General features: G+C 51.9%; 7 protein-coding genes across 8 annotated transcripts; 3 read left to right on the top strand and 4 right to left on the bottom strand.

Moving 5' to 3' along the window:
• Positions 1-545: 545 nt before the first annotated feature.
• LOC117651802 (UDP-xylose and UDP-N-acetylglucosamine transporter) lies at positions 546-3,798 on the bottom strand. Its single transcript, XM_034396157.1, has 7 exons — positions 3,115-3,798; positions 2,553-2,666; positions 2,283-2,385; positions 2,041-2,172; positions 1,858-1,939; positions 1,635-1,744; positions 546-1,557 (listed from the first exon to the last, which is right to left on the bottom strand). Exons 1-7 carry the CDS (start codon positions 3,189-3,191, stop codon positions 1,126-1,128), a joined length of 1,050 nt encoding a protein of 349 aa, XP_034252048.1. The 5' UTR covers positions 3,192-3,798; the 3' UTR covers positions 546-1,125.
• A 98-nt stretch (positions 3,799-3,896) lies between these two features.
• Positions 3,897-5,462, top strand: LOC117651804 (lisH domain-containing protein FOPNL-like). 2 transcript variants are annotated; one of them, XM_034396160.1, is made up of 4 exons: positions 3,897-4,427; positions 4,844-5,050; positions 5,130-5,208; positions 5,284-5,462. In XM_034396160.1, exons 2-4 carry the CDS (start codon positions 4,846-4,848, stop codon positions 5,324-5,326), a joined length of 327 nt encoding a protein of 108 aa, XP_034252051.1. In that variant the 5' UTR covers positions 3,897-4,427; positions 4,844-4,845; the 3' UTR covers positions 5,327-5,462. The 2 variants fall into 2 exon arrangements, with proteins under 2 accessions (XP_034252051.1, XP_034252050.1); XM_034396159.1 differs by lacking the exon at positions 3,897-4,427 and adding an exon at positions 4,518-4,755.
• On the bottom strand, positions 5,447-9,767 carry LOC117651801 (26S proteasome non-ATPase regulatory subunit 2). The gene is made up of 14 exons (XM_034396155.1): positions 9,687-9,767; positions 9,333-9,389; positions 8,973-9,259; positions 8,331-8,859; positions 8,044-8,248; positions 7,855-7,961; positions 7,646-7,772; positions 7,308-7,559; positions 7,042-7,214; positions 6,792-6,959; positions 6,519-6,703; positions 6,233-6,438; positions 6,024-6,142; positions 5,447-5,925 (listed from the first exon to the last, which is right to left on the bottom strand). Exons 1-14 carry the CDS (start codon positions 9,765-9,767, stop codon positions 5,743-5,745), a joined length of 2,679 nt encoding a protein of 892 aa, XP_034252046.1. The 3' UTR covers positions 5,447-5,742.
• Positions 9,768-10,124: 357 nt separating this feature from the next.
• Positions 10,125-11,114, top strand: LOC117651803 (mitochondrial import inner membrane translocase subunit Tim29). Its single transcript, XM_034396158.1, has 3 exons — positions 10,125-10,400; positions 10,473-10,574; positions 10,652-11,114. Exons 1-3 carry the CDS (start codon positions 10,265-10,267, stop codon positions 11,050-11,052), a joined length of 639 nt encoding a protein of 212 aa, XP_034252049.1. The 5' UTR covers positions 10,125-10,264; the 3' UTR covers positions 11,053-11,114.
• Positions 11,115-11,196: 82 nt separating this feature from the next.
• On the bottom strand, positions 11,197-29,410 carry LOC117651800 (helicase domino). The gene is made up of 38 exons (XM_034396154.1): positions 29,216-29,410; positions 28,282-28,358; positions 28,024-28,196; positions 27,470-27,928; positions 27,141-27,381; positions 26,792-27,030; positions 26,383-26,709; positions 26,076-26,298; positions 25,137-25,991; positions 23,569-24,067; positions 23,301-23,487; positions 22,935-23,223; positions 22,747-22,841; positions 22,055-22,153; positions 21,673-21,971; positions 21,388-21,590; positions 21,135-21,304; positions 20,856-21,052; positions 20,665-20,779; positions 20,497-20,583; positions 20,167-20,412; positions 19,848-20,063; positions 16,756-16,791; positions 16,498-16,672; positions 16,175-16,416; positions 15,950-16,086; positions 15,769-15,871; positions 15,403-15,687; positions 15,047-15,319; positions 14,697-14,969; positions 14,374-14,622; positions 14,094-14,285; positions 13,744-13,998; positions 13,456-13,659; positions 13,207-13,362; positions 12,978-13,127; positions 12,621-12,869; positions 11,197-12,533 (listed from the first exon to the last, which is right to left on the bottom strand). Exons 3-38 carry the CDS (start codon positions 28,186-28,188, stop codon positions 12,522-12,524), a joined length of 8,202 nt encoding a protein of 2,733 aa, XP_034252045.1. The 5' UTR covers positions 28,189-28,196; positions 28,282-28,358; positions 29,216-29,410; the 3' UTR covers positions 11,197-12,521.
• Positions 29,411-30,128: 718 nt separating this feature from the next.
• Positions 30,129-33,317, top strand: LOC117651807 (multiple inositol polyphosphate phosphatase 1-like). The gene is made up of 9 exons (XM_034396165.1): positions 30,129-30,235; positions 30,408-30,602; positions 30,690-30,824; positions 30,938-31,113; positions 31,189-31,314; positions 31,397-31,547; positions 31,639-31,849; positions 31,920-32,117; positions 32,207-33,317. Exons 2-9 carry the CDS (start codon positions 30,416-30,418, stop codon positions 32,385-32,387), a joined length of 1,365 nt encoding a protein of 454 aa, XP_034252056.1. The 5' UTR covers positions 30,129-30,235; positions 30,408-30,415; the 3' UTR covers positions 32,388-33,317.
• Positions 33,318-33,377: 60 nt separating this feature from the next.
• On the bottom strand, positions 33,378-48,062 carry LOC117651808 (glycine receptor subunit alpha-4-like). The gene is made up of 11 exons (XM_034396166.1): positions 47,912-48,062; positions 47,524-47,601; positions 44,255-44,325; positions 40,919-40,986; positions 36,906-37,129; positions 36,745-36,827; positions 36,241-36,393; positions 35,943-36,141; positions 34,455-34,701; positions 34,115-34,306; positions 33,378-33,841 (listed from the first exon to the last, which is right to left on the bottom strand). The coding sequence occupies exons 1-11, from the start codon at positions 47,962-47,964 to the stop codon at positions 33,629-33,631; spliced, it is 1,581 nt and encodes a 526-aa protein (XP_034252057.1). The 5' UTR covers positions 47,965-48,062; the 3' UTR covers positions 33,378-33,628.
• Between the last annotated feature and the right edge of the window lie 19,189 nt (positions 48,063-67,251).

Consider the following 67,251-nt stretch of genomic DNA (forward strand, 5'->3'; position numbering starts at 1 on the left):
CCGCTCCACCTGGTCTCTAGCTCTGCAGACTGATTCCGAGAGTCGTCTTCGTCGCTGTCTCTCTCGCACCCAAACGGGACACCCCCTTAGTGCGAGAGAGACAGCGACGAAGACGACTCTCGGAATCAGTCTGCTGCCGTACGAGACGAGCCGGGCACGAGTCTGCAACAACGCCAAATTCAGGGCGAGCCCCAACCTCAGCCTCGGCCCCGAAATGCACCGCTCGACACCCAGTGTAGTGGAGGAGGGGGCCCCCCTCCCCTCCCCCCGCCCCCTGAAGCGCCAGGCCGCCTTGCCGCCGTGCCGAAAAGGGTGCCACGTCCCGGGCGCGACAAATCCACCTCCGTACGATCGGCTCTCGCGCTTCATTCTTCTGTCCGCCCTTTGTTGGCTCTTCACGGACTTTTGCCGACGGTTAAGGCAGAAGGCAGGCCCTCCAGCCGCGGCCCGCACTCGGCGGCGATACCCCGCGCGCAGAGGCCCCTCGCGAAAGTGGCCTCGAGGCGTGGGGTAGCGACAAGGTGCAAAGAGGGAGGGCAACTCTGTTCTACGCGGTCAGCTGGTTCTTTATTGCACTCCACTCGAGGCAGTGGAACCTTCGGGTTAAAACATTTCATAAACATCCAAACATAGTTTTGTAAGTAAAAATAATTTTTGGGTGCTTCTTGGACAGTGAAGGCATACCCATACGTCCTCCCCATATTTTTGATTGGAAGGGGGGCTAAAAATGATCAAAAAGCACACAAAAAGTACAAATATAACACAGTCACTAAAAATCTTATAAAAACATTTTTGTACCATATTTTGTTAATTGCTACGGAAAGAATACTAGCCCTACTGTTACAGCATTGCTGCTCTATCCATATCAATCATAAAATCTGTGACAACAAACAAAAGAGCAGTACTGCAGTACTGCAAATTTTTCAAACACTAAAATATTGCACTATTTAAAATAGAATACTGTGGGTTCTCATTGTTGTTGGAGCATTTCTTTGGTGAATAGATTAGCTATCCTGAGTCTCCACTTAGTTTACCTTCTTCAACATGAAGTGGCAAAAACAATGAACAGTAGCCACATACATGAAGAATGATTGATATAAATTAAAAATTGAAGTAGAATTGACATTAGTTTTTCTTCTTTTGTTTGGCCTTTTCTTTGACCTCCTTTTCTTTCTTCCCCTCAGCAGGTGATAAAGCACCCAGCGCCTTTTGAGGAACTTCAGTAAATATCAAAGTACCAAGGAAGACAAGAATGGTACCAATCCAATGGGCTACAGTAAATGGATTTTTGAAATATACTAATGAGAATACCAGAGACCCAAATTTACGCAGGGTAAGCACTAATGTAACTGTTAGTGAAGAACACTCTGTGGTCAACCTGTAAACTGAGCTGATGCACAAGTACTGTGAAACCACATTACCAATGAGATACAGTACCATGATTGGAATTGTAAAACCAAGACCTGTTATCTCATAAGGGTCTGAATCTATTGCCATTGACATATGTTCCCAGAGATTGCCACCAAGCAGGAGAAATAGAGGAAGTGGCAAAAGGTGCTGAAAAAAAAAATTGATATTAATAGATAGATGGACACTTGTTAAAATAAAAATGACCACTGTAAAAAAATAATTACCGTGTAAAGCAATGCTTCCTGAGAATGCTTTCCATATCTTGCAAACAAAACTTCTTGATAGATACCCATTCTTGCAGAAATGAACAAGGCCACAGTGAGGAGAATAATTCCTATGAAAGGAAGGATGTTTTAAAAAAATATGGTTAAATATTGGTCAGACAGAAAGTAAACTGTTCTGATTCAAAATTGTCTCCACAATGAAAATTCCATTCGTTTAACTTACCTAAAGTCCACCAGAACATATCTTCATAAGGAGTAGTGGGAACAATAGGAGATCCATCTTTAGGTGGGGGCACCGTTGATTTCTGAAGGACATTGATTTTTTTAGAGTTCAATTTGTCATAATAAAAAGATAAGAAAATATACTAAAAGCAGTGCTAAAAGAGAGTTAGCTGTCTTTACTTACCACTTCTGTACTTGACATAATGGTACAAATAACAATACCCAATGAGATCATGGCCACAGACAGGTACTTAGAGAGAGTGTACTTCTTTTTCAATATGATAATGCCCATTATCATATTGGCAATCAAAGACCCCTACAAGAGTAAAAACAAAGTAAAAATTAATTGCAAAGGAGTAAAATGAGCTTGAGGAGAAACATGAGCTTGAGGAGAAACACCTTATTAAACATTTTCTGTTTACTTACAGCTCGGAATATCATATGTAGAGGCATGGGTATGTTAAAGTTGAATGCATAATTGTTGCAGAGACTTGATGCAAAGAACATGAGCACCAAAATGAAGTAATCCCTAGTGTGGAAAGATAACAGTTAAATTAATTTTTTTTAAATTTCCCTATTTAAGACATTATTTAACATGTAACTTTTTTTCTTCCCAAACATCCAAAATTTTGACACACTCGGGTCTTGAAGACATGACATAAGAAAATAATGATAAGATTATCAAATGGTAGTTACCTTAATCCTATCTTTGGCTTGACGGTTCCAAATTTGGCAGTAAAAGCAAATCCAATCAATGCAATTGAGAAAAAACTGGTGAATGTAACAAGGTTTCCGCTTCCTGGATCCTGCCTGGGAATAACAAAATCAAAAAGAATTAGAGACAGAAAAAATTAATGTGACAGTAGCACGATTTAACAAAGTCAAATCGCTGGGGAAAAGAAGTGAACAATTTGATGTTGTTGACCATAAGCATAAATTATGCATAAGTTGCAAGCAAATCATTTGTGAATAAAATATAGTGGGATAAGTGTGATGTTACATTTTTTAAGTGAACTCCACTAAGGTCATGGGTATTGTAAAGAGAGTTCATAATTATTTTTTAAATTTTGCATTGCACAACAAAACAACAGAGCCAAAAGTGGCATTAAAAATATATTTTAACCTTAAATAATTCCTTGGTGAGCCATGACGGAAGGATATTCAAGTAGCACCGTGTTTCCATAATACCAAGGGGAGCCCTATCAGGACCGATCACTTAAAAACATGGTCCATTCCCGCACACTTTCCAAAAACTTACTTGACAAGGAGTTCCAGGAAGACTACGTTGATGCCGCAGCCGATGAAAACACCGGCTATGGGAATACCTGGATGCATGTTGGGGCTGTTTCTCACTACGTTTCAAATTTGGGAAGAAATGGGCCGCGTGTCAGAACGGCAACTTGACAAATTACGAGTGCAACATAACTTTGCGACAGACTTAACCAAGCGCTGCCGACAAGTTACGACGGTGATGTGCCTCGAGGAGGCACCACGACGGAGCCGTCTGCTATCAGTGTCGGAGTGTCAGTGTCCATTAGTGGCAGGCGTGCCAACCTCCGACGAACATCGGAATGTTTCCCGCGCGGGTCCCCCCGCATGCCGCCGTAGCCAGCCGGGTGCAACGCCTTCTGTTCGACAGCGAACATCATTGAGGAAACCGTCGAAAACTGCTGCTGGAGGGAAGCATGGATTGTCCGAGCCGGCCGGGCAGCGCAGGCCGGAGGGACTTCCCGGTTGTCGGGCTGGCACCCCTGCCGGAGGATCCTCTAGTCATTCCCCCCACCACCACTTCAAACGTCTATCTGCCCCAGACTAGACGGCCCTCGAGTAGAAAATGAGCTGATGAGGAGGACCCGGGCCGCGGAGCCCGCGGTGGACACCGGACCTTACGGTGCCGTGGCCGCTGTGGCCGAGACGAACGAGGTACGCCGAGGAGCACTCGATGATGGGGCATGCCTGCGTCCTAGCGCCTCCATGGTCCTCCACCGCCAACGCCTGCCTGGCTGCTCCACGCACGGCGCGCACAGCGTGACAGCGCAGCGCGCCGCTTATCGAGGGAATGACACAACCCTCGCGAGCCGCAGCTGCCGCCACATTCTAGCACGCGATTGCATCTTCAATCGAAACGCTTCAGTCTGGGTTCGCCTCTGACATCCTGATAGCGTCAAGGACACGGATTTGGCGGTTTGATTGGTATTGGAGACAGGGCGACGCGGCCGCGATGGTTTTGCGGAGTGCGCCGTGCGGCACGTGGAGACACAAGCCCGTGTTTTCAACTGCAAAATATTTTTAAAAGAATGGAACAAAGGTTAGGTTAGGCAGGTGGCTCGCCAGGAAAGCATTCAGTCCGTCAAGAGGTTCATGAGCTGGGTATCTTCATCTCTCGATGATAGCGATTCGGTAGTACTCGGACATCACAATCACATCCATCCAGTGCGGTGACGTTGCAAACGAGCCATGCCAAGGTCGGGAAGCGCGCGCACTCACACACACACACTGAAGACAAGATTCTGTGCCGTCCCATGTGAGCACGCGAGCTCAGTCTGCTGCTGCAACGCCGTGACTTGAATGGTACAGTGCAGAGATGTCCGCGTGTCTAAGATTTTTTAAGAAAGGGGGAAAGGGGGAGAGAGGGGGGCAAGGTAGGGCGTCTCCAGAGGTCAGCCGGTCACATCCGATGAAAGATTACTCTACTGTCACCTCATCAATCGAAAGAAACGGTGGGAGAAGTCAAACGGAGTCCGAAAGAGGTGGGGAGGGGGGAACACCGCGTAGCCGCTGTCGCCATAGTTACCGATTTGTTTACACGGCGGAGGGCAAGACAAGAGGATGTCAACAACTTGTCACTTCAGTTTTTTTGGGAACCCCGCAATGACGAGCAGCAATGATTTGGCAAAAGGTGATTAGAATAAACCCCTGATGTTCTGCCTCGGGGCATAACTGGTTGTGTGAGCCCGCCACTTATGTAATGCTCTCTTTCCTACCAGCCATGAAGTGTGTTCTGGATGACAAGGGTGACTTGTCAGAAGTAAGAGCTCAGCTGGAAGAACAGATGGTGTCTGGACAGAACAATGCAATTACAACCAGATTTAGCAAACCAACAATGCCGCCAGAAATCATTCTTGCAAATCATCTAATACGCCAATATTTGGAATCTGTCGGACTCCACAAAACTGCTTCAGTCTTATGCACAGGTGATTGAACTGTAAAACTCCATCCCAAAAAATGCACCAATGACAGTAGCAGATAAATACAACTAATTTTTTCCCTCAGAGAGTGGGTTGCCAGGCTCACCAGTTCCTGAAGAAGTTTTTAAGTCAACCATGTCATCTGTCCCGCAGTCTGGAGAAAAGTGAGTGAGCTGTGATTTACATTTGAAACTTAATTGAGATTATAGATGATATATATATGGTTTACCATGTTACAGACCTTTACTACAGAATATGATTGACAAAATACTTAACAGTTAAAGTTGAAAAAAAGAACATTTAATCTGTACTCCCCAAAAAATTGCAATTAATATGTGCCTTGTAGACTGAATTCATAAGACAGTATTTTATAAATTGTACATTAAGAAATGAAATAAAGGATTAGATCTATGTAGCATTTAATGATCAGAGTTTGTACAAAGTAGAAATACTCAAACATAATACCTATTCTAAGTGTGATTTGCTTAAATGAACATATACACTAAAAGAGTCTCTTAAATCTGCTGTTTCAATCGAGGATTCAAAGACTAAACACAGAACTCATCCAAATCAGTACATAAATGCTGAAACGCATTGAAAATTCAGCATGAGGGTCAGTTTTAGGAAGTAAAAAATTAGTGTTCCAAGATATTTTGTTAAATTAAACTTGCATAAAAAATTAATAAAGAGTTTGAAATTTATGGTTCGAATTCTGGGTTTTTACGCAAGATTACAAAACCTTCCATAATTGGAGACAAGGGAATATATTCATCAGTTGCCAACTCTGCTCGTTCACCATGGGCTAGGAGGACAGGGGTTGTATGAGTCTGGAATCCTGTGATAGTCTTTGGTTTACCAGCCTGACCCACAACATCAACAGCCTGCAGGGGAAAAGAAAAGGAAAGAAATAAGTTAAGAAATAGGCAATTTAGTGTAGATGTTCAAATATTTCTCACCAACAACAGGTAATGATACGTACCAAACCAACTCGCACAGGCACAGCTAATGGGTTACATTCTTCATCAAATGTAACTAACATACGAGGCTGCATAGCAGCTGCCAGAGTGTACAAGAGGTAGTGGGATTTGCCGAGAATAACTATAAAAGAACAACAAATCCCCATTATTCACAGAAAAATGAAATAGCATTATAGTCATAAGGAATAAAATGTCAATTAAGTGAACTTACTATTTTTGACATCAAGAAAACTGACAAGTGTTGCCAACAATCCAGCCAATGCTACTGGAGACAGTAACTGCCGGTCGCTGTGGTATGGGCTAAGAGTAAGGGTACCTTTGCCTAGATGGACTAGACCCTGTGCAATGCGCACCATAAACAGATTGTTGGGATCTTTGCCATGGAATTGGGCAAGCTGTCTGAGCATGGCTGCTAACCTACATAACAAAAATAATTATGTCAATATGTATATCAGTCAAAGTTACACAAACTCATTTCTATAAAATTTTAAGCTTGCCTGGCATTGTTTGTGCCTGCTCCAACCAGTCCCATCGCAAAGATTGAATTGTGGGCTACTTCTGCATCACTGTCATGGGAAAATTTACTTAAGGTGTCCAAAATCGAAAGCTTTGGGTTTGAGACAGAGATTAGACCTAATGCCAAAGGCACAGCCCTTCTAATAGCAGGTTCACAATAGCGCAGCTGAAACAAGACACAAAATAGATAAGTTTCCCCCAAATTTGAAGAAAATATAATCTAGAAACATTATTTTGAAGTTTTAGTTTCATACCAGGTGACCAAATGATCTGTATGCCATTTCCGAACCAATGTCTTCACCCATGGCAATAAGAGCGATACCCAAAACAGCAACAGCTTGCTTGGAGGTAAAATCTTTCTCTTTATCATCTTTCTTGTCATCCTTTTTGCTCTTGTCATCCTTCTTGTCCTTTGTCTCTTCCTAAATTTGAAACAGAGAAGTCAAGAGTGAAAAACTAAAAACATTTCTGGGTGAAAAGTGAAAGACGGCAATAAAATCATACCTTGTCACTGGGCTCATGGTGCTCACTACAAATGTGCAGCAAATGCTGAATCTTCAACACATTGCCAGTACCAGCATAAGCACACACTTCCACCAGAGTGGTTGCCATTGATTTAAATGGCTCTGGGATCACCTCAAGGGCAGCAATGATAGCTTCAACAGCTTCCTGACGCCCTGCAATGGTAGCAACAAGTTAAAATATTAGCTCTTAAACAATTTGTGACAGAATACATTAGTTCAACAGTGAAATAATATTTAAAAAATTACCTAGATGGCAAAGTCCCAGTCCCAGAGGAAGGAATCTGGCATAGGTATCTTTTAAGTCAGCCTCAGTGCGTTCCATTAAAGTCTGTACAATAGCATCGGTTACATCAGCATTACAGGAACCAACGGCAATCATTCCGCATGCCATACCAGCCAAACCAACAACTTCCATTGTTGATTTTGGATCACTAAGAACAGGTGTGAGGAGACTAAGAACTGCCTCCCTGTTAGAGCCAGCATAAGCCAAACCCAGGCCTATAAACACAAAAAAACATGACAGGATTAAAAATAATAGACCAATCCAAGACTCAATCGCTCTCTCCGCATCTTAACCATCTTACCGATAATTGCACCAATTCTCATTACATTGCTTTGATGTAAAACGTAATCAGACAACAAAGCAAGAGCAGGATCACACTCATTCCTGACACCACAATTTACAATACCACATGCCAGAAGAGCACCAGACTGAAAAAAATAAAAAAATGCACTTGATTAGAAATTTGTTTACCACAAACCAAGTGACTACAAAAACTTCAGACAAGCTAACCTTGATATAATCTTCCGATGAGTACAAGTATTTATCAATAGGAGTAAGACCTCCGTCAACATCCCAAAGAAGGATCAGCCCCAATGAAGCTGTGGCACTGAGCATACCTGTTGCAGAGACCAATGGATTGTTGAGTTATTCAGATAAATGCTTAACTAGTATATTCAGATGGAGAGGAATAATACCCACCATGATCCTTGTTCTTGTACATCCATTTGTTTCCCTCAGATTTAAGGAGTTTGTCCTGTCCAAATGCAGTGTTGACGAAACCATTAACAAAACTGGCAGCCAGATTTTGACGCGCTGAGTCAACCTGACCACCCCCAAATTGAGGTCGGGCATCCAAATGAGATTTGTACACATCCTCTGGTGTCTTTGCCTCCATAATATCCAACTAGATAGGGTGAAAGGAAGTAAGAATTAACTTGAGCAGAAAATTTTTGCATGAATCCGAATTTTAACAGATGTATACAAACCTCTCGAGCTAGATTTAAGAAGTGGTTGTTCAAGTGACCATTAGACATGATTTCCATCAATTCATCATATTCAGGTGTGCTTTCATTAAGCTCAAGGAAGATTTGCTGTCGGCCAAGCATGAACGCAAGCTGCTTTTGCATGGCGAGGTCAGGGCATGATGTGAAAATCTCTTCAATTAGAGTGTGGTTGTTCAGTTGCATGGCAAGTCGAAGAGCCTGAGGGTACTGATTAAACTTCCGGAAAAGATCTAGAGCAGTTGTCAGAAGAGTTGTATTTTCTGGATCTGGGACGTAGGGCACACAGCTGGTGAGGTACAGGCACACACGAGGATAGGCACTTTCATCCACATACTGCTGCAGCAGATCCAAACGTTCAATTTCCATGAGAAGATCACAAGCATCTGCTTCGGCATTGTGAGCCATGTTGTATGGAATAATTTCACCAGCGAGGTCTACAAGATTCTTCCGTGCTTGAGCATCACCTACAGGGAGATCTGCCCATTCCGCAGCAATTTCTCCAGAGAGGTGCCTGAATAGGAAATTAAAATAATTATTGCTTTAAACTGATATACTGAAGGAAAATGTAGAGAAATGGTGCTCTGAGATGAAGCCCATAGTTTCCAATGCTACTCTTGAACATACCTAACATATTCATGTCCCCAATTGGCAATTTCATTTTTGGTACCAAGCAGCCGGTACTTCAAGCAATCCCTCCCATCTGACATGGTCATAGCCAGGACTGAGACAACATCAGCTGAAAGTTCTTTAGTGTGAGGATCCGTTATTTTCTCATATATTTCCTTCATGGTATCAAAGTGAGGGCGCATGAATTTCAATGGTTTAGGAACACTTGTCATTGATGTTGTGGAGGCACGAATTTGAGACCGTAAACTTTCCAGAGCAGGTATGTACAAAGATGTGTCATTTTCCTGAAAAACAATGAAGCTGTTATGAGGAACATTACAGGTGCCATTCATACAATGAATGAAGTTACACAAGTACCTGCAGCCTCTCCACAAGCATATTTAATTCCTCTTGAAGCACTTTGTCCTCTTCAGACTGGAGAAAAGAAAACAACAAAATGTAAATACACAAAACCGTACATCAGAGGAATACTGACACACAAGCAGCTTTGTCATGGCCTATGAATGACTCAATAATAATGAGAAAATAGGCTGGTAAACGAACTAAAAAAGGATGGTTGAGGTCAAGTAGATACCAGAAATAAAATCGTACAAATATCACAGCAAATAGGAGTTTAGCAAACAAGTAAAACGGTTTTGTTGTAATGTGTCAAACTATCGCTTTGTCACTTAACCTCAAAACTTAACGACAAAGACATCACGGTATTCTTACCAATTCAGTCTTCTCTTCCTCCTTTTTCTTTTCAACCTTGTCCTTCTGGGGTTTTACTTCGCTAACCTCGGTGTTCGTCATTTTGAAGTGTTTAACTCAAGAAATATCAACGTGAAAAGTGAATGAACTGGTTCGCCGTCTTGCCTTTACTTGTCGGCGTACTAGTGACTTCTGACACTTCTGACACAACGAAAACGCCACCTTAAGAACACGAAAACAACAGTAATGTTTTCGCAACTTTTTTGAGGCAGTACACTTAAAATCCCATAAGGTCATTAAATTGAATTATCGGATTAATGCTCATGACAAGAATGTTGAAAATGATGTCAAGAAAAGACTGTTTTCTCTTTTACAAGAACTTTTTAGAGTTTGTATGATTGGTAAATTTTCTTATTCGCACTCCTAGCGATGTGCATTCTCATTCAGTGTTATTCGCAGTCTCACTGTCAATACAGAGTCAGCTCAGTCAGCTCTCAAGCACTGCAGAACACACGGACACGGGTGAAAACACAAAACATGAAGTTTTAAAGATATTTTTAATATTTTGAATTAAATGACCCTTGTCTTTGAACGTTAGTATGACAATGGGGTCCTATATTGTCCGAAAGTTTATACCGAATCGAATATCAACTAAGTATAACAATCTTAAAGCTAAATTTTCCTTCACTCTTGAAGTACCTGAAAGGTTAAAAGGGACAAAATTTGAAAAATTAGGTAATGTCGGTTTCATTTGTTTTCTCCAGGTGTATGGTACGTAATTCATTTATCCTTGTTTATTTATTTCAGGGAATTTTTGTGTGAATCTTTTACGGGATTATGGCGAAGTGATTAAGGAAACATCTAACAACATCAAGCAACGTCCAAAGAAAGCTCTGGCTTATGCGTGGGGTAATTGCAGACAAAAGCATTTCTTGGAAAGTTATCAATTGACAGGCGAATGACTTTGTGTTTCTCTTATGTTGAAGGATTTTGGGCATGGTACTACTGTATGAAGACCAATCCAGATGAACTCAGCTTCAGGGAACGATGCCTTGTAGCTGCTGGCGATATAGCATCTTTACCAGACTCTATCCGAAACAAGGAGTCTAGTTCACACTTTTCATTTTTGGAGTCATGTCACAATACTGGTATCTTACGTAGACTGAACCTTGGTGTTTGTTCCATAATGTGGTTGGATAATTACGACCAAGCTGTTGGACTATATGCTGCACATTGTAAGTTTTTAGAACCAAAGTATCTGAGTTTTCATGAAAGAATTATAGATGTTGGTATTCTTGGTCGGTGGTGGATGATTAGCAGAAAAATGAGGGACTATGATATAAATCCTGAAGAATGGGATGGAGAGAGAAAGAGAATTGTTGAATGAGAAGGGATACATCAAAATGTGTAGTTTTGCTGTCTCAGGAATAAATTGTTGTTTTCTTTGATTCTACTTCCTTTTATGTAGAATGGATATTGACATCTGTCTTAAGGATCTTTCTTAAACTTGCTATGAAATAACACACACACATAGTTACAGAAAATAATGTATTTGCAAAATCCTAAATTAACTGTACAGAAATTTACATTAAAATGAAACACATTCATAAATAATTTATTACATTTTAAAAGCAGTCGCTTTTCACCTGACGTCAATGGTTTCACTCATATAATACAATTGTAATATATTAATTTCACTGAAAGTGCTTTCACAAAAAGCAGAGTGAGTCTATGTAGTTAAGGATAATATATCTGCACACAAGGATGCATTTGATACAAACACATGCCTATCGAAGCATCTTTTCAAATTCACATTATCTTATTTACATATTTACAATCTCACTTTTTTTAAAAATCTTAAAATCCTACACCTACTTCATTAAAAGGTCAGAAAAATATTATAGACTTGTTTGCATTATTGCCGGTGATCTAGACTAGAAATAAGGGTATCATTATCATCAACACACCTTACCAGAGTTAAAATGGGCTTCAAGTATCCAGGACGGATATTAACAGCACGCAGAGAGACTAATTTGAAGAAAGGCTCGACAGACTTATTTCAAGCAAATAATTGACAAGTTGTGATTCAAAGGAAAAATGTAGAACCCAGAAAACCAGAATACTTCTTCAGCTTCTGCATTTTGCAGTAAAAGCAAGTCACATCATTTGGACAGGTTTTGTTGAAATATTACATACACACCATCAGGGGCTTGGACACAGCAAATTAGGCTAAATTGTTTAACTTCCAGTTTTTCCTTCAGTTTCACTGCACTGGTTTCAAAAGCTCTCAGTAAATACAGCATGTGATAAAGATGGATACACTTGAAAGTATCATAAAAATAAAATCACAAATTTTAGACCATCTGGTAACTTTTAACAGCATATATGGAATTTGTCAGAAACCATGAAAAGAAACACACACAAAGAAAAAAAAAAACAAGAGCAACTCTCACAAGTGATAGCTTACAAGAGAGAAGTTACCAAACTTCATCCCTGGAATCCTGAAACAGGGAGCTCCATGGTAAAATGGGTAACCCTCATTTGCTCATTCTAGTGTACCCTGACTTCCATAAAAGACATACTAGCGAAATACTGGGAAATTAAAAAAAAAGAGGTACAAAGGTGCTTCATTAACATTAACTTCATCGACTTACATCAAAACACAAATTTCCGAGAAGTGACGAATCAAAAGACGAATCTTCAACAATTCTTTGCTTTAAAAAAAAAAACAAAAACAGAACAGTTAGCATTACGTACTGCAAAAATGTGTGAAGACGTATTGCTACAGCTATATTGTTAGGGATTGAGTCGGACCCAATAAGGTAAACAAGGAAGAACAGATTTTGCCAGTAAGGATCATTGTTGGCCCTGGAAATAAAATAAATGGAATTAAAGAATTTAGTGTCAAAGTGAAAAGGGGACTTACTTACACTTAAATACAAAGAAGTTTCTTACCAAATCAGATGAGGAGGACGACTGGCTGCTCTGTTGAGCAGCCTGCTGCTGCTGCAACTGCAGTTGTAGGTGCTGGAGTTGCTGCTGTGTAGTAACCACTGTGGACGTCCCTTGTCCTTGGGACTGTTGGACTGCCACTGCCATGATGGGGGTGCCAACACCACTGGATGTTTGAATACGGACAGGACTCTGCGTTGCTTGGCGCAAAACTGGTACCATACCAGGCTGGCACTGCAGTGCAGCAGATACCTTGGTGGAGAGGGATAAAAAATTAATACAAAAGCCCAAACAAAGGTCAATTTGAATACAAGTCAAGAAGGAACAGCAACAATGTAACTTGTTCAACATGATTTTTACCTGTGAGAGAATGGCCTGCTGGGATGATTGGGTGACCTTGATGTTTCCAGCCAGAGCAGAGGCTAAGGTGGAGGCAATGCTAACTTGGGGACGGCCACTCGAATCCAAAACAGGTGTCCGTGCTGCAGTCACTGGTGATGCTGCAACAACCTGTCACAGGCAAGAGAGAAATTTAACATCACCTACCAAATGAGAGGATTGTGAATTTTGAGAAGCTTCTAATAGTGACCTGCACTGCTTGTCGTTGCACGGCTTGTGCAGTTCCTGATGTTGCCACTGGGATTACCCTGCCAGCAGCAGTCACTTGGCCTTTAGCCAACACCTGGGAAATCACTTGGCCAGCATTCCCTGCTGATGATACTGCTACTGGCACATTTTTCATAGCCTGATAAAATGATAGACAAAACAAAATATTTCATTTGATTTACATTCTAAAAACAAACAAAAAAATATTGTAAAATGCCAGTTCTCTGCTCACCTGTTGAATTTGCTGAACAGTCATCGCCCCCATAGGTTTTGGGGATTGCACAAGCAACTGGGTTGGAACTCCACCCTTAACTGGTGTGAGCTGTGTTACCTTCTGACCAGGAGATAGCTTCCGCTGTTGCAAAAGCAGCTGCTGCTGAGTTAAGTGTCTAATCTGTTGTGTACCTTTAATTCCTGGAGCCAGCTGAGCTTTGAGCTAAAAAAAAAAACAGAACATTTCTTTTTAGAATAGTTACAAAGGTGTACAAACTTATCTTAGTTAATAATTTTGCCATATTACCTGTGGTATTACCCCAGTAACAGGTAATGTTACACCACTCGGCACAGCCACAGTCTTAACTAGTGTGGCTTGGCTTGTGCCAGCAGCACCAGTCTGAACTGCAAGACCAGCTTGAGCAAGGAGTTGTGCTGTAGCAATGGTCTGCTGTGTAATCTGACCACCATGCTTAGCAACAGCAACTGTTGTTGTTGCTGGGTTTGTTGAGACAGCAGTAGCTACACTTGCCAGTTGAGCCTGAGAAACAACCTGATGGCCCTAGGAACACAGGAATATTAGTTTATGGCAATCACCTCAACCAAACAAGAATTTGAACAAACTTTAAAAAAAAAAAGAAGCTAAATGATAGTCACCTGAGTTTGAATTTGGCCTTGCACTTGAACTTGAGCTTGGATTTGTCCCTGAGCTTGGGCCTGGGCTTGAGCCTGCGCCTGTGCTTGTGCCTGTTGAGCCTGCTTCCGTTGAATTATAATAGCCATCTCTGCTTCAGTCACTTGTCTTGTCAGGGTTTGTTTTCCACCAACTGTTTTTGTTACATACTGCATCTGAAAGGAAATTGATAGGAACAAGGAATTCAAATGTCTGTTTATGACACATAAACCAAACATTTGTTTCAATGGCTAATTTAACTACCTGAGCACGTGGCTGCTGACCCTGCGAAACCTGAACAGCTGTGACAACAGGCATTCCTGAAGCAGCGACTACTTTTTGTGTAGCCCCTGCTGTTGCGACTGATACAATAGGGATAGTGCCACTGACAGTTGCTGTTTGGACCGTTTGGACAGCTTGCCCAGAGGCAGCTATGCTGGACACAATGGTGCCAGGAGCTGCACCAGCAGCGGCCGCGGCAGCAGCCTGGGCAGCTTGTTGTTGCTGAACAAGCTGTAACAACAAAACATTAATTTATCAGAAAAAAAAATTTCCGCAAGCTATTTTATGCATTAACATTCACCCACCTTCATTTGTGCTCTTTGCTTCAATATCTGTTGCCGTTGAAGCTGTTGCAGTTGTTGCTGGGTCAAAGTTTTGCCTGCCGCCGCGGCTGCAGCAGCAACCATGTTTGCTGTGACTGTTTTAGGAGACGCAGACGCAGTGGCTGTGGTCTGAGCAAGGGATAGTCTCTGGGCAGCAGCTTGAGCTTGAGCTTGCGTCAAACTGGCTACAGACACAACAGTAGGGGAGCTTGCCACAGCCCGCACAGTACCCACTCCAGGTTGGCCCACCACTTCCTGAAACACACCAACAAAAAGGTAAAAAATATAAAAACAAACATAAATGTAGGCGGTGCGACCTCAATTTGTCATACCTGCATCATGAGGGCTACAGGTCTCCGCAACTGTGGGGACAGCCCTGCACTGGCTGCAGCCGCGACGCTCGCGGCCGGGACAGCCTGCTGCTGCAGGGACTGCTGCTGGAGAGGTTGCTGCTGCAGTTGTTGCAGCTGTTGTGCGACGGCTGGGGCAGCAGGCTGTACACCCGCAGCGGCAACAACTGCAGCTGTGGGCTGGGCAACAGATGCTACCACCACTGGAAGGGTCGGAGGCGGTGGAGCAGCTCCAGGTAGCACCCCAGCTTTATTCTGCAGGAAATAATTCAATTTGAAAGTGATGAGTGTGTAATATCTCGCCTTGATTCAGAAGATCTAATTGGAGCATCACTTACCGAAGACTGCTTTTTCTTCTCCTGAGCAATTCTCTCAGCTCTTCGTAAGGCAACTGCCTCTGGCTCCAGAGGGTTGTCGTAATCAATTCCATTTTCTTGCAACACAGCAGCATGTTTGGGGTTCTTGACTGATGGGTTCACCAAAAGAGGCTTAACAGTAGGGGCTCGCTTGTTCGAAACCTCACGCACATTTTCAAAATGTTTCAGGTACAATGTGGTGAAGGCTTGGTTGGCATCATGTGCATAAAGTTGAGCTGTTCTCATAGGTCGATTGGATTTGGTTGGCTGAAATATTTAAGAAATGTAAATATTTTTCTGAAAGAAGTATAAATGTCTGACACCATTAAAAATTTATAAAAGTCTCACCTGCAACGGCTTGTTGATATTTTTTAACTTTTTCTGTTTCTTTGTCAGGGTATCTGGGTAAGGTGTTTTACCTTCTTCACGAGGTATCACTACATTCTCATATCTGAACAGATACAAGGACAAACATGATAGAATAGACTGAAGACAGTGGGATTTGAATTTCCACACAAATAACTATTACCTGTATCGACAATGCTTTGCTGATCTGAATGTTCGTCCAATATTAGTGACAGACTCAGATTCATAATCCCAGTTGGGAGTATGGGCAGGTGTAACTACTAGCAAGTTCAACATTAGTTCTTGGGTAGCTTGCACTTCCTGCAACGCAAACAAAGATAGGACAAGTGTAATGACAAAACAATACTTTGCAATTTGTATCAAATTTTTTAAAGAGCCTTCCTCTTACCCTGAGAAGACAATTGTCCTCATAAATAAGCCATTCAGGCATGTACTCGGGCTCCTGTGCAGGTCTCTGAGGAATCTGAGGCTTAAGTGGGTTCGGAATAGGACTACGGACATGACCTCTATACTTTTGAAGCTTAATATCTCTTCGCATTTTAACCAGTGCTGGTGACGGCCTATCAAAGAGCGAGCGAGGTGCTTGAGAGGAGCTCTCATCTCGAGGACGAACTTTAAGTGGTCGTCGACCTAACACACAAAGAAACAGCACCTTTTAACATTGCTCTCCATACAATTGAAAGTATGTACCTCTCTCAAGATAAGTGTTACCTTCTCTTTCGCCTGCGCCCCCTATTTCAGCTTGCCGAGATCGTTTTAATTCTTTCTTGACATATACAGGTGGGAGTTGTGACTCCGACATGATATTGTGATCATAGAGGAATCCCATTGACATGTCAATGTACACGTCATTGTCATGCTGAGGGGGTGTTGGTGGACACCACATCTACCAGAAATAAATAAACCCTCAATTAAAATTCAACTGTGCTGACTAATACTAAAAATGGAACAGAAATGAGTGATAAATACCGGCATGAGTTCCTTCCCATTGTCAGATAGCCACTCCTGAAAGGAAAGAAAACCATTCTTTTAGATCTGCGTATCAAATGCACATCATAGTTTGATGGTATGAGGAGCAGCAACATGTCCACCCCAGCAGCAATAAGATATAACTGCTCCTATAGTTTTCAAGCAATTGAAAATAACTTTATAAGAAACAATAATGGCTTAAACCAGCCGAAAATTCCAATTACAAATTATTTCCTAGCACAAATGTCAAGAATCGGATCTAATCAATCATGAAGATAAGTTACAACAGGGAAACTGTCACAAATGCCTATCAACAAACTGTGTGATTTAGCTTTCTTTTCTTTCATATCCTTTGTGTGCCAGGGGCCAGGGTTCAAGTGGTGGCTTGAGGCTGACCGCCTGTTGCTGGCACAACACTTGCTATCTGTGCATGCTTATATCTTGGGACATCTCCAAGTTTGGAATGGCAAGGCAGAGGTCGAGCTTTGGTGCCGCGTGAGTCATAAACTGCATTGAAGCTTCAACTGCAATTCGCATTCGAACACATCGGAAGCTAATCTACAAGGGGAGCATGATGTGCTACACCACAGGTTATGACACGCCTATGCCATACCAAACTTAATTTTGACTAAGCCAAAAAGGAATGTATAAACAAGCACACAGAGCAAAGTTTGACACCAAAACAGCGCTCAACCTTGGAACCCCACTTGGAAAAGATACCAAGAAATAAGACATACAACAGACACTTGCAAGTTGAGATTTTTTGTTTTATTTAGCTTTCTTCATCAAAAGAACAGAATGGTGACAACATGTCACATAACAATAGAACCATTTGAAGTCACAGAACAAATGGCGTAACTCACTATATGCATACAAACATACACACACACATATACACTTTCATTCATACTTTCACAGGAAAAGTAACAAATCAACCACACAATATAAATACTTAATTAACAAAATTTAAGTTGGCAAACTGAAACTTACAAGTGACAACTAGAATGTCGTATGTTTCAAGTCATTAACAGCCTTTGACATAAATGAGAATGGTAAAAATGTATAACAAGGCACGTTTACCCAACCTCTTCAGTTCAATGAAGCACTTTCATTCACAGAAATTAACATTTTCAGTCTAGTAGCCAGTACAAGTGAAAATTCAATGACCTAAGATACATAAATTATAAATGTTTTTCTTCCATATTTGACCAATGCAAATAAATAATTGTTTTTAGCACCAACAACTTGTTCTATAAGCTAATACTGAAATTAAAACTGTTCTGCAAGACTATCGTGCCTGGAGTCACGGGGCTGTTGGCAAATTTAAAAGACACAGTAATGCCATGACAACACTAATATGGCAGCCAATCTAAGCGGCTGGGTGCTTATGCCTATGATGTTGCATAAGGTAAAGCAGTAGCCGATGGATGAAGCAATTACATGATGGACAGAAAAAACACTGGGCTGTCGTCACCTACATTAATTATTCTTTTAAAAATACTAGATTTGGTGCACAAATTCGGTTACAAAAATAAATTACAATACAACAGCAGCTGAGTCTATGATGAGACCAAGTCAAAAACTTAGCAGTAATGGAATGGCCAAACTTGTAAGATCACTTGCATTGACTTCTTAGGTATCAGAGAAAGAAAGCCAAGTTGGGTGAAGGTAATTTTTCTCCTACAGAAGGCCAAGTTGAGCAATGTTAAGAATTAAATTAGCGATGCAACACATCTCTTCAGTAATTTGTTGTATGCATAGAAAAACAATTGCACACAATACTGATCACAAAAAAACTGAAATTGAAGGATTAAAAAAAGAAAAGAAAAAGAAGAGAGAGAAAGACACTTTAAGACTAAATGTTAATTCATGAAGTCTTATAGTTGGGAGAGGCAACTTCAGTAAATCTCCCAGCTTCATCTTTAACTTATGAGGCACCTGTGAAGCACTCAAGGTATGTTATGCATTTTGATGCACAGCATAGCAAGTAAAATTAACTATGCTGTGCATCAAACTGATACGCAGCAATGAGTTCAACCGAGCAATGTAAAATTTATGAAGGTTAACACTTCTTTGCTTGACAAATTTGTTAAAACAATGTAGTGACCATTCAGTACAATTTAAGCCTCTATCTTGTAAATCGAGTTCCGAAAGAAGCAGTTGTCTTGGGTTTGGTTGCACATTAAGAATGGAAACTGAACAATGTATAAAATCTGTTGGTTTGAAGTTATCAATTTTAAAAAAATCTAACTATTAAAAGTATGAAGGAGCCATTTATAAGTTCATTCTAAGAAAGGAAAACAAAAAAGAGAAGAGAAACAAAAGTTTAAAAAAAATCAACTATGCCTTGATGTACAGAACACCCACAAATAACTGTTTTCCATACTTTATAAAAAGAGTCTCTTCAAACATTCTGATGTTTGGCCACATGGTTAGGGCAAACCATTAGTATCCACACTGCCTTCAGATCTACGTTTCCTTTTGAGAAGTTTTAATTTTTTTACTCTCCGACCATCAGGGCTTTCATTACTACTTTCTACATCACTACCATCGACATGCCTCAAGGAGGAGGAACCTCTACGAGTTCTTATCACAAGATTAGGATTAGCAAAAGGAGATAAAGACTGTTTGGTTGGAGTAATGTTATTCACACCATCAGTTCTGTCCACTCTCTTCGGCCTCCCTCTTTTCCTCTTCTTCACTGTTGACTGGAAATTAGGGCTGCCTGGTCCTTCCAATGTGGAGGGACTTGCACTTCTATCTAGGGTCCACAGATTTATGCTAACAGAGCCTCTAGAGCGTGTCCTAGGACTAGTTGGATCCGCATTATGGTTATTCAAAGACATATCATGACTGTCATTGGAATGAATACTTTCACTGTCAATGTCTGCAAGGTCTTCTTTTATCAACTTCCTTTTTCTCTTAAGCATTAGTTTCTTACCTTCAACTTTATCTTTGCTATCATCACCATCCAAGCTACCGTCAAGAGAATTATTACGAGAATTACACCTACTACTTCTGGCAGATAATAACGACCGCTTCCCAACCGACAATCGCTTGCTCCTCATACCTATCTTCTTACTACTATTAACCTGAGTGTTGGCATCTTCGCGCGAGTAGGTCAGCATGGGTTCATCGTCAGCCAACCGCTGCCGACGCTCCTCCTGCTCCCGCGCAGCGGCCAGCCGGTTCAATTCCCAGTCTTTCTTTTGGCGTTCTATTTCTGCCTCTGCCTCGGCAAGTTGCTTCGCACTCCAGGAGTCCGTCTCTTCAACAAATGTCATGGCATAGCGTTCAATCGATGATAGCTGTGAAACAGATGAAAAATGCCATGGTATCAAACCTTGAATTCTTTGCATCAGTGTAACTTCCACACCAAAGATGAGAGAATGTTAAGACAACTACACAAACCTGTTGAACCAGGTTTTGAACCTCTTGCTCAGCCTTGCTGAGCTCCGGCTGGTCAGATTGTTGAGCTGATGTGCCTTCCACTCCATCCTCTCCAAGAGGAACATTTTCATCAAACTCTTCCAAGTCTGCCACAGCTTCAGCCTTAGCTGATTTCAGAGCAATGACATCAGTTTCATCTTCAGCTGCTGCCAAAGCTGACTCCAATGCCCCCATAGCAACCTTATCATCCTGGGGTGATGGCACACTCTGCAGATAGAAAAACGGATTGAAAACACTCCTAGCAAGTTGTTAATGACAGAGGAAGGAGAGGTTTACACCTCAAACACAAACCTGACTATCCCTGTCAACAACCTCCGCCATGCGTCTTGATGCATCGTTCTCACTGACATCAACATTGAAGAGGTCTTGAATGGTAGACTGGAACAATTGTCAAAGTTAAGAGACACCTTCTATGAATAGTACATTAAGCAGTCAGACATAAGAAGTAACAATACATACACTTTTGAAGAATGCAGTGGTGAAGTTTCCTCCTTCAATTGCAAGGTTTCCTAACATTCTCTTCTGATTGGCCTTCTTTAAGATATTTTCTTCAACTGTTTTCTCACTTATCAACCTTGGGAGAAAATAATAAAATTAATGACCATTGACTTCTTGAAGCTGAAATAATTATAAAGAACAAGAAAGTGTACCTGTAAATGTTGACATCTCTGGTTTGGCCGATACGATGGCAACGATCTTGTGCTTGAGCATCCATAGTAGGATTCCAGTCACTATCGTAGAATATCACAGTGTCTGCACCAGTCAAATTCACACCAACTCCACCAGACCGAGTGGATAGTATAAAACAAAATATTCTTGGATCAGTATTGAATCTCTCCATCAACACCTGCAAATATTAATACCACAGACCATAGTTAAGTGTGTGTGAGGGTTGAAATCTACAATTTTCTTGAAAGAAAACCACTTACTTGTCTCTGATCCACCTTTGTTGTACCATCCAACCTCAGATAAATGTGTCCATGGAAATTCAAAAATGCCTCCAGCACGTCAAGCATCCTTGTCATTTGAGTGAAAATTAAAGCTCTGTGATGTCCAGCTTTTAGTTGCCGCAACAATCTATCCATAGTCTGAAGTTTACCTGCAGAAAAAGTTGAGGTATTAACTTAATGAATAGTAAAGCCATTAATTTCAGATAACAATTAATAGGATTTGATGACTTACCACAATCATACTGTATTAGCCTAGGATCAGGGAATTGTGTTGTCATTGATCTAGCAACAGGGTGAAGAATTGTGCATTTAGGAGACACTTCATGCTGCAAAGTGGAAACCATTCTCCGCTCTTTCCACAAAGCCGATGGAGGAGGATGAGACACATGCAGAGCCGGCAAAGGGGCTGCTACTGGTGGGACCCATATAACGAACCTGATGGAAACACATTAATCATGAGCACCTTCAATCCATACCTAAACAGTAGAAACCATAGAGCATAAAGGAATCCTCTTACCTTCCAAATATGTCATTGAGCGAGTTCACATAATCCTCATTAGTGTAAATAAGTTTGGACAACGCGTCCGTCCTTTGCCAATAGGTTGAGGGGTGATGGAGGGCTTTGCTTTCATGTGCACAATGCACATAGCCAGCAGACCAGGCCATCGTTGTACATGGTGTTTCTCCCAGCATGTGGAGTGCACAAACTAGGTCAGCACCATAAATGGGATATGCACCACACTTAATTTGGTTGCCTTTAGCCAGAAACTGAAGTTTTCCTCGCCTTCTCTGTCGCCTCTTCTCCACAAGTTCAGGCTGATGGCAGGAAATAAAAAACATTTGCTGAGTAACACAGATACATAAAATTTCTTTTGAAATAGACCATGCTTGTGTCTTACAATGAAAAAGGGAGATTTAGCTTCGTTGCCCCTAGTCTTGAGCTTCCTGGAACTTGCATGGTTGCCATTGGAGGAGGTAAACCCACCAGCTGCATTTGTCTAGACAGAAAAGTAAAATAATTTGTTAGAGGAAACTTTAACACATGCAACACAAGTATTGGTGATGCTCCCTAGGACAAGTAACAGATAAACTAATAAACTTGGAATGTTGCCAATGATTTAGGATAATCCTCCACACAAGCAAAGGACCAGCTGGTATTTGAAACTTTCATCTTGCATCAATGCAAAAGTTACAACACCAAGACAAATGTAGTGACTGATTATTGATGCGCTATAAGATAAGAAGCAGATTAAATAAAAAAGTTGGAATGTTGCCAATGATTTAGGATAGTCCTCCACACAAGCAAAGGACCAGCTGGTATTTGGAACTTTCATCTCGCACCAATGCAAAAGTTACAACACCAGAACAAATGTAGTGACTGATTATTGGTGCACTAAAAGATAAGAATCAGATTGACTACAAAAGTTAGAATGTTGCCAATGATTTAGGATAGTCCTCCGCACAAGCGAAGGACCAGCTGGAATTTGAAACTTTCATCTCGCATCAATGCATAAGTTTCTACACTAGAGCAAATGTAGCAACTGATTGTTAATGCATCAATTTCAAAGAATGTGTTTCAAATATGATTTACCTGTGGTTCTGATGATGAGGAACTAGGCAGCTTTATTGTTGGTCGAGCTACTGATTGTGGACCAACAGTAGGTTTCTGTCCATTGGCAACAGAAGCTGAATGGCAGACAAGAAAACAAAGCAAACCAATGTCAATAATTTAAAAAAAAAATGTGTTAAAGAAAAATTTTAACATTGCAAGGTACACACCTGTTTTACGAGGTGGGGCTGGAGAGGTCCCAATTCGTACACCACCACCACCTAATGTGGTCATGCCATTTTGCTGATTCAAGATTAATGTCTGTGGACCCACTGGATTAGATCTAACACTGATATTTAGTCTGCCCTTGGGGCAAGGTGGTGGTGGATCTGGTTGACTATCAATTTCCTCGATGAGCTTGCCAGGTGTTTCAATACGCTTCATTCGATGTGCAACGAAAGCTGATACAGAATCCTCTAAATCCACCATTTGAATGTTAAGATTCCGAAGATCAATATCCTGAAGTAACAGCACAATCTTTAGTTAACAGCACATTGTGATAAGATAAACTATTAGCTGTGGCAATTTTTACAAACCTTCCACACATCATACTCAAGCAGGTGGCAAACGAGTGATGCAGTATTAAATTCAATACCCTGCATTTGAAATGGTGATATAGTGGGGCGAGCTTCAAATAAGTTGGGATGGTTGCATACTTTACGCAGTTGCATGAGCACATTGATGACACTCAACAAATTTCCAGTAGCAAGAGTCTCTCTAGTTCTGTAACAAGCAGAACAAACTCAATTAACAATAACCACATCACAAAAAAATAACAAAACCTGAGGCAGTTTGATAACATACTTTGATCTTGACATAAAGTCATCATAAAGGTATCGTTGGCGTTTGGATAGTCTGCACATGATAACATGTTCATACTTCTTTGGAAGCTGCTTCTCAACCTCACATTTGAGACGTCTCAAAAGGAAAGGCCGCAAAACTTTGTGCAGTCTTTTAATTATACTTTCATTGACTTCTGAATTACCCTCTATCATCCCTGTCACAGGATTTGAGAACCATTCCTTGAACTCTTTATGTGACTGGAAAACATGAGGCATAAGGAAATGCATCAATGACCACAGTTCCATCAGGTTGTTTTGAAGAGGTGTGCCAGTCAAAAGAAGTCGTCTTTCTGTTTGGAAGTTCAAGAGAAGCTGCCATCGCTGAGATTTGAAGTTTTTAATGTTCTGAGCTTCATCCAAGATCAAGTACTTCCACTTCTTGCGTCTAAAACTTTGGTGGTCTTGAATTACCAATTTGTAAGATGTAATGCACACATGAAATGCGTTTGGCTTAGTCCAACCTGCAACAAACAGATACACAAATACTTAAACAGTGATAAAATTTACATATCACCTTCAAAGAAGGTTGCCCACATTTGAGTCCCATTTCACTGTAAGAAAGAAAAAGAAGGAACAAGAACAGCTGTTGGAAAGTGCAACAATTTTCACTGTAGAGTGATGAGAGAGGAACAATTAAAAGGAAAGAACTGCAATACAATTGTGCGTAACATGTCAAACACACCTGCTATAAGAGTCAGGCTGCTTGGTAAATGCTACCACTGATCTACCTCCCAGTCATTGAAAAATTGCAAAAGATGGCAATTTTTACTGTTACGTGATGCAAGAGGAAAAATTTCCATTCAACATTCAGATGGGAAGATTAAAAATTTTAACTTTGTCTGCAACTTTGGTGAAAAGCCCGGATAGTAATAGCAAACAGTAACCCATTCAGTAAGGGAAAGAAACAGAGAAACAAGGACAGCTGATGGAAATGGTGACAGATTTTTAAGACAATTGTGTGTAACATGTCAAACAAACCTGCTATAAGAGACAGGCTGCTGTAGATGAAACAACTAGTCTACCTCTCTCATTAACAAAATAATAGCAAAGTGCAACAATTTTCACTGTATAGTGATGAAAGAGGAACAATTGAAAAGAATAACTAAGCCGTAAGAAATGTGTGTGTAACATGTCAAACACACCTGCTATAAGAGCCAGGCTGCTTGGTAAATGTTACCACTGATCTACCTCCCCTTCATTGAAAAATTGCAAAAGATTACAATTTTTACTGTTATGTGATGCAAGAGGAAAACTTAAAAAGGATAACAGAGCCATGAGAAAAATGTATGTAACATGTCAAACACACCTACTACAGGAGTCAGGCTGCTTGGTAAATGCTACCAATACTATCCCTCTCATTTCTCAACAAAAAGAGATTGTAAATAATTTTTGTTAAAGAAAACAAAATGAGAGTACAGTTTACTTAAAAACATATATCAATGTTATAAATCTCCGAATGGAAATTAAAAAGCCCACTACTTCAGACAAACCAAATTTCTATCTCATAAATAATTCAGGAGAGTTACTGACCTGTTCTTTTAGCTCTCCTTTCCTTCTGGGTTCCAAAGTACGTCAAAATTTTGAAACCAGGACACCATTTCTTCAACTCCATCTCCCAATTGAGCATCACAGATGTAGGAACGACAATTAGGTGAGGACCCCAATCTTCCTTTTCACACGCAAGATGGGCCAAAAGTGAGATTGTCTGGATTGTTTTTCCTAAGCCCATTTCATCTGCTAGAATACCATTGAGATTTCGGTCATACATTGTCACAAGCCAATCAAGACCAATGTGTTGGTACTCTCTTAAAGTGTGTTTAAGCAAAAAGGGTATTTTGGTCACAACATTAGTAGAGGACAATGTGTTGCCTTTAGGTTGCAAACTTTCGGCCACAGCAGCAACATCATTGATTTCTTTTCCTGTCTCTTCTTCAGTTTTAGCTTTGGATCCACCAGCAGGCCGATACAATTCACCCAGACCCGATCCAGAGTCATTGGTATCAACATCAGCTGCGTCTTTTGAATCATCATTACCCTCATCCATATCAACATCTTCTTCCTCATCATCTTCCTCATCCTCATCGTCACTATCTGCATCTTCGTCTTCTTCTTCTTCATCCTCATCATCATCTTCATCAGATGCTTTGGATTCCTCATCATCAGCACCAGCAACAGAGCCTTTGCTACTGCTGTCGACACCATCCTCATTCTCAATAAGCTTATCTCTATTGTCTAGGTAACCAGGGAACTCTTTTAAGAGATCTTCTAAAGATAATTCAGTTTCTTCCTGTAACTTTGCAATTTCTTCAGGATTTCCACCGACATCCTCATCCTTAGCTATAGTTCGTTCATCATCTTCTGAATCCATATCTGGTCTAAAGTCATCTGAAGAGAGAAAGCACAAATGATGAGTAAGAAGCAAACAAATGAAAACTAATAAAATTTTGAACTGTCAAGGAAATCACAAACCATCAGATTTAGCTGCAGCTTCTGTGTCAGAAGAGAAGGACACAACTGATGGAGGGACACTAGCATTAATGCTGTTATTGGCACTCTCGGCACCTGTACGATTCATACCCTCGGTGAGCAGCATTGAATACTTTTCTGTCTGGTCAACTATAAAACTAAGATGCTGATCTAATGCCTTTTTCCTCTTCTCTTCTAATATTTGAGTTTGCTTGAACTCAACCAGCTGTAACGGAAAAGAAAATTAAACGTAAGTCACACCTCTGGACAAGAACTTTACTGGAGGTGAAACATCTCTCCTCAAAAGTACCTTCTCAATGTTTGCCCAGAAACTTTTTATGTCTTTGGCTATGGTATTTGCAATTTTCCTCAGACGCATCTCCTGCAGTTTCTCAGCCTTATCAGCATTCGCCTGCTTTTCATTGAAATGTTTCTGAACCATTTTGGCACATTTCTTTGCAGCTGCTTTTTTCCACTTCCTCTCTTGGGCAAAGTCAGCAGCTAACCACACCATCTCTTCCAGCAAATAGTCCCAATGAGCTTTTGCTCTGGCAGGTTCTTGCACTTTCGGTAATCTTTTTTCAGTCCACAAACCCTCTCTCTGAAGTTCTACAATCCTTTGCATAACATATGCTTCCTGAAAAAATAATTAAAAATTGGTTACAGAAAGATGTATGGCATGAGAAACAATATTTTCAATGAGAAGCAAGAGCACATACTTGTTTAGCTTTCTCCACAATTTGTTCTTGGCTACCGGGTGTCGATTCTTGAGGTGGTGTCTGCTTTGGATGCTGCCGGGCTCCATGTGGCTGCTGTCCTTTTAATTTGGAGGGGCTACCCGGGACCCTTCTTTCAGGGGAGAAGCTTCCTGCAGCAGCAGATAGGGGTGGTGACCTTCTACCAGTGGCAGGCGCAGGTGCACCAGCTATTTTGGCTGGATCAGGTACGGTAGGCTCAGCTACAAAAATGCAATGTATGTTAGATTGTGTTTAAATTAAGATAAACATAATCCAGGTAAGAATTTAAAATACTGAATTTCATATTTTGAAGTGATTCATTAGTACTGACCTTGAGAACTTGAGGATGGGACAGGGGTGGGGGTGGACACAGCAGGAGTTTGGGTTACAGGGGTAGTTGCAGCTACAGCTGCTGAAACTGACTGGGTGGCCTGAATGGCTGGTGTAAGGTTTTGAGTTAAGTCTTCGTCATCATCATCAGCGTCAAGCCGATTCGACCGAAGAAAATGTAAGAACTGGGGAGTAGGTGAGCGCTTTCGCCATGCAAGATAATCTGACATGTTCCCACCAGCCTGGCAAATAAATGAGTTATTAATTTACGGTAACACAAGTTTTCAGAGATGTGAAAATTGGACACAATCAAATTAGTTTCCTAATTACCTGGAGGAAGAAGAGCTCAGCAGCAAGGTCTGCATATCTGGATCGAGCAGCTTTAAGTCTCACTAGTTTATGTTCTACTATTAATTTCCTCCTTGCCATCGTCTCTTCACTGACCGGAGTGTCAGAAGTGGAAACACGCATTTTTTTTCTTGTCTGAGGACTTGCACTAGGGGATAACGGATGAGATGGGTTGCTACGTGAAGGTGATGCTAACACAGTTGGCTGAGATGCTGTGGGTTGCGTCCTCCTTGACGGGGAGGATAAGGTGTTGACAAGAGTAGGATAAGAAGAAGCATTTACTGATGACTGTCCAATCGCCACCAAGGAAACAGGTGTACCAGCAGCTGTTCCTGCATTAGATGGCGCAAGCTGTAATGTTCCTCCTCTTCCTTGTATAACCCTGTGGGTTAGCAGTCTCGTCATTCCACCTGACGCACTTGTAGTGATTGGGGACAAGACCTGCAAGTTATAAGGATAATGGTGAGCTCAAGGGTTTTTGGTTAATGAAAAATAATATAAAAATTAGCACGTCATCAGAGGCTAAAGGAACTTACCTGCGCCAGCCCAGGTACTTGCCCCGTTATTACGAACTGTTGGCCGCCAGTTGTAAGTAGATTAACATTTTGGACCTGCTGAATGCGGACAGTTTGACCTGCCACATTCAGCGTTGGTGGTCCCGTGGGTGGGGTTGGCCCAAGCCCAGGTTGTTGCTCACTCATCCTCCACTCTGAAATACGCATGAGATGAAATGAAAGAAAGACACAACAAAGTAAATTCAAGAGTAGAAAATTGTTTTTATAAGGAATAAGTACCATTGGTAAATGGCCCAATTTAATGAAAGATGACTTGCTTTGTGGAATTCATTGGTATACAATATAAAGTCACAATCCTAAAAACAGAAAAAAATGTTATGTTAGCCCCAAATAAAGGATGAGAAAACAAGGACGATTGAGAACAAAAAGGGAACATATGTCCTAAGATAGATTTAATACAAAAAGTTTTAAAATTGGAAAATCAACAAAAAAAATATTTGCAGATGGTGTTAAAAAGAAAATGCACAAGGAATTGCTTCAGAACATTGAGTCACAAAGTGAGAGGAGATGTTCTCAAAGGCAAGCCCAGTGGAGCAGAAATTGGAGGCAAAGACAAACTTAGCATCATAACAAACACAGTGAATGGTCCACTCTTATCAATTAATGTGACAAAGAAATAACTGAAGGTAGTATTAACGGGAAGTCAGCCCTTTAAAGACGGTCGGAAGCCACAGTCTCCGCACGGCTAAAGGGAGAGTAAGCATTTCTGAGCCTAGAAGATGAAATGTAGTGGCCTGGAGCCAAGAAGGGTTAGCCTAGGCTGGGCGCGTCACCACCTTAATTGCAGCCGGATAGAGGAATCCGATTACGCCGCCAAGGAGGACCAAAGAGAGGCACCGAAACCCCTGAGCGTAAGAAGCGAGGCTGAAATGCCAACACCGACAAGTACAAATTTACTACTTTGAGCGTCAGGAAGCCGGCAGGCCTAGATAGAAGGCTAAAGGCGCAATTTTTTGGAGTAAATCAACCGAGTAAAGGACAAAATGACCCATTTTTGACACAAGGCGCCGCAAAATTAAGGCTGTAGCTCACAGATATAATCGCACAGTAAGCACGCGCGCACACACTAAAATAAAATTTATTAACGTTTTCCTTAAATTTTACTGGACACATCCGCCATATTAGTCCTCTCCTGAGGAGACCGAGCTCTTACCATGATATAATCACAATAAATCTCACTTCTGGCTAAGCATCCATAATACTTTGTACAAGATACATAGATCGCACTACCTAGGGATAATAATGATACTTTGCGTAACGTTTTAAAACGGAGTAGGTACAAAATAAATCTATCATTTTCTGCAGCTCATTGTCTGACTTTGAGATAAAATGGCGTACAACCCAGCCCGCTTACATGCTCATCTTCAACTTCCGTCTTCTTCGGGCAGCTTTTCAGAACGGCCGAGAGAGGCGCTAGCAGTACAGACATGTTCACCAACATATCATTTGAAATTTCTTGTTCCTTGAAGGTCCTGTATGGTAAAACAGATCAGAATGAGTCTAAAATTTCAACTGAAACAAATAAACATAGGTTTTGAGATCACTTGAAATTGCGGTTTTCGATTAACGTTGTCAGAAACGAATATTTGTTGTTTTTGTAGGGTTGGACCTCTGTAGTTCGAGATCAAGTCTGTCAGCCTTCGAGATCTTGCCCTAACTTTTTTAAGAATTGGGACGCTCTAGAACAATGCGCATCCTTCGTAATTTTGGGTTCTGATCCCTAGATTTTTTACACAAGAAAATGCGACTCGCAGGGTAAATTAAGATGCCAGGTTAAAGGTGCCGTACTGACCAGCGTTGATTCAAACGGAAACACATCTTTCGGCGCGGCAGTTCAAAAGTCACTAAGCTCTGTGTCCTCGGGATGAGTGTTCGAACACTCATCCCTCGGGTACATAACCACTTTTATTGCGACGGTTTTGTGCGGAAAAAAACAGGATGATCCGTGAGTAAAATGAATCAGTTCCTGCTTTTCGGTGCAAAACTGGTGCAACTTTCCGCAACTTTTGGCACTGTGTGGGAGGGAGCCGGAAGAACAGGGGCGGAGTCAGGGGGGGGGGGGAGGGGGCGAAGAGGGGCCGAGAAGGGGGAAGACAAAGTAGATATTTTATGTTTACCTCAACACATGACGCGTAGGTGTGGCGTTGGTGTTTCAACAGGCTGTTTTTCAACAGTGAGTGCTACTTTATTCCAATTTCAGAGCTGCCAGTCTTAGTTTCCATAGTTGACATTCCTTACTTGAGCTGTAATTCACTGAAATTGTTGGTTGTGCCCCTAACCTTACCTACATCCGTCCGTTTGACATAACTCACTGGGTTTGTAAATTGTTTGTTTTGCTTTCACAGGAACGACGATGGCTTATGCCACTCGGCGGTCTTTACTAGTAAGAGTGCTTTTTGCACAGCTTGTGTTATCATCGAAAACTTCCATTGTATTATCAGAATGTCACAATGGTTCTTCGCTAGTGAATGTATCTCTTGCGACTAAAACACCTTATAGGTTTGTGGCAAACAGAGATGACTCCCCTCCAACATATCAAGGTGCAAAATTAACCAAAGTCATCTAACAAACTATTATGTATTATCTATATGTATTGTCTATCAAGCATTACCTTCTTCCACTTTCAGGATGTTCTCCTATTAAATTTTGGTCGATGATCAGACATGGTACAAGAAATCCAAGTGACAGTATAATACAGAGAATGAATGAACACCTGCCCTTAATTCGTGATGAAATCATTAAAGCACACCGCAAAGGCAAAGGTATTTATCTTGCGCTTCCATTTTGGTAAACTTTTTTGAATTCACTTTAAAAATGATTTTTCAACATGAATAATTTATTCATAACAAGCCATGTATATTAAAAACCACTTTAGGAAGTCTATGCAGCCATGAACTGAGACAACTTTCCAAATGGTCCCCTCAGCTGGAGGAAGCAGAAGAGAAAATTTTAACTCATGAAGGAGAGGATGAACTTCTTCTGCTAGGAGAACGTTTCCAGAAACGTTTCCCCCACCTTCTTCCTGAAGTGTATTCCAATTCATCTTTTAAGGTATAAAATTACTTTTGTATTATGTACTATGATATTATTCACAAAAGGCAAAATTAATCTGTTTCATTTTTCTAGTTCCAGTTTACAGCAACTCAAAGAGCAGAAGAAAGTGCACGTTCATTTACAGTTGGCTTGTTTGGTCGTAGAATTAGTCAGCACGTTTGGTTTCCGGAAGGAATTTACAGAGATCCTGTTTTGCGGGTAAGTTGAACCCTAACAACCTGTGCAAGCTTTTTTTAGTAGTACTTCTATCTGATTTTTTTTTTTAATTTTATGATTTCAGTTTTACAAATTATGTGAAAATTGGAGGAAAAGTGTGGATAAGAACCCTGAGGCATCCAAGGAACAGCACAGTTTTGCTAAAGGGCCAGAAATGGTCAAAGTTCAAAAAGAAGTGACACAGCGTCTTGGTTTAAGTGAACTTATAAGTTATGGTATGAACTTATAGTATTACTTTTGTCCATGTATTTAAAAAAAAAATCATTGGATACAGTTATAAAACTTATTTTACTTATTTTGTTTCAGATGATGTTATTTTGATTTATGTGACATGTTCATTTGAGATTGCTTGGTTTCCCAAAAAGAATTCCCCCTGGTGTGCTGTCTTATCAGACTATGACTTGAAGGTGATGGAATATGCAGAGGACTTAGATAACTACTGGATCGATGGTTATGGATACAAAATAAATTATGAACAGGCATGTCCAACCATCAAGGACATGTTCAATTTCTTCAGGTACTTTGCAATCAAAAGTTTTATAAGCATGCATTTTTCCTTGGTTTTGAATGTGCATCTTCTGTTTCAGCTCCCCTGACACTAAGGAAAAAGCTATTGTATACTTCTCACATGCTGGCACAGTGCTAAAAATGCTCGCACACCTTGGCCTGTACAGAGATGATGAACCATTATTAGCATCAAACTTTAACCAAATGCTTCATAAACGTCAGTGGCGGGTTGGACAGATCAGCAGCTTTGCTTCAAACATTGCATTTGTTCTCTACAAGTAAGTTTTTCAATTTTTTTACAAATTATCTTTTCTGATTTTAGAAAATCCTACTTGAGGCATTAATTGTTTCTCCGTATCTTGTGCAGGTGTGGAAACGAAAGCTCAGCACCACTTAAGATATTAACTCTTCATCAAGAACGACCAGTACGGCTTCCAGGCTGTCCTTCTCATGAAGACCTTTGCAGCATTCACAAATTTGAGGACGCATTCTCTTCTAGTATTAAGAATTGTGACTTCCAGAATATGTGCGCATTTAAATCTAACTGACACTCTCAGCCATATTGTAGCAGAGTTGTTTTGGTTCCACTATAATTCTAATAAGTTTTGTTTTGTTGAATATTAATACTTTTTTTTCTCCTTTTCCTTTTAATTTTAGTGACTTGTGATAGTATGTTTTTGTACCACTGCTGTTATGCCAATTGACTTTTAGTTAGCTTTGTCAAATTTGTCTCTCTGATGTGATGTATTTTTAGTTTGTATGACTTATCTGTAATAACTCTGAATTTTTTTAGAGCAAAAGGACTGTGAATCATATTGGACCACATTTTGAGTACAATGTCTTTGTATTTGTGATATGCTATACGTGTCAGATTGCCCACTGTGGGTGGTCACACTCTGCAGTGCTCAGGTCAGTCTGAGCACTACAAGGAGACTGTTGAGCAAGACTAAGCGCTAGGTGTTTATTTTTCTTTATTTTTAAAATTATTATTACTATCATTATTTATCATCTGGCATATGTTCGTGGATCCTGAACTAGTATATCTGGGATACAGATCCGAACAAAGTCATTACTCATAGTGCTCTAGGATGGACGTCCATGTTTGTATTCCAGGTAGTTTTGGACTTATTTGTTGGTTGTATAAAAACTTCATACACAGTATTTTTAAAAAAGATTTATTGTATTTGAATAATGCAGTGCTGAAAAAAATACTTTCTCATGAAAGTCCTTTGTTTTTGAAATATAAAGACAATGCAAAAAAATGTTAATAAAAATGTGTAGTGTTACAACAATAACATGATGAAATTGTTAGCATGATGTACCATAGGTTGCTTAAGCATATGGAATTTTTGTCCCTGTGCAAATACAAATTTCAGTCTCCAAAAAATAAGGCCTACTACAAGTTTAATTGTAATTAAAACTAAAATATTTGACTAAAAGTGCTAATCTAACATCATTTTAAAGAAACTCCCTCAAAATATTTTCAAAGGCCCTTGGTAGAAAAAGAAAGAAAGGGGTTTTGTAACTCTGACTTTAATAAAATGGTCAATAATAACATCAAAACTTCTATTCGTTATTTCTAATCCCCTCACAAAATTAAGATCAATATAGGTACACTATCAAAAACAGAGTCGGCTATAAATGGCTTGCACAAAATATTCAGAAAAGACAGCTCATGAAGGCCCGCGAGAAGATGAAACTGGTGGGCTGCTCTCTGCACAGCTCATGGTCTAACTTTAAAAAATTAGTTTAGAAAAAACCTTGATTGGTTGAATGAACCCGTGATTTGTCAGTTGTTCCTCTGCCGCTGCGACTCGCTCACGTACGAGATCCAGTACACCGTGGTGAAGAGGATGAAGCAGAAGGGGAACAGGGCGAGGGACACCTGGTCCAGCATGCCCCGCTGGCTGCCGCAGTACAGGATCACGTACTCCGCCACCATGCGGAAGCGCCGTCGCGGCCCGTCCGAGTCCGCGCTGTCCTCCGCGGCCAGCCCCGCGTCCTGCGGGTGGGGGCATGTCGTCAAATGTCAGACAGAGAACCCCCGCCCTCGGCGCCTGGCGGGTAGCGCCACGGTTCGGCCTCGCGCGCCGACAAGAAGGGTTGCCTACCCGCCAGGCGGCCGACGTTGCAGTGCTGCCAACCCCGGCGCTGAAATCCCCACGCGGTGTCGGAGGGGTTGCCTGTCTCAGCCTGCCCACCACACTGCCAGGGGGAAGGCCAGGCCGAGACGGGCAGCCCCTCGACGCAGCGAGGTGGGCCCCGCCCCACTCACGTGCTTGTCCAGGCGGCCGGCGCGGGGCAGGTCCGCGTTGGGGGACACCTTGCTGGTGCCCAGCAGGCGCGGCGTGGACGAGGCGGCGGGCGACGGCCCCGCGTCGCTGTTGTTGGGCAGCGAGGACATGCCGATGTTGTTGGCGGCGGGCGAGTTGCTGCCGGTGCGCCGGTGGTGCGGCAGGGGCGGCAGCTGGGCGAGGCGACATGACCGGTATGAAAAATTGATCCGACGTTCATGCAAAGCGGCAGTAAAGGCCGCCGCCGCTTAAGGATAAAATGCTCATGATTCCTCGGCGGGGGGAAGGAAAAGAAGTGGGAGGGGGCGGTGAGGGGTTCACCTTGACGGTGGCGCGGTCGCCGGCCCACACCTGGGCGATGTGCTGGATTTGCTGCTGCTGTTGCTGCTGCTGGCGCTCCAGCTGTTGCTGGCGCTCCAGGTCGCGCTTCTTGTGGCGCCAGTGCTTGTCGTACCGGATGCCGAACAGCACCACGAAGTACTCGAGCAGCGCGAAGAAGACGAACAGCGTGCACGAGATGAGCCACACCTCGATGCACTTGAGCTCCAGCGCGTTGGGCGAGTTGTTTCTGGACGACAAGGTAATACATTTTTAAACCTGAACAATTTTTTTTATGCACAAAAGTTATAATACAGAGGTCAAAATTTTTTTCTAAATAAAGAAGGAACAAAACAATTTGCAAATGCGGTGGGCTTTACGAGGAGGACGCTAATGTTGACCGCCCGTCCGCGCCGTGGCCGACTGCGCGACTACGCCCTTATGATGCACTACTCCCCCCCCCCCGCCCGGAGCGCCTCCGTGTCTTCCTGACAGCAGCTGTAGCGCCACAGTGGTGCACCATTTTCGGGCGATAACGCGGCTGTAATGAATCCTGTAATGGAATTATCATGGAAATGTGCGAAGGGCCGCGAGGCGGGGCGGGGCGGGGCGGGGCGGAGCCTTGTTCCGTCCGCCGCATGACGGCATCAAGGCTCATTATTATTACTTTATGACTTTTTTTTCTCATTCCCCTTTTCCCCGCTCGCCCCATACACGCGGCATTAAGCCATACGGTGCACGCCACGGGGTCCTTGGACGCGTGGACGGCGTGGACTTGGCGGCCTGGCGTGGACTTACTGGCGAACGGGGGCCGTCCGTCGAGCACGTAACGCTAGGCGTGAAGAGAAGCCACAAAGGAAGGGCGGGGCGGAATGGGAACCTTGTTTATGGACAGCCCCTTCGAATAATCGAGGCTGGGGCTGGGGTGGCCCCGCAGTCAACTTCTCTGATGCCGTCAGTGGCGGCGTTGGGGCCCTGGCGGGCCGCGGCTGGCCCTGGCGGGGTCGGCGCTCGCTCGAGGCCCCGGAGGCCCCCAGCCACTCGGCGAGCCACTCGGCGGGCCGCTCCGTGCACCGGGTCGTTGTTCCTCTGCGTTTCCAGCGGCCATTCGGTTGGAAAAGGTGCCGGGGCTGCCGAGGGCTGCCCGCCGACCGCCACACTGGAGTACGTCCAGCAGTGCCATGGCGGTGCACGCGGCGCACGCGGCGCGCGCCAGACGGAGAGAGATAGCGTCGCAGTTTTGATGGCAATTTGGCGATTCGGGCGCGACAAATCCTTGCCGGGGTCGCGACAAAATGACCGGGAAGTTATTATTTTGCCCCCTTTTGTATTAAAATGAGCGACTTTATAAAATGGAAAACAGCGGGGGTTCAGCGGCCGGGATCGAACCCGGGCCTACCTGGGCCGGGTCAATCAACGTGCCCTTGTCTGTCGCGGACTGGCACCTTGGTGAATATGCATACCGCGGCAAATCGAATGGTGGGTACCAACCTGACGGTGTCGAACATGGTGACGAGCGAGAGCAGTGTGGTGACGAGCAGCACCATGCGGCCCGGCACGATCTCGGGGATGACGACGAAGCTGCCCCAGGACATGATGACGAACAGCGTGCTGGGCAGGTAGCTCTCCAGCAGGTGCGACCGGATCTCCCTGCTCATGGTGATGAGCATTCGCGCCGTCGAGTGGTTTCCTGGGCCGAGCGAACCGGTTACTCCACTGCACTCAAAGCAAGCCAAAGACAAAACAACCATTTTGTTTCGCCGTCGCATTTTGCACCGCACAACCGAACCTTCTCCGTAGAAGATGATTTGCATGTTCTTTTCGGTGGAGAACGAGACGACGTACTTGGCGAGCCGGTAGCCGTCATCTCCGAAGTCGCTGGGGAAGCTGAGCGGCGGGTCGTCCCGCCACCTGAACTTCATGGCCTCCATGGTGTACTTGTCTGCGCACAGGAAGTGCCTGCACTGTAGCCTTTGCAGCCAGACGGCAGTGCAATATTCAAGCCAAGCTTATCGGTCGGGCCTTATTGGCAGACGCTCAATTAATTAACCTTTATGCCCTCCGTCCTCGATGGCCAATGATCGGGAAGGGAGGGGGGAGGGGGTTGCTGGCCGCCGAGCCTTTAGGCCCTTGGCTGTTTTGCAGAGGGACTGCATGACTATGCAATGGAGGGTGCCATTCATGAGGTCAATTGGGCCATCCCGATAGCGCTCCCCCCCCTTCCCCCCGGCGACCCAGCCCCCAGCACCGCTCGGGGCGCCCAGCCTCCACGGTGTGAATCATCAGTACTCACAGCTGCTGAAGTCGACCGCACACTTTTGAATGTCGAGCGGATACAGGACGAAGTCCATGTCGCATTTGATGATGACAGTGGCACTGCAGCATGGGAAAAGGCGGCGCATTTTTCACAGTGCTGGTCTTTTGTCTTTGCAAAGGGGAAGTGCTCGCACCTACCCTATGGACACGCGCATGGTTGAGTTGCTGTAGAGGCGCACGGAGGTCATCTCCTGGAACAGCGAGAGGACCTTCATCTCCCGGAGCTGGCGGATGTAGAGGTCCGGCACCCAGAACTTGGGCTGCTGCTGCGTCCATGTGAGCTCCGCCACCGAGTGGTTGCAGCAGATGTGCACCCGGGGGTCCTCCCAGTACACCTGCAGGAACAGGTCCAGCGAGATCTCCTGCGCCAAAGGAAACAGACATCGTCTTTACAAATATGGGCCTAAGCAATTTCAAAAAAAAAGTTAGTAGAAATATTCCAGACGCAAAATGGAAGGGAAAATGTGGAACTCTACACCCCTTCCCCAGTCTTAATGCGGAGGCCTCCTGCTTTACTTTTCCCCGCGTCGTCTGCGCGTCGTCTGCGCGCACCCCAGTTCCCAGTGTGCCAGTGTCATCAATTGTACGGAGCGCGCGCAGTTTGAACTGTTGGGATCACGAAGGGGGAGCGTGGCTATGAAACGCGAAAAGGGGGCAGGGGCAGCCAGGGCGGGGCGGTGCAATCCGATTGCGAAGTTGCGACTCTCGGAACAATGGCCTTCCCTCCGACTGTCTGAATTCAAATAAACCAGGACTGCGCGCGCATAATTCACGTCACTTCGCGTCGATTCCCAGTTTACCCGGAGAGATAATTTAATAATTGAATAATTTAATAAATCAAGGCGCTCCTTGCCGTCTGCCCAGCGAGGCAGCTGGATCCTGGTCTGGGGCTCCCAGCGCGCCCCAGCGCGCCCCCCCCCAGGGGCTTCCTCTGGCCCAGCCACCTGCCTGCCTGCCTGCCTGCCTGCCTGCCTGCCTGCCTGCCTGCCTGCCTGCCTGCCTGCCTGCCTGCCTGCCTGCCTGCCTGCCTGCCTGCCTGCCTGCCTGCCTGCCTGCCTGCCTGCCTGCCTGCCTGCCTGCCTGCCTGCCTGCCTGCCTGCCTGCCTGCCTGCCTGCCTGCCTGCCTGCCCGCCTGCCTGCCTGCCTGCCTGCCTGCCTGCCTGCCTGCCTGCCTGCCGGGGCGGCAAAGATGATACCCTCGCCGGGTTTCGTCCCCGCTCCATTCACCGTACTACTTCGCGGACTTCTTTTCCTCCGCCCGAACCGCGAACCCTCGCAGAGCAGTGCCAACCGCGGCACGGTGGTGGTCGTGGTGGCGGTGGCCGTGGCGGCGGAGTGCCGTATCGATCCCCATAATTGGTCGGGATTGGAGGTTGTAATCACAACAGCAAGCCACACCCTGCAGGCGTGTACTCTGATGAGCGTGGAGTGGGGCGGGGTTGACCGCGTTGACGAGGTTGACAGGATTCATAAGGTTAACACAGCTTGACAAACTTGGTTGACGTGATCGAACGGGTTGATACGGTTGAAGGGGTTGACGCGGTTGACAGCATTGACGGGGTGGACTGGGGCTGGCGGCTGGACTCGAGGAGCGCACCTGCTATGTCACAGAGTGGCCCAATAAATCCCAGGGAGCACCGACCGAAGCGATTAAATCAGCTGCGGCCGTAAACCAAGCCCGACCCGAATGTAACGGGGGGCGTGGCGGGGCGTGGCGGGGCGTGGCGGGGCGTGGCGGGACTCGCAACCCGCACGGTGAAGATACATCAGGCCAGTAGCGCTCCGCCCCGACCTCAAGTAGTGCTGCACGGAGGTCGCAGTTCGGAGGCCAGTGGCAGTGCCAGTGGCGTGGCAAGGGCGAAGCAGGGGCGGGGCGGCGAGGCAGTGGCGTGGCCATACCTTTACCTTCGGCGTCCCTAAACGACCGAACGTGCTTAGCCAAAATGCCCCGCGGATGCTTCACGCGGGGAGGATGTCTATTTGTCTCCTCTCGCGCGCGGGGAACGCCGGAAACACCTCTCTTACTCTCACTCGCTCTCACTCACTCTCTGTCGCTTTCTCCCTTGTTGGGGTTGCTGCCGGCTGGGGTAGGCTGGGGTAGGCTGGGGTAACCGCGCCTGCACGGCTGTCCGGACGCGTCCTGGCGGCTCCGGATGCACCTCCACTCTCCACGGTGCCGGGGCGGCGGAGGCCGGCGGAGGCAAAGGGGGTGTCCTGATCCCCCAGCGAGTGAAGCGAACCCAGCCAGGAAGCACCGCGGGGCTGGTGGGGTGGGGCCGGGTGGGGCGGGTCAGCTGCAATGAACTAAAGTACCCGTGGGGACGGTGGCCCTGGCGGCCCTGGCGGCCCTGGCGGCCAGCTCAGCCCAGCCTCAAGCCGCTTAGGCCCCGCCGCCTCACGTGTGTCGGCCTTTGCAATCATCACAGAGCCGGCCGCCCTGCCCGCCGAGCCCTGGGTTCAAATAGGGCGGTCTAACTCTGAATTTATTTGCAGGACGGAGTGTTTGAGGACTGGCCTTTGGTAGCCTTTGGCTCTCGTGGCGGCCGGGGGAGGGGGGGGGGGCCCGGCCCGCCAGCCCCGCCAGCCCCGCCAGCCCCGCCAGCCCGCCAGCCCCGCCAGCCCCGCCAGCCCCGCCAGCACCGTCAGGGGCGACCCTCGGCGTAATTTGCATTTGGCGCAGAAAGGCAAACTTGACCGTGTCGTGTGTGCCGAGGCCGCCGAGGCGCCCCCCCCCCCCCCCCCCCCCGGCCGGCCAGGCTGAGGTGGCATTCCCGGCGTGTTGCGCGGCACTGCGGTGCACACTGCACCTTAAGGACGTCGTCGAGGACGTCATCGAGGCCGGCCCTGCGCGCTGATTGGCCGAGACGGCGCCAATCGGAAGCGAGGCCGGTCTCGGCCCCGCGGCGGTGCGTCCGGCCCGGCCCGTCCGTCAGTCCGCTGCCCGGGTTCATTACCATGGCGCCCAGTCCTCGGCCGCTCTCTCGCTCTCTCGCACTCACGGGGCGGCCCGGACTGGCCGAATCAGCCCGCAGGCCCCGGCCCGCCTCGCCCCGCCTAGCCCCGCCCCGGCCGGCTTTGCATTTCGCTTTCATTTGACGTGTCGGCTCGCGGACGGACAAGGACTCGCCGGGGCCGGCGGGGCGGAGGGACGACTGGTGCACTGCCAGTCGTACTGACGCTCAATTTCGACTTCCGTTCTGGGCTGAGATTTTCAGTAGTTGGCAGTACTTTTCCTCTGTGGCGGTCTTGTTTAGACGCGTTCAATGAACCCAAACGGGTTTCCAGTTCCAGTGAACGTTGCCGCTCGAGTGTTTCAATTCCTTTCCGCACCGCGATGCTCGGCAATGCTCGGCACGGCTGCCATGCAATGCGATGCCGTGCGCGCGGTGCATGGCTCGGCATGGCTTGCAAGGCTAGGCCCCGCGGCGGTCGACCGGCCCGACCAGGCCACTGCTTTGTCGTGCCGTTGCGGCCGTTGCTCAAGGCACCCTGACCTTTCACGCCTTGGCTGCGCGGGCTGCGCCGCGGCTTGGCTGGGCTCGCCACGGCCCGGCCGGCTCAAAGCGCTCAAAGCCGTGCAGCGGGGATTGCCTCTTTTGCCTGCGGCCCTGCAGGCCTCCGTCTCTGTCGCACCCATGGGGCGTCCCGTAGGGGTGCGAGAGAGACGGCGCGACGCAGCGACACTGTTCGGGGGCAGCCCCTGGCAGCCAGTGGCCCGCCCTGGCCCGCCCGCCCCCAATCCGGATCTCTCATCGCGTCTTTGCCGCGCCGCCATTGTCCGCTGCAGCCACACTGCAGCACGCTCTGTCTCTCTCGCACCCCTTCGCAGCGCCGGGAGTGCGACAGAGACAGGGCGACGAGGGCGCCCCTGAAGCTGCAGCGTTCCGGGCGTGTGAGCAACCTGAATGCGACCGCCAGCCTCGCCCGGCCTCGCCGGACCTTGCGTACGGAAGGACGGGTCGGGGCGGCACCCCACTGGGGGCCACGAGGGCAGCCTCTACACTGCTAGCCCACCACCCCACCACCGCCATCCCATCACTCAGCACTTCGTTTTCGCCCGCCAATCACGGATAGTGGCCCCGGCAGACTTTGGCCTCCGCCAAGCCCACATTTACATCCCCCCCCCACACACACGCACGCAGTGTACTCACCTCCCTGTTTTCGTCGACACCGGACACCCTGTTGATGAACAGCGAGATCGAGACTTCTGTGTCTTTTCCTGGCGACAGAGGCAAAGCAAGGCGGGCATTAGCGGACAGGAGGCAGTGAGGTGAGGCTTTCCAGTGGGGTGTCTCGAGACTGCTTCTACCGGCCGGAGCGCCTGCGAATGGCGAGGTAGGCAACGAGCCGTGCACGAGTGTAGCCGCGCTGCCTACCCCGCCCATCGCAGGCGCTCTCTCTCCTCCCTCCCTGACCACCCTTGCGAGAGAGAGAGAGAGAGAGAGAGAGAGAGAGAGAGAGAGAGAGAGAGAGAGAGAGAGAGAGAGAGAGAGAGAGAGAGAGAGAGAGAGAGAGAGAGAGAGAAGAGAGAGAGAGAGAGAAGACGTCCGCGGGCGAACGGCTTGACCGGCCGGACTCCAGAGACGAAAGTCGGCAAGAGACAAACAAGGCGACTGATGCGGGCCGGTAAAGGTCACGGTACATTGCCTCCACCGCGTCCCCTTCGTCGTCGTCCTCGTCTACCGCGCGGGCACCCGACCGCCTGCCGATAACGACCGGTGTCGTCACTGCAAATTACGCAATTTCTCAACGACGCCGACGCGGTATGGCGGCGTAACGAAACGAGACGGGAGACTCTTTGTGAAGCTCGTCGGACGATGTGCCGGAAATTGCCTGGACCGTGGCGGGGCTGGCGGGGCTGGCGGGCTGGCAGCCAATTCTTCCTGCGGCACGCACATTCCAGGGGGGGGGGGGAGTAATGACACAATGGGCGGGGCGGGGCCCACGCAAGCGCCTGCGGACGTTAGGGCAGGCCACCCGCAACTCTTCCGCCTCGACCGAGACGACCGCGACGGGGATGGAGCACGGCGGCATGGCGCGGCATGGAGCGGCATGGAGCCTCCGGGGAGGGATTACACACCGTATCTCAGGACGGGGGCGGGGAGGGGGGTGAGCAGGAGGATCCGCCGCCCGTGAAAACGTGTATATTTAGCGCGGCGTTTCGGCAAGCAGCGAGAGGGCGGTGCCCGGCGGTGCCCGGCGGTGTCCGCAGCCAAGTGGAATTAACCGAGGTTAAAACAAGCTCGGCGCCGAATTAATCAAATAATGCCAGGCTGCGCCAGGCTGCGAGCGGGGCGGCAGGTGGTGCGTCGGGGCGGGCGGGGCGGGGGGGGGGGGGCGGGGCGGGGCGGGGCGGGGGGGGGCGGGGGGGCGGGGGGGGTGGGGGCGGGGCGGGGGCACTTCGACTTCCCGGCAAGCTGCCGCGGTGCCGGCGGCGCGAACTGCCGAGTCCTTGACCCTGCAGGCTGATGCCGAGCAACGTCACGCCGTCTCGCTCGCAATCACGGGGCACCCCTTCGGGTGGCGTGCGCGTGCGAGAGAGACAGAGCGCCATTCGGAATCCCTCTTCTGCTGCCCGTCTGTACGCGATCGGAGCGGACGGGGCGGACGGGAAGGACGCCCCCGCGGGGCGCGCGGTTACGCGGTCTCGGCCAGGTTGGAGCGGCGGTGGCGGGGGCGGCGGGGGCGGCGCTGGGGACTGCGGATTTTACTATCGCCCGGCCGACCGCGCCGCGCCGCCCCGCCCCGCCTCACGGCCGCCGCAGAGGCCAAGATGAAACGCCCTCCCTCCCTTCCTCGAGTCGTATCGCCGGCAGGCGCGGCAGGGCTTGGCGGCTTGGCGGCGAGATTACCATCTCTTGTCGGAAATCAACAACGGGAGTAGGGCGCGGCCTCCCCCCCCCCCCCTTTTCCCTCCGCGTTGACGAAATCGCGGCCCGCCATCTAAAGGGGGTGTCACTCCACGCCGCCCACCCCGCCGCCACTCAACGTCACTACTCGAAAATGAGAGTCGCTTTTGTTTTCGTTTGACGACGTTTCAAAGTCGCGCATTTCCACCGCCACCGCCGCGCTGCCGCGCTGCCGCGCTGAAGGACAGGTTGCGCTACTTTCCCCCCTTCTGCCTTTCAAAACGAGCGAAAACAATGTGCCGGCGGCCGAGCGCGGCGGAGGCGCGAACGACGGCCTGACGGCATTTAGGGCCCAAAGCGTTTCCGGTCGGGGAAGAGGAACTCCAACTTTACGGAGCCCTGCAGGCCGGCAGCGCCAGCCGGCCCTGCAGGGGGTAATAAATTCCCGGCCGCTCGGACGCCTCAACTCGCCTTCTAGGGTCCTAGGGCCTGCTGGAGCGTGCTGGAGCGTCCTCCAGTGGCGCGGCGGCGAGGCGACGAGGCAGCGCCACTTCGGTGCAACAAAGTAGTGGAGCCCCCACCCAGACCGGTGGGGCGGCCCAAACTCTAGACGCGTTTTGAGCTCCAGAGTCGCTAAGCAGGACTCGAACCGAACGTGTGACCCCACCAATGGATTCCTCGTTCGGAGAGTAATCCATTGGTGAGGTCACACGTTCGGTTCGAGTCCTGTTTAGCGACTCTGGAGCTCAAAACGCGTCCGGGATTTTGACCGCCTCCCCCACTGTGCACCGCCCTCACACCGGCACACGCTCAGGCTCTTTACGGCGACATTTTCCGTCAGAAACTTTTGCCTCTCGCCGCGCGGGTCTGTTTCAATTTATTGCTTGTTTGTTGTTGTTTTTCTCAGTGTGCACCGCGCGCACTCACTGCAAGGGCGGGCACGGCACTGCACTGCGAAAGGGCCGCGCGATGCGACGGCGGCGGCTTGGAGGCGACGAGGGGGGGGGGGAGGGGGGAAATAGCGCCACTGCAGCAGCAACAAGCAGGCCCTCGGGCCGGATTACCCCCACCCTGCCCCACCGCCCCCCGAACGTGCACACCACTGTAATGTGTGGCGGTGCCGCCTATTCTTAGCAGTCCTGTTCCTCCACGGAGTGCCACGCTATGCCGCGCTACGCCCGCGGCGGCCCTAGGCGGCCCCGGTGACGCAAACCTCCCCCCCCCTCCCCGGTCGGAAGGCGCATCCCCAGGCCGGCCCGGCCCGGGCACCCCGACCGACTCGGCAGCGCCAGACCAGCGCACGGCCAATTTTTACCCCCAACAGTGCGTCCGGCACACAGTGGAGGCATCTACAAATACACTCTCGTCCCCCACCCCCACCCCACCCCACCCCTCCAGCCGCATGATGTGTAGAGCATGTGGATGGGCTCCCTCCCCACCCCCTCCCCCTCCAAATGGGCAATTTGAATTTCCGCGCGCGGGCCGTGGGCCGCACGCACACTGTGTGGAAATTTGGCGCGCGTTATCCGCGCCCCGCGTCGGAATGACTGATTAATGGGTCGGCGCCGCGAAAGGCTTTCCCTCTGATGGAAAGGGGGGGGGGGAGGTAAACAGAGCGCCTAGCCGCGCGGTACCCACCTGGTGGAAGGTTGCGGTTGTAGTCCGTCTCCAGGTCGTACAGCTCCTTGGCCGTTGTCAAACGCAGGAAGCTGCGGGCAGAGAAACTTGGTAAGCCGGGCAACCAACTGTCTGAACGGTGGCCAGTCGGACAGCACAGTGGGCCAGAAGAGCGGTGGAGGCGTCCGAAACTCTGTCCTCGTCATGATCAAGGGATGGAAACTGTGGCACGGCGAAAAACGACGACACCGAGGACGAACGGCGAAACGAATCGGGCAGACAACATAAACACACAGGGGTGCAAAAGCGAATTACGGGATGCATCGGGGCGGCGCCACAGGCTGCTCCCGAACCGTGCCGCTCCGTGTCTCTCGCACCCCTACGAGACGCCCCACGAGTGCGAGAGAGACGGAGCGACCTCGCTTTGCCTGGCTTTGCCTCACGTTGATTTAGCGGCGCGATACCCGCCGGTCATCCGGCCGTACATCAGGCGGTGCTGGCGGACCGCGCGGACCGCCAACACAAACACGAAAACAGAGAAAAGCACACACCGCGGGGCCGGCGGTCTATTACCTCCATCACCCAGCCTTGAGGCATGGCCGGGAGTGACGCATTCTTATCCTCCCACGGACAGACAGACAGACAGACAGACAGACAGACAGACAGACAGACAGACAGACAGACAGACAGACAGACAGACAGACAGACAGGCCGTTTCATTGTTCCAGCCAAATCCGTGCCCGTCCGCCCACGCGCGTCCTCGCACCTCGATAGTCTCGAAGCGAATCGATTTGATATCGAGACCCCGCCCGTTCGCCGCGGCTTGCCGGGCTTGCCTGCAGGCCGACTCCGAGCAGGGCGCCTTGGTCGCTCTGCCGGCTCGGCCCCTCGAGAGTGCGAGAGAGACAGAGCGACCTGCCGGAAGCAGCCACTGGGCGCGCTGCTGGCGCTTTGCCGCTTGGCGCGGCCCGACCGGGAGCCCGACGCCACACCGCGCAGACGTATTACCTTCTCAGAGAGACGGGCACACCGTGTGTGAATGGGCGGGGTGCAGGTGAGGTGATCCCGCCAGGACTCAGCTCGCCAGACAGCGGCCTTCAATGGCGAACAAGAAAATGAAAATAATGTCGACGACTACCATGTTTACCTAATTTCTTTCATGAATTCTAAAAAAAAGAAAACGAAAAACGATGGACTTTATTTGGGTTTGAACTCAGGTTCTTAAGATTGCTGACTCACGCCTCTACGCGCTCGGCCACGGTGAAGCGGGTTGGAATGGCGGGTTGGAATGGCGGGCTGTTCGCGCCGTCTGTCTAGACCGCGCGCGGCGCTATCGCGTTTACCGCAGCGACTCAAATCTGGGAAACTTTCTTGCCGGCGGGGCTCGACGCGTTCATGAGGCGAAAAACAGTGCCAAGGCCGTGCAAGGCGGTGAGGTGGCAGGGCGGCCGGGGCGGGGCGGCCGGGGCGGGCAGCGCGGGCACAGGCATGCGTGCAACCAGTGTCCCGCAGACACGCAGACACGCACCGCACCGCGCACCGGGGCGCAGCGAACAGCAGCGTGTCGGAGTTACCCCGAGCTGCCCAACCAAGGCCGCGCACCCGCCCCGCCCCGCCCCGCCCCGCCCCGCCCCGCCCCGCCCGCCCGCCCCGCCCCGCCCCACGGGGACGGCAAAGTCGGCCGCTGGATTTCTATTTGACACGCGGTGCCCGAGGCGTGCCTGGGGGAATGCCACGCTGGCCGAGCCGGGCCGAGCACCATTGAAAGTTTGTCGAACCGCGGATTCATCCGTGGGCGGTTCTCACACCTCCACCCACAGTGGGCATTTCCGCAGACCGAGTCGCCAAAATCGGCGGAAATTGCAATTTGGCGGGAAGGCGTAACGTTGGCCTCGCGTCTCCGCGCCGGGCCCGCGTGGTTGATGATCTCATATTGGGCCGCTCCATCACAGTGCGGGCACCGGGCCGGCCTAGTGCCGACGGCTCGGCCCCCGGCGTGGCCCCCGGCGTGGCCCCCGGCGTGGCGCAGGGCCTCCGGGGCCTCCAGGGCCTGCAGGGCCAGCCTTCAATGGCGGCCAGACGGCCCCGGGCATCAGTCATGAGCCCCGTGTGAAAGCAGTTTACGGCCAGGCGGCGAAAGGCTGGGCGAAAGGCTGGGCGAAAGGAGCCCAAGGCCACCGCGGCCGCCAAGGCCACCGCACCGCCCACATAGACCCCGGATTTTCGGGTCACTGTTCTTTTGACGCCGTCTGCCCCATTGTGCTGCCCTGCACGGCCTAACCTTCCCGCGTGTAAAATCCACGCCACCCCGCCGCCGTGCCCCTCAAACCCACCCCCTTTCCTCACGAGGACATTCGATTGAAATGGGACGAATCTCTGCGCTCCGCAGAGACCTGCCACCTCCAACACGCTCCTGTCGTTCCCGGATTTTCCGCGCAGGGTGTCTCCCCCGGCCATTTAAATGAAACCCCCGGGGTGTCTTTTTTAAACCGCTTATCTCGCGCGTTATGTATGTTTTCTGCTTTTTCCGGAGCGAGGCATTAGCATGTCGCCTCCTGGCAAATCCCGTACAGTTTTATTTTTTGCTCGTGTGTGTGAGTGTGTGTGTGCGACCTTGCCGCCCAGTGCGTGGCGGCGTGGTGTGCCAAGTGTACCCGGCACGCCAGGGCGCTAGGGTAAGGCTCAGCGCTTGGCTCAGCAGGTGCGTGCCGTGGCCGTGCCTGCCGTCGTGGTGGCCGTCGCCAACACCCTCGCCATCTACAAGGCTCCGGTCGCGTGCTTGCACCGCACGGCACGCCAAGGCACGCCACTGGCCGCGCGTGCACTGGCTGCGCACGCGTTGCAGTCAAGGCGGTGCAAACGGTGCGCCGGCCAATCACAGCGCCTCCTTTTGGCGGGAAAAAGTTTGAATTACTCGAATTGGCGCACAAATGACCGGCGATCGGCAGGGCGGGCCGGATCCACCCACAGATGCGGCCTGCGCTATCCATCAGGACGGACTGCGGGTCCTTTCCAAACTAAGTCGTGACGTCATCACTCAGTGTCGCCACTGGCCGCCCCTCTCTCTCTGCGGGACGCCCCGTGACGGAGACTGTGCGAACCGGGTCGTCGTCGGCTGCCCGGGTGCCAAGCCAAGCCGGGGCCGGGAGAAGCGGTTTCGTTGGGTGAATTATTAACGGTGTCCGGAGGAGGCAGGCAGGGTGCCAGTCGTGCGATCAAGGGATTGTTTATTGCGAACCTACAACAGCAAACAACAACACACACACGCGTACATCGTCCACGATATTTACATCGGCGGCAGCGTGCTCGTGTATCTAAGGCTGTGCTCGGTGACTGTCCCGGTGATGGCGGTGGCCGTGGTGGTGCCGCTGGAAGTAACAACAAAAACAATAAAGTGCGGGAGTAACATGAAAAGTGCAGTACCGCCCTTTGTTCCGGGCGCGTCAAATGGGGCAGTGTCAATATCACGGCCTTTGTCGGGACATCCCGCGTAAAGGCTCCAGATGTTTTAAAAACTTTTTTTTTGTGGCTGCGATTTACATGATTTACATGTGTTACTTGCAATTCGTTTGTGATTTGACAATCGAAAGGTGATGGCCACTCCAGGGCTGTGCGAAGCATCGACGGGCACACCGTCGGCGCCCTCCAGTGCACCAAGCTTCTTGACTTGGGACCGACCTGAGCAGGGTCAAGATGGTCGAGAAGAAGTGGAGAGGACTGCCGCACCGCATCCTGAGTGCACAAAGTCCTCTCTCTCATAGCGAGCCCGTCCGTCGCGGCGCCGCGCACACGAACGGGGGACAGGACGGTGGCGCCGTCGGTGACGCCGTCGGGGACGCCGTCAGTGACACCTCGCGCCGTCGCCATCCTGGGCGGGCGGCATCGCGCCGGCCGCGCGCGGCGACGCGGTGGTCGACGCGGAGGTCGTCGCGGTGAACAAGGCAGTAGAAGACGCGGTGGTCGCGGACGCTCGCGGGCAGGCCGTCGACGCCGTGCTCGACGCCGTGCTCGACGGGGTCGGGGCCGACGGGCGGCTGGGGGTGGGGGCTGCAGGGGCTGCAGGGGGCTGCAGGGGGCTGCAGAAACCCTCCGCTGCCTTGCACGTACAGGTACGGGGGCTGGCTGGCGACTGCGCCACCCATACCATCCCCCTAGGCCGCCGTAGCCCCGCGGGCCCCGCGTAGCGTAGCGCCCCCCTCCGCCTGCCCCGCCCCTTGCGTCGCGAACCTCCACACGGCATGGGCTGGGCGGGTCCCGCGACTCCCACCCCACCTTATTAGTCCGATTTCTTGGCTTTGGGGTCGTTTCCACGCCGCGCTACCCCTACCAACCCTTCCAACCCTGTTCCAACCTTCCGACCCGACTTCTTTATCGGCCACAGTGTGGCAGCACTGTGCACTGACGCACCTGCAGGAGGGAGAATCGGGGGTTATTCACTCATTTTGAAATTCTTCTCAGAGTTGTTTGCTTCTGGGTTTTCTTGCGCTTTCGGCAGCCTGTTGTTTGTTCTTTTATTTTGGGATTATTACAGTGTATCCACGCAGCGGGTCTCCGGTTGTAAACGACGAACGAAACTGGGATAGATTAATCGCGAGGGCTTTTCTCTTCGCCCGCCTCGGCCCGCCCGCTGTCACAACAGAGAAAGGGAGTCCGCACAGGCGGGCTCTGCGGAGCCCGGGCGGCCAAAGGCGTGCCAAAGGCGGGCGTCCCTTTTTGGCGGGAAATTCAAAACGGAAGCATGCTATTGGCGGGCTGCGGAGCGCCGGTGCCAGGCTGGTGTGAGCCTAGTGTGCCGGGCCCGCCGCTTTCCCGGGGCAGTTGTTTGGGTTCACTGTCTGGCTGGCTCGGGCTCGCTCGGGCATTGCTGGCGGCAGTCAGACAGAGCCTGCAATTTTGTTTTGCTTAGAAAATGACTGACGTCGCGACGCCGCGCCGACGCCAGGCCCGCCAGGCCTCCGTCTCGCTTTCGCACGGAATTGTTTTCCGATGATGGAGAGGAGGGGGAGGAATCCGCGGCGTTTGCTCAGCCATCGCGCCGGCAGGCTGTGCCGTCGTCGCGTCGCTGTCTCTCTCGCACCCACACGGGCCGCGCAGTGAGAAGTGAGAAGAGAGAGAGAGAGAGAGAGAGAGAGAGAGAGAGAGAGAGAGAGAGAGAGAGAGAGAGAGAGAGAGAGAGAGAGAGGCGCCGGGAGCACCTCTTCCTTTATGGAGACATGAGTTTGATAGATTGTAGCCCGCCTCGGGGGGAAGGGGGAAGGGGTCTCACCCGTTGTATGTCTCTGTGTCGCGGGGGGCGTGCGGGGCAATAGAGGAGTACGAATATCATTTGGAGGGGCGCGCGGCGGTCGCGGAGCAGGGAGGAAGTCTGCCGGGACAAGGTGGAGGGGGGGGGGGGGGCAGGGCGACGGGAGGCGCGGCTGGAATCGCGTGGAAACAGTAAGGCGCATTATGGCAAAGCGTTCCCACGGAAGACACGGCGCGCATGGCAGCCACCCACCCCCCACCCCCCGCTCGAAAGGGCACGTCGGAGATGTGCCACGGACAACAACACAACACACGGACGATAGCGGCGGACTCGGATTGTGTGGATAGGTTCGGGCGGTGAACATAAAACATTCTTAGCAGATGATACCTTCACACTTGAAACATACTTAAAACTACTATACACATGAAGGTTGTCACCGCTCAAACTCGCCGCGCGCGCGGACGAGGTTCCGCGAGTCGCCGAGAGATGGCGCTGCGCGCGCCGAGCCGCCGCACGCTCGCGGTGGCGACCTAGGTTAGCGTAGTAACTAATTTGTAATCAAGTCGCACCAACTTACAGTGTCGCATCAGGAAACCAAACGAGTATGAATTGATAAATTTGATGAAAGGGAACAGAAAAAATTTGAACTCTACACCCCCTCCCCAGTCTTAATGGGGAGGCCTCCTGCTTTACTTCGGTGTTCGGGATGGGAACCGGTGCTATCAGGTACCTGGGGTTAATCCCGTCAGCGACCCAAGCGTTCGCCGGGGGACCCAGTAGGACCCCAAAGCTCAGGCAGTAGGGTGAGAGCACCCAGTACGAAGCTCTTTGAGGGGCGGGACGTAGAGTGAGACGACAGAGAGACAGAGAGAGACTCAGACAGAGAAGAGGTTTGGTGGGAGCTTCTTGTTTTCGTAGGGTTGGTTGTGTACCCCATGGTACCCCCACTGTCCGGCGCTCCCGTACCGAACATACAGCGTTTTAGGCCAGCTTCAAAGGACTTATCATCGCCTCCCCGACGAGTCAAGGAGGCACCACCCGCAACCACACACCGGATGGTCTGGATTGATGGATCAAATACTCCATCGCTCCAGTGCCGAGGCCAACCCGCCGAAGCGGATTGCTTTTTAGACACCCACAGCGGAGTGGCCAGGTGAATGTGACTCTGACCACTACGCTATCACGCTTGTACGGGTTCTGGCAGCGTGTTGGACGACGGGGGGTTTTTGAGGTTGCACTGGGAGGAAGGCGGTTGAAAAATGTAATGAAATGATGGTGTATCGATCCCGGACCCCACCATCGGGATCACACGACTTTACGCTCTCGGCCACCACGAACCCATTTATGAGGGGATCGGCGTGAGGTGGGTTACTTGACGCAACAGGACTCGACCGACCCGGTCAAAATTCGCAAGAAACTACGGGGAGTCGAACCGCCGACCCTAGCACCGAGAACCGACGCCTCTACTCCCTGGACCACCACGTCCCATGCTCGGAGTGGGCTCACGTTTACGGGTTTGAACCGCACTGGGTGAGGCAGTAAAATTAAATGGAAATATTTGTTAGGAGTCGAACCTCCGGCATGTGGGCCTGTTGCACACGGCTCCGCTCTCATGGCCTCGAACCACCACCCTTAGGATAGCAAGTCGAAAAAACTTTTGTGACGCTGGTATTCGAACGCCGGCCTGCGGTATCTCGATCCCACGTCTCTAACCTCTCGGCTATCACAGCAGTTGTGAAACGCGACGGATCATCTGCTTTCATCAACGTTCGTTGAATGAGATTTTTTCTTTCAAAATCATGGTAGCCTCCCCATGCTCGAAAGGGCACGTCGTTGTCTGGACCTAGGCTACCCTCACCCGCAACTGCTCCATGGAGCCTCCAGCCTGCCCTAGGCTGCCCCTTGGTCCTTTCTGTGGCAAAAGGGGGGGGGGGGGGGGAAGTAGTTGGGGGGGGGGGGAGTACGTTGATGGATGTGCGAAGAAGAGGCCGGAAAAGGGACTCGGTTGTCGCGGGCCAGGCGGGGTGGTGGCCCAGGCGGCCCGGCGCATCGCTCTAAGTGACGTCGCTTAGACACCGGCAGACACAGACGTTCTTTCCGCCCCGCAGCGCTCTTCCCTCGCGCACTGACGCCGGAATGTTCATTATGTATTGGAACAAACGCGAAGGTCGTAACGCGGCAAACCGCTAATGCTGAGTTTTCCTTTTTTTTTGCGGCAGCTCCGGTGGGAGTGGAACCCGAACCTCCGACCGAAGAGCTCGTTAGCTCAGCCACGCGTTGCTTGTCGCACATACCAGTCTAGCCAAAACGACGAAAAAAAAGGCAGCAAACAAACACACATAAAAAACGTGGAGAGGGTGGGGATCGAACCCGAGCCCCGGACAGGCGAATCCTCTGGCTCCATTCATTCGGGGCGTATGACAAATGCCACCGAGGTCGCGGACAACACACTGCGCTGCGGAAGCACCGCGGCTGGTTTTGTTTACTGCGCGATGCTTGCGGTCACAAAAAAAAATAGCGCACCAGAGTGGATTCGAACCCGAGGACAGGTTTCAGAGATCACTGGTGCAGCAGTGGCTCCGGAGGGATACAGTAGCTGCAAAGACTGGCTCACCTTTTGGCCAGTGCTCGAATCCACTGCGGCAGCGCGTGGGGTGGAGGCGAAGCGGCGAAGCAAAACGAAGCCACGGCTTTATTTCGTGACTCAACTTCTCGATCGCCTTCGCCATCCTCTTCGTTTTCTCTCCTCGCCCCTCTCCATTCCGCTTCTTTCCTTCGGCCGGGTGCGCGACGGCCTCGGTGACGGTCTCGGTGACGGAGGCGCGCGTCGAGGTACCCCGCCAGCACCATTTCTCAACACCCCCCGGCCCGCTGCATTGTTTCACGGGCTGCCGAACCAAAGTAATGACGAAATTCTCAGCGAAATAACTGACACCTCCACAGCGATCGAGCAGCGCGTTGTTCCCCGTTGCTCTGCCGCCAGTGGCGCGGGCGGCGGCCGATACGGCCTTCTTCGCCTGGAGGCCGCGTCCCAACGGCGCGCTGCCTCCCTCGCACTCGCCGGCCGTCCCCTGGGGGTGCGAGAGAGACAGAAGGCAGCGTTCGGAAGCAGCCTGCCGGCGGGGACTCGGGCGGAGGCTGGCGCCCGTCTGCAGAGCGGTTCCGAAATGTGTCTGTCTCTCTCGCACCCCCGCACGAAGCGCGAGGAAGAGAGAGACAGCGCGACGCTCGGACTCGGCCCACTGCCTCGGGGCGCCGATGTGCACCGCGCTGATCCAATACGCTACAAACACGGCCAGCGGCGCACAGTGGGCCAGAAGACCGGTGGAGGCGGCCAAAATCCCGGACGCGTTTTGAGCTCCAGAGTCGCTAAATGGGACTCGAACCGAACGTGTGACCCCACCAATGGATTGCTCTCCGAACGAGGAATCCATTGGTGGGGTCACACGTTCGGTTTAAGTCCTGCTTTGAGACTGTGGAGCTCAAAACGCGTTTCGAGTTTTGGCCGCCTCCGCCGGTCTTCTGGCCCACTGTGGGGCGGCTGCACCGTGCCAATACTCCCCGCCTCTAGGGCCTCTGGCGCGCAACCCTCGGGGAACTACTCCGCGCTTCGAGAGGCAGCCGCCCTTCCGCGGTGGCGGCGATACCCCGCGCTCCGTGGCGGCCTGGACTTACCCCACGCCCGGGGCACGCCAGGGCACGCCCAGGGTACGAGGGTGCCCCCAGTACCTTGCGCTTGCGTGCGCGTCTTGCGGCACGATCTGCCCTCCGCGAGGGCGGGGCCGCTACGCCTGGCTACGCCGCGACCGACTGGGGTTCGGCGTGGCAACCGCGGGGCTGTACACAGCAAGTCACCGTGGCGCAGTCGGTAGCGTGTCCAGCACTGAAGATAGCTGACCTGGGTTCGAGTCCCGCTGGCAGACTTCACTGTTTCAACCTCGTAATTTTGCGAGAGGTCTTTTTTAATGGTTATTTATTAGTTGGGACCGCCTAGCCCACGCGGAAGGGGCGCCGGCTGTGGCCCCCAATCCATTCCGCAAATTGGCCCCCCAATTTGAAGCCCCCCCGGGGGAGCGCTGCGCGCCGCTGCACTGTAAACCGAAGAAGGAATAGGGAATGGCGCGGGGCCTCGCCAGGCCTCGCCAGGCCTTGCCTCTGCCTTCCCAGTACGCGTCGGGGTGTGACCGCAAGGGGTGGGGCTGGAAGACCGGTGCGGGCGGTCGAAATCCAGGACGCGTTTTGAGCTCCAGAGTCGCTAAATGGGACTCGAACCGAACGTGTGACCCCACTAAGGATTGCTCTTCGAACGAGGAATCCATTGGTGGGGTCACACGTTCGGTTCGAGTCCTGTTTAGCGACTCTGGAGCTCAAACCGCGCCTAGAGTTCCGGCCGCCCACGCCGGTCTTCCGGCCCTCTGTGGACCCAGGGGTGGACCCAGGGGCCTAGTCGCGCCACGCCACTGCAAACCACCAGCCAAATAGCCCGTGTTGTTCGTCGAGGCGCTGCTGCCCACCTCGGTGTGCCGAGTGTCGACAGACGGAGGGGGCGGGGGGTGCGGCGCGGCCAGGGGGCCAGGCGCCAGGCAGGGCAGGCAGGGCGGCCACCAGGGGCAAGAGTGTTTGAGGTTCAGAGACCGGGACAAGCCCGGCCGGGCTTAGTTCCCGGAGGAGATGAAGTTTGAAGGGTCCAGCGGAAGGGCGTGCGAGAGGACATGGACACACACACACACACACACACGAAGACTAGACTGTGGGAAAAGAGACTGCATCGGCAAAGGAGTGAGGCTGCGGGCTGTCCCGATGGAAAAGTTGTTGTGGGAGGGGAAGTCACGGTGTGGGAGCGCTACTGCGCGGTAAGGGGATCTGCCGCTATCCCCATGTGATCGGGAGTTGTACAAACAGCGGCCACCCCGGCCACCCCGGCCACCCCGGCCATCGGAGCTGTTGGTGGCTGTGCTGTCTGCTTCTCCTCCTCCCTGTATGACCCCGCCTCTCCCTAAATGCCCCCCTCCCTCCCCCTCAACACGCATTTCCGCGCAGAGAACCACCAGGCTAGTTGGCCGAGTGGCCTCGTGCACTGGTCTTTGTCTGACTTCTTGACGTGGCGCGGCGTGGCGGGGCGTGCGTCAGCACCGTTACTTCTTCCAAGCTGACGCCTTATTTGTTCTTCCCGGACAAAGGCGCGCGCTCCAACTTCACCCGCGAAAAAATAAATCGAAAAAGAAGAAAAAAGGGAAAAAAGGAACGAACTGCCACCGCCGCCGCGCCATCGCCATCAACGATTGTTTGAAGATGCAGATAAGCGATTTGGCGGGAAAGGAGTCCGTCCATCACTCCCTCTTTCCATCGGTCTCCCTTTTTTTCAATCCCTCTCTCCCTATCTCTCCCTAGGGCCTCTGCCTCGGCCGATCCCAGAGGAGCGGGACTCCCTGCCAGTGCAGGAGGCCCCGAGCGAGTCCAGTCTATTAGGCTCGACCGCGGACCGGCGGCACGGCCAGCGCGGCCAGCACGGCGACATTGAGATGCAGAGGGAGCGCCACGCCGCCACACCGGCAGCGGCGCGCTCGCCCACGCGCCGCGCCACGCCATGCCGGGCCGGGCCTCAAAATCTCATTACAGCTTCAAATCTGCGCCAAGAAAAGTTGAAGGAAGCGCCGTGCCCGCCGCGTGGTGGGGAGGGGTAAGAGGACAGGAGAAAAATGGCGGAATGACGAGGACGGTGCGTCGAGGACGGCGAGGACGGCGTCGCTGATCGCCCAGCCGCCGCACGTCTTTCCGGCCAAAAGGCGGTAAAGGATCGATGTAAAAAGAGAGGGAGGAAGAAAAGGCGGGAAAGAGAGAAGAAAAGAGAGAGAGAGGATCCGGAGTGGAGCCGAGGCGGCGGCCGGACGCGCCGACGTTTTAAAAGCGGGACAGTCATCTCGGCGCGGCGCGCTGCGAGTCTCGGCGAGTCTTATTCCGCGCGGCGCCTCGTCGCGCTGTCTCCCTCGCACCTGCGCGCCCGCCCCGGCAGTGCGAGGGAGACAGCGACAGCCCGGCCCCGGGCGGCAGGACAATCATCGCCGCGCCGGGAATCGCAGCGGTCGCGATCCTGGAATCGCTGTCGGCCCGTCGGGAATGCGGCGCCGTGGGGCTCCAGCTCCAGCTCCAGGGGGGCAGACCGCCTCCAGGGCCGGCGGGGCAGCCTGGGGGACACTCGGCCGGCCGCAGGCACCGCCACGCCGCCACGCCGCCAGACATCTCGGACGATAGCAATTTGCGGTGTAAAAGCGGCTTTTCGCCCCCCCCTCCCCCACGGCCCCCACCCCTCCGAAACAACACTGTTGCTGCGCAGGAGTGGCTGGAGCGTCTCGCCTCGCGTCTCGCTCGGGACCCCATTGGCCCAGTCTCCCCGTCTCTCTCTCCCCGGCTCTGGGCGGGGCGGCGGGGCGGCGAGGCGCAGGGGGTGGGTCGGGTCAGGGCGTCAGGGCGCTGCGCGGGCGCTGCGCGGGGACGGTGCAGGGAGGCGGTGAGGCGCCCCACGCACCAGTCGTGTTCTGGGGGCCCGACGCGAGCAGCTACGCGCCGCGACGTGCCCGTCGACCGCCACGACCGCCACGATCGCCCGTCGCTCCGACCCGGGACCCGGCCAGACCCGGCCAGACCCGGCGCGCACCGCCGAGCGGTCCAGCGGTCCTGCCCGCAGGCGAGCGCCTCCGCGGCCGCGTCGCGTGCGTGCAGTGCGTGCGCTAGGCCCCGCCGCGCCGGCGTCGCCGCCACCGCCAGGACTCGCGCACGCTCTCCGTCGCGGCGACAGCGGACAGCGCCGACCTCCGCAGGTGAGACACTCCTCGCACTTGGCTCGGTCCACCACCGGGTTGCGGAGGGCACGCGGCGTCCGCTTATTCTCGCCTGTCACTCTGGCTGTCGCTGCCGGAGGCGACGCGCAGCGGAGCACCCACCGAGACCCGCTCGGCCGAAACGAAACTGGAATGGCTTCCGGTGCACAGCGGGCCACTAGACCGGAGGCGATCAAAATTCCGGAAGCGTCTTGAGCTCCAGAGTCGCTAAATGGGACGCGAACCGAACGAGTGACCCCACCAATGGATTGCTCTCCGAACGAGGAATCCATTGGTGGGGTCACTCGTTCGGTCCGAGGCCCATTTAGCGACTCTGGAGCTCAAAACGCGTCTAGGATTTTGGCCGCCTCCACCAGTCTTCTGGCCCACTGTGTGGCAGCCAGGGAGCGGCGGGTAGCAGTGTTGTCACGAGCCAGAAAAAAATTCCAATAATGCACCAGTGCCGTCGACTGAGTTCGCCTGCTCTGTCGCCGTCGGTGCATGGCTGGCTGGGAATTCCAGCCACTCACGTGGCAGCACCGACCGAGGCCGCGGTTCAATTTCGGCAGCCGCTCGAGTGCGCTGCCGCGCTGTGTCTCCTCGGCTGCAAACACAGGTCTTGTGTGGCTCTGCAAACACAAGACGCCGGCCACGGATATTGCCGTTCGCCGAGCGGCGAGCCGAGCCGAGCCGAGCGGGCCACTGCGTCCCACGCCCAAAACTTGGACCGGAGTTATGTGAGAAGGCCGGCCTGGCCGGCCAGCCGGGACAGCCTGTCCGCGATCAAATTTCCCGCCCAATGGACGGGGAGGCTTCCGGGGGAAAATGGAGGAAAAGCGCGCGCCAAGCAACTTAGGTCGGCAGTCGTGATACGTCAACACGTCAACAGCAGCTCCCTTTCCTATCCGGCGCGCACTGCTGCTGTGTGCGGTGGCTTCTTTGTCTCTTTCTTTCTTTGTCGCTTCCTTTCTTCCCTCCGCCGTCCTGGCGCCCGCGGGCCGCCGGGTAGGCAACGCCAGCACGTGGCTGCTCGGCCCGTTGCCTACCCGGCCTTCCGCAGGCGCTCCACTCCACTGCTCTCCGCTCTTCGCCCGACCGGACCGCCGGCGTGGAAAGTTCCACAATCCAACTTGAACTTGTCGCGATTCGCTGCGCTCGGCCACGCCGCCGTCCGAGCCGTCCGAGCGCGGCGCGGCGGCGCGGCCGGTGTCACTTTGTAAGTAATGAATCGTGAAGGGGATGCACTTGGTGATGTTCTACAGTGGGGCGGGCTGCTGCCCCCACTGCATTCCGAGCAGAGCGGCTCTGTCTCTGGCGCACTCCTACCGGACGCCCCGCGAGTGCGAGAGAGAGAGAGAGAGAGAGAGAGAGAGAGAGAGAGAGAGAGAGAGAGAGAGAGAGAGAGAGAGAGAGAGAGAGAGAGAGAGAGAGAGCGACGAAGACGCCTTTCGGAAGCAGCGAGCTTGCCCGTCCCTTTGGATGCCGCGGGCGGCCCGAGCAGCGGGTTGGCTCCGAACAGTGCCTCGTCGCTCCGTCTCTCTCGCACCCCCTCGGGACACCCCACGAGTGCGAGAGAGACGGAGCGACAAGCTGTCGAAGCGGCCCAGGCGGCCTCACACACGTCGCTGTCCCAGCCTGTCCCAGCCTCCCCCTAACCCTAACCCCAGTCTGTCCCGCCCGACCCGAAGTCGGGCCCGAACCGCCCTGAGCCACTGTCTTCCCAAAGAGGGGAGCGTATATACGCAGATCAGGCAAAACCAACGACCTTGACGCACAGCCATTTTTTGGGGGGGAACATGCCGTCAAACGAGATCACGTCACTCAATTTTACTTCGGTTAAAAAGAAACCGCGTCGGGTGTTTCAATTTATCCCAACTTGCATCATTTTTCGGGGAGGCCTGGTTAAACCTGGTGAGCAGGCCGAGCAGTTAGGCAACCCTTTCGACACTACCAATGAATTGCTCTCCGAACGAGGAATCTATTGGTGGGGTCACACGTTCGGTTCGGGTCCCATTTAGCGACTCTGGAGCTCAAAACGTGTCTAAGAGTTGTGCCCGCCACCACCGGTCTTCTGGCCCACTGTGCCCCGTGCTCCACTCTGCGTTAATGCCACTCTGGAAGCGTCGGGCGCGATGCCGAGCGAGTGAGACTACAGGCCCTACCGGCCGGCCCTACAGGCCGCAGCATTGCGCAACGGCAAACAGCAAGCACCGTGGCAGCGCGGCGGCAGCGCGGCGAGTTTGACCCGGGCCACTTCAAAGTACGCGTCCCCGTGCCGCGCCGTTCCGTTCCGCTCGGCCGGCCCCACAGAGGCCCCACAGAGGCCCCACAGAGGCGCAGGCAGGTAGGGCGGCTTGGCCAGGCCGGGGCTCGTCCCGACTCGTCCCGACTCGTCCCGACTCGTCCCGACTCGTCCCGACTCGTCATCGGAGACGAGTTCTCCGGCCAGCTCGAGTAGGCTATGGCGTGGCGTGGCGCGCCGTCCGGCCGCGGACGAGACGCAAAGCTCGCAGAGCCCCCGGCGCACAAAGGCTGCGCCAACCTGCTCAACCCCAAATAGGGCTTGATTAACAGGACGGCTAACGAGTAGCAAACAGGCTCAGCGCTCCTTCACCTTTCCCGGGCTACTTTACCGACGAGATGGGGTTCTGAGCGCGCGGTGCACAGTGGGCCAGAAGACCGGTGGAGGCGGTCGAAATCCCGGACGCGTTTTGAGCTCCATTGCGACTCGAAACGAACGTGTGACCCCATCAATTGATTGCTCTTCGAACGAGGAATCCATCGGTGGGGTCGCACGTTCGTTTCGAGTCCTATTTGGAGACTTTGAAGCTCAAAACGCGTCTAGAGTTTTGGCCACCGGCGCCGGTCTTCTGGCCCACTGTGCGTTGCGGTGCGTTGCGGTGCACGGTCGCGGTTTAAACACACGCAGGGCTCGCTGGCACTACTTGTGCTGCTCTCTAACCTAGTTCTCCTCACCGCGCGGAGCCGCGTCCCCGAAGAGCAGTTTCCGTCGCTCTGTCTGCGTCGCACTGGAGGGGCGTCCCGCGGGGGAGCGAGAGAGGCAGTGTGGCGGTCTGGAATCAGCCAGCCCTGCCGGGGAGTTGTTGCTATTCGCAGAAACTGGAGCGGCCCGCAAAAAGAGACGTGTTTGCGGCGGCGCGATGCTGGCCGACTTCCGCGGCGAGCAGTGGCCCAGTGGCGTGGACGCGACGAGGAAAACAGCGAAAGCAGCGCGAAAAGGGAAAAAGTTATTCGCGTGGAGGAAAACAAAGCCGCCCTTTACCCAGTTCGGTGATTGGGGGAGCCAGCCGGACCATTGTCACCCCGGGCCACGAATCCCCACTCAAGTTTGATCGAACGCCGTCAGCCCGGCACGGCACGGCACGGCACGGCACGGCACGGCACGGCACGCTACGCGCCGCGTAACGAATTCGGTTCGCAAGCTGCCTGCCATGGAAGGCAGGCCTGGAGGCGAAGGACAAAGAGGGCTCTCTTCTTTAAACTTTGCCAAATTGAACGGGATACGTCGCTGCCCCCTCCCCTCCCTCTCCTGTCCACTGTAGGAGGCGCCGGAAACACGCCGCCTTGCTCGCCGCGGAGCAGGAACGCGAGGCTAGCCACGCGGCGGGCCTCGAGGAGCTCGAGGAGGAAGAGACCGTGTTTGAGTTTCACTCGCTTGCAAAAAAAATGCCCGGAAACAAGATCGGCGAGGGGGGGGAGGGGGGATTCGAACCGCGGATTTGAGAATGGAAACCGACGCTTTTGCCCTCGCGGCCACCGCGCGCCGCAGAGCTCGGGGGGGCTTTGGAGCACTGCGGCTGCAGGCTGCGGGGTATCGCAGTCGGCCCGCAGCCTCCGGCGGGCCGGCGGTCGTCGCGCCGTCTCTCTCGCACTCGCGGGGCGTCCGAGGTGTGCGAGAGAGACAGAGCGACGAGGCGCCGTTTCGGAGCGAGCCTGCAGGGGATTTAGGGCCGGCAGATGGCAGGGCGGAGTGCGGCCCGGCCGGGCCTAGCCGGGCCGCCCGGGCCCGCGAGACCGCATTTGTGAATGCGTCGGCACCGCGCCGCGCTCTGCCCTGCCGCGCCAGGCGCCTCTCGCAATGTGTGTCCCGACTGTGTGAATGTGTTTCTGCCAGCGCGGGGTGCGTTGTGTGCGTTGCGGCGCGCGCGCGCGCGCGTGTGTGTGTGTTTGTCCGTTGCCAATCGCGTGGAAACACTCGCCAGTTTCAGTATCTGCTAATTAGCTAGTCATTATGGCGGCCCCCTCTCTCCACACCTTCCTTCTCCCTCCCTCGTGCGCCGCAAACCACCACTAGTCTCCAAACTAACCAGCAGCAGCCACTCCGTCGCCCTCTCTCTGCAGCATCGGGCTTAACTGCAGCGCTACCTGGGGCCGCTGCTCCCCGCCCTTCGCTGCAGGCGACGTCGTCGCGCATACGTGGGCTTAGGGCTCGGGGGCCTCGGGCCTCGTCGCGGGCGCCTCGGCGGAGTGCTTCACGCCCGAAGCGGCGAAGCGCTCTGAAAGCTCCTCAGCGCGGGCAACACCTCCGCCACGTGCACGCCGCTCTCTCTCTCTCTCTCTCTCTCTCTCTCTCTCTCTCTCTCTCTCTCTCTCTCTCTCTCTCCCTCTCTCTCTCTCTCTCTCTCTCTCGCTCTCTCTCTCTCTCTCTCTCTCTCCCTCTCTCCCTTCTCTCTCCCCCTCGTTGTTTTTACTGCGCCCTTCTTAGCACAGCTGCAACAACATACCGCGGTGCTGCGTGGCGTGTCCCGGACGCTGTTCTTCTCCTCCCCGCCGTGCTGCAGGCTTGGCAGGCGTCCGCCTGCAGGCTCCAGGCTCCAGGCTCCAGGCTCCAGGCTCCAGGCCTCCAGGCCCAGGTGCGCCCAATTTCTCCTCCATAACGAGAAAAAAAAATCGCATTAATTTGCTCGGGTTTCGCGCGAGCGCTCGGGCGGGGGGTACAAAAAAAGGGGGCGCTCGCGGCGCGCTACTCTGTAAACAATCCGTTTATATTGTTTGATAAGCAGGGCCACTTCCGCCCCATTCCCCATTTTTGTTGTTTTTGTTGTGCGCACGCGCAATACATCCAGGCGGAATGCAGATGAGATGACTAATTGCATTATCGTTGTTCGTGTGTGTTTTGTGCGTGCGCTGTAAGGTACACCCCCTGTGCGCACGGGGGGCGAGGCACCCGCGGAAAGGGGGGGGAGGTTGTAGTGTAATAACGGAGGCACAGGGCTTCGCCAAGCTTCGCCGGGAATGGCCGTGGTGGCTCTACCCCGCGCCCTAGAGACGTCTCATAAGCCCGGCGTTTAAAGTCACTCGCGCGGGGAGTATAGCGACGGGTCGTTTCCCGCAGCTCTCACACGTGAGGCCCCTGGGCCCATATTTCAATAAGGGTGCGACTTCCGCGGAGGATTCCCCAGAGGCAAGTTTATTGCGGGGTGGTAGTAGGCTGAGTCAATATATCCCATTTTTCTCGCGACAGAGCCTTTGCGATCGCTTTGTTTACAGTGGTGTTACCCTAATCCCCGTTTGCAAGCTTCCCCCTTCCACACCTGCGTCCAGTGTCCTGGGCTGCGGCCACTGGCCGGCAGGCGCCGGCACACTGAGAGTCGTCGCTCTGTCTCTCTCGCACTCGCGGGGCGCCGCGTGCAGGTGCGGGAGAGACAGAGCGACGAGAACGACTCTCAGTCTGCAGGACGGGGGCAGGCCCCCGGCCAGGCCGGGCCGGACCCGAGCGACGCGCTGGGCTAAACTTCGGCCACGCCGACAGCTCTCCCGCGGATCTGCCCCGTGGGACGGCAGTGTGGCGGCAGTGTGGCGGCAGTGGGGCGGCAGTGTGGCGGCGGTGGGGGAAGGGAAGAGTTTGGGCGGGTGTTGGATTGGGGTGCTGATGCATGGTGCCGCAGACCCCATCTGCACCCCCACCCCCCTCCAGCCGCCCCACGGCCGTTCACCGTCCCCGCTCTCCTGTCCAGCTTAACATCCATCTTATCATGGCAACTCTTCCGGCTCACAGGCGCGGCGCTGCCGGGTATGGGGCGGCATGGGGCGACCCAGGGCCGTGATGGCCAACAATAGCTACGGCCAAAAAACAACAACACAAACAACAAGGGGTGGCGCTACGCTGGCGGTGGCAATCCAAGGACGTGAAAAATGTTGCGTCATTTCTCCGGGCCGGGACAGTAAGTGGAATTTGAAGCCGGGCCGGCCGCCGCCGCTGGACCGAACGACCCGCGCGGTGCACTGCCAAAAGACAGCGCCACTAGCTTGCCCTGTTTATCGCCTCGAAATTGCGAAAAAAAAGTGAGGCGTTTGGGCCATGAGAAAGTGAGGCACAACTTGCGCTGGCAAAATCAAGCCGGCCTCACTAACTCTTGGTCCTCGTTCCAGGCGGTTCGGCCGGCCGTCCAGGGGGCCCGGTGGGTTTACTTTTTTCCCCTTTATGTTTGGCTCGACCTAAAGTTACCCTGACCCACTCAGTTTGACGTCAGCGCGTCCGCAGCGCGCGGGACCCTCAAGTTTCTAGTTCTGAATTTAAGAAGGAAAGGTTTAGAAGTTGGCTGCGCCGGGCTGCGCTGGGCGCGAGTCGCCGAGCTGTGCGCACATCTGGAATGCGGCGCGAGACAGTGGCGGCGAGAGGGAGAGAGAGAAAAGACAGGGGGAGCGAGCGAGAGCGCGCGAAAGCTTGGCATTATTCAAGTTAAATTAGGCTGAAAGGGAATGCTAGCTCACACCTGTTGCACCACGAGAAGGGCCGGGAAAGCCTGGAAGGCCTCGCCACTCGAGGACGGCGACGACGGCGAGCACAGCTACCCGCCCCGAAACCAGCGCGCCGAACTTTCTCATACTTTGGCAAGGGGAATTATTTAGCGACGCGCGTAGTGAAATCAAAGCCGCAGGGACACCGAGACACCCCCGAGTGCTCTATGAATGTTCCACTCTGCGAGCACGACCGGCCGGCTGGCCCGGTCCCCACGGACCCCACCCCGCTCCCTTGGGCGGGTGTCCATGAACTCCAGTGTACATGTCGGCGTGGCGCAGTTGGCAACGCATCGGCCTCCGGGGGTCAATGTCCGTGGTTCGATCCCACGCGCGCGCTAATTATTAATTTTCGCCTCACCGATATTTACTGCCCCGCCCGTGCAAACATAATTTTTATTGCCGGAGAATTTTTTTACAGCCCCCACAGAGGAGTGCGCAAAGGGGTTGAGAGAGAAAAAATGGAATCTGGGAGCCGCGAGGGGGGGGGGCGAAGTCGGTATCCTTCCAGAGCATCGACGGGCCCGTCTAATGAGCTGGTGGGCGGCAGACATTTTTATTCCCCTCGGCCTGGCAGGCTGGAGGCTGCTGGAGGCTGCTGGAGGCTGCTGGAGGCTGCTGGAGGCTGCTGGAGGCTGCTGGAGGCTGCTGGAGGCTGCTGGAGGCACCGCCACCCCGATTCATTATTCGGGGATTGATTAATAGGCCTGCTGACCGGGACAGTGACGAAACGCCGCCAAAATAGCCCTCGGCGTCCTCGGAGCAGCGCGGCCCTGGCCACGCCGATCAACCGCTGTCTCGCCGTCTCGCGGCCAGACACGCATTGTCCGGCGGTATCGGGCTCCCCGAAGCCCCTCCGCGAAGCCACTCCGAAAAAAAGTAAGCAGGAGGAACAAACAAGTTTTATTTCGAGAAAAACTGGCATTACTGCCAATATCCGTGACCGTCTGCTCTCGCGGCTCCGAAAGTTGAAGTGTATTAGTATCCGCAGCTTCCGCGATGATCGATCGCTCGCTCGCTCTTACGCGTTGTTAGCCGACGCAGCCAAGGCAGCTGGGACTGATACTTTACCTCAGTTTCCGACAAGCGGAATTTCTCGCAAAAACGAAAAAAAAGTATAATAAACGGGATTTGAACCCGAGGTTCGTGATCCAGTGGCAAGGTCGGAGGCACTGAGCCACGGGTGGGGACGGGCACACGTGTGTGGACGCGTCGCAATTAAGAGCCTCAAGAACCTTAATTAGGAACCGTCACGTCGGAGCCCGGCCTGGGGACAGGGAGGGCCGGGGGAGGGAGGGGGGTGGGTCCGGAGCGGGCGAGAGCCGGAATAGGTCCGTGGAAAGATAATAAGGCATTTCCCCGGCCGCAGGCTCTAGGCCCTCAATTCCCCATGTCCTTCCCGGGATTGGACAGCCCCCACCCCTTTCCCCCTCCCCCGTCCACTCAGAAACACGTCCTGGCGCGCGGCCAGCGGGCCGGCGTCATCAGAACCCCCTGAGTACAGCGACCTAGGAAGCGTTGCGCGGGTCCTGCCCGCCTGCCGGGTGCTTCCGAACGGCGCTGCGGTTGCCGCTGTCTCTCTCGCACCCCTTCGGACGCCCCGCGGGTGCGACAGAGACAGGGCGACGGCCGCCGCGTTTTGGCGTGGCCGTGTTTTGGCGTCGCGGCGCGTCGCGGCGCCACATCCAACTGCAGAGGAAGAGCGGCCCGTAACTCACTCGCAACGCAGCAACGCAGCGGGCCCCACTCTCTCTCTCTCGCGGGGCGCGCCGCACGGGTGCGAGAGAGACAGAGCGACGCCACTAGGCCTGCAGCGCACTCGGTTCGCTGGCCCGATGCACCCCCTCCCCCTTTTATTCATCCCGCTCCCTTTCCTCCCTGGGGACGGGGCGCCGCTCGCCGCGCTGCCCTGCGCCTGCCTGCCTGCCTGCCTGCCTGCCTGCCTGCCTGCCTGCCTGCCTGCCTGGCTGCCTGCCTGCCTGCCTGCCTGCCTGCCTGCCTGCCTGCCTGCCTGCCTGCCTGCCTGCCTGCCTGCCTGGCTGCCTGCCTGCCTGCCTGCCTGCCTGCCTGCCTGCCTGCCTGCCTGCCTGCCTGGCTGCTGGCGTCGGTAGTGGAGCACCGCCGGGACGGACGGCACGGCGGTGCGGCCGTGATTTATTAGCAGTCACCGGGATTTGAACCCGCGCCGCGCCCGCACACGGCGCCATGGAACCCCGGAACGGCGCAGCGCAATCTGCCAAATGCACTTTTTGCAGGACCCGGGGTTGGTAGCCTCGGTCGGTCGCCCCGTGTGTGGGACCGCCGCCACGGGGCCGCCGCCATGTCGGGGCGTGGCGGCGTGGCACCGCGGGGACGAATGCTTTCTTGGCACCGACGCGAACCCTTTCACATGCACACACACACACAATCCGGAATGGACTCACACTTGCAGACTCTTACTATAGACATACGCGCACACTCACAGACTCTCACTGTAGACACTCGCACCTAGTTCAACACACACACACACACACACACTCCACGCGGTGTGGTGGTAATCCCGTTGGCTGAGAGCTCCCTCCCCAGGGAGCGTCTGCTCGCCTTGTGCCGAGGCTGGCCGAGGCTGGCCGAGGCTGGCCGAGGCGTGGCTAACGGCCAAAGAGGGCGACGCTGAGTGTTGCTTAATTTATGAATGAATAAGACGCGAGGCCTCTGGAAGAGAGTGAGAGAGACTCTCTGCTCCCCGAGCGGAAAGAAGAGGGAGGGGGGGGGGGGGGAGTGCCGGACTGATGGCTGTCGTCCCTGCGTCGGCCACTTAATCCAGCACAGCCGTTGTCGATAGTATTAAAAAAAGAGAGAGACATAAAAATTGCATGCAATGGCTGGTTTCGCATTATCCATTGCCCGGTGTCACACACAGATTTCGGACTCACTCTAAGAGAAAAGACACGGACTAACCGCACGCTGCGACTCTCGAGACTTTCACTAACTGCGCACAAATAACTCTTTTTTAAAAACCGCTTAATTCTTACCACCACTTTGTGTTCTCTTTTCTTCTTTGTTCGGGCTCTGGCTTTTTGTCGCACCACCGCCGTCGTCCCCCTGCCCTCGCCTCTCCCCGCACCCAAACCCCTACTTTGCGAAACACGAAAATAATAAAAATAAATGCTGCGGAATTTGGCCTTGCACACTCCCGTCCACTCGAGTTGGCGGAGGCTGCCAGTGTGCCGTGCCGGCGCCGCGCTCCCCGCTGGATTTACATTGCAGGTGCGCTGGAGCCCGGCTGGAGCAGCCTGGAGCAGCCTGAAACGGCGCGAGGAGAGCGGCGGCGACACACTCGGAATTCCGCTCCCCCCGTTACACCCGTTACACCCGTTACGTCCGTTCCGTTCCATCCGAGCGTCGGCTCCCGACATCCGTTCCGGCCGCCCTTCGGCCCCTCGGCCGCCCCATGGCGCTCCCCATGGCCGCCCTCGCCCTTCGCCCCCATCGCGGTCCGCGCCGTTTGGCCGCCCCGATTCACTCCATGGCGTGCAGCCCGCGCACCGCCCGCGCCATGGACCACACATCACCCTCCAAAAAAAAAAAAACCGAAAAAAAACCTTGAAAAACCTTTTTCTCTTGAGTGCCAAGTTTTCCCCCCACTAGTTAGTTCACTGTTGCGGTCAAAGACCAGTTTCCCAGCGTGCCGTGCGCGGCGCGCCGCGAGGCCCGCGAGGGACTGCAGACACTACTTTTCACAGCAACTGTACTGCGCCCGTCAACGCCTTCCTTACACCCAACGGCCCGAACTGCCGCGCAGACACCCAACCCCCCGCCGCCGTCCCCCACACTCTTAACACCCTCGAAGCTCGGCGCGCACCCTCTGGGCCCCGCCGCCCCGCCCTGCTCCCTCACGCCCTGCAGCAGCACGAACGGTATGCGAAGTAATTGAAAGTTTGTCCGGAGTCGTGCCCGTGCCCCTAGCCGGTCCCACGCCGGTCAGCCCCGCCCGCCCCGCCCGCCCCGCCGGGCCCCGGCCCAGTTCCTGCCAGAGGTACACCGTCGCACGGTGGGCCAGAAGACCGGTGGAGGCGGACAAAATCCCGGACACGCGTTTTGAGCTCCAGAGTCGATAAATGGGACTCGAACCGAACGTGTGACCCCACCAATGGACTGCTCTCCGAACGAGGAATCCATTGGCGGCATCACACGTTCGGTATCGAGTCCCATTT

Source organism: Thrips palmi, unplaced genomic scaffold (genome assembly GCF_012932325.1).
Source record: "Thrips palmi isolate BJ-2018 unplaced genomic scaffold, TpBJ-2018v1 HiC_scaffold_6, whole genome shotgun sequence".
Classification (NCBI taxonomy): Eukaryota; Metazoa; Arthropoda; class Insecta; order Thysanoptera; family Thripidae; genus Thrips; species Thrips palmi.

Coding starts and splice junctions, on each gene's coding strand:
- LOC117651802 (XM_034396157.1), bottom strand. CDS start 3,191: ATGCATCCAGGTATTCCCATAGCCGGTGTTTTCATCGGCTGCGGCATC. Junction 2,667..3,114: donor TTCCTGGAACTCCTTGTCAA/GTAAGTTTTTGG, acceptor TGTTATTCCCAG/GCAGGATCCAGGAAGCGGAA. Junction 1,745..1,857: donor TATGTTCTGGTGGACTTTAG/GTAAGTTAAACG, acceptor TTCCTTTCATAG/GAATTATTCTCCTCACTGTG.
- LOC117651804 (XM_034396159.1), top strand. CDS start 4,686: ATGTCAACAACTTGTCACTTCAGTTTTTTTGGGAACCCCGCAATGACG. Junction 5,051..5,129: donor TGCTTCAGTCTTATGCACAG/GTGATTGAACTG, acceptor TTTTTCCCTCAG/AGAGTGGGTTGCCAGGCTCA. Junction 5,209..5,283: donor GTCCCGCAGTCTGGAGAAAA/GTGAGTGAGCTG, acceptor ACCATGTTACAG/ACCTTTACTACAGAATATGA.
- LOC117651801 (XM_034396155.1), bottom strand. CDS start 9,767: ATGACGAACACCGAGGTTAGCGAAGTAAAACCCCAGAAGGACAAGGTT. Junction 6,960..7,041: donor ACCATGAGCCCAGTGACAAG/GTATGATTTTAT, acceptor TTTCAAATTTAG/GAAGAGACAAAGGACAAGAA. Junction 6,704..6,791: donor ACAGATCATTTGGTCACCTG/GTATGAAACTAA, acceptor GTCTTGTTTCAG/CTGCGCTATTGTGAACCTGC.
- LOC117651803 (XM_034396158.1), top strand. CDS start 10,265: ATGACAATGGGGTCCTATATTGTCCGAAAGTTTATACCGAATCGAATA. Junction 10,401..10,472: donor GACAAAATTTGAAAAATTAG/GTAATGTCGGTT, acceptor TATTTATTTCAG/GGAATTTTTGTGTGAATCTT. Junction 10,575..10,651: donor AGCTCTGGCTTATGCGTGGG/GTAATTGCAGAC, acceptor CTTATGTTGAAG/GATTTTGGGCATGGTACTAC.
- LOC117651800 (XM_034396154.1), bottom strand. CDS start 28,188: ATGAGTGAGCAACAACCTGGGCTTGGGCCAACCCCACCCACGGGACCA. Junction 26,299..26,382: donor TCTGGGCAAACATTGAGAAG/GTACTTTTGAGG, acceptor TTTCCGTTACAG/CTGGTTGAGTTCAAGCAAAC. Junction 15,872..15,949: donor GCAAAGCATTGTCGATACAG/GTAATAGTTATT, acceptor GTATCTGTTCAG/ATATGAGAATGTAGTGATAC.
- LOC117651807 (XM_034396165.1), top strand. CDS start 30,416: ATGGCTTATGCCACTCGGCGGTCTTTACTAGTAAGAGTGCTTTTTGCA. Junction 30,825..30,937: donor AGCACACCGCAAAGGCAAAG/GTATTTATCTTG, acceptor AAACCACTTTAG/GAAGTCTATGCAGCCATGAA. Junction 31,315..31,396: donor ACAGAGATCCTGTTTTGCGG/GTAAGTTGAACC, acceptor TTATGATTTCAG/TTTTACAAATTATGTGAAAA.
- LOC117651808 (XM_034396166.1), bottom strand. CDS start 47,964: ATGCGGTGCGGCAGTCCTCTCCACTTCTTCTCGACCATCTTGACCCTG. Junction 37,130..40,918: donor GTGTCGACGAAAACAGGGAG/GTGAGTACACTG, acceptor CCTTTGGCGCAG/GAGATCTCGCTGGACCTGTT. Junction 36,828..36,905: donor ACCATGCGCGTGTCCATAGG/GTAGGTGCGAGC, acceptor CCCATGCTGCAG/TGCCACTGTCATCATCAAAT.